Source organism: Tiliqua scincoides, chromosome 5 (assembly GCF_035046505.1).
Source record: "Tiliqua scincoides isolate rTilSci1 chromosome 5, rTilSci1.hap2, whole genome shotgun sequence".
In the NCBI taxonomy this organism is placed as follows: domain Eukaryota; kingdom Metazoa; phylum Chordata; class Lepidosauria; order Squamata; family Scincidae; genus Tiliqua; species Tiliqua scincoides.
The window spans coordinates 38,134,331-38,204,404 of NC_089825.1; the positions used below are offsets into that span (position 1 = coordinate 38,134,331).

At 44.7% G+C, this 70,074-nt stretch overlaps 7 protein-coding genes across 7 annotated transcripts; all 7 read right to left on the reverse strand.

The window, feature by feature from the left end:
• Positions 1-468: 468 nt before the first annotated feature.
• HOXA4 (homeobox A4) lies at positions 469-2,587 on the reverse strand. The gene is made up of 2 exons (XM_066628111.1): positions 1,942-2,587; positions 469-1,370 (listed from the first exon to the last, which is right to left on the reverse strand). The coding sequence occupies exons 1-2, from the start codon at positions 2,585-2,587 to the stop codon at positions 1,048-1,050; spliced, it is 969 nt and encodes a 322-aa protein (XP_066484208.1). The 3' UTR covers positions 469-1,047.
• A 13,046-nt stretch (positions 2,588-15,633) lies between these two features.
• Positions 15,634-17,616, reverse strand: HOXA5 (homeobox A5). The gene is made up of 2 exons (XM_066628424.1): positions 16,995-17,616; positions 15,634-15,884 (listed from the first exon to the last, which is right to left on the reverse strand). Exons 1-2 carry the CDS (start codon positions 17,614-17,616, stop codon positions 15,634-15,636), a joined length of 873 nt encoding a protein of 290 aa, XP_066484521.1.
• Positions 17,617-19,939: 2,323 nt separating this feature from the next.
• HOXA6 (homeobox A6) lies at positions 19,940-22,195 on the reverse strand. The gene is made up of 2 exons (XM_066628576.1): positions 21,742-22,195; positions 19,940-20,199 (listed from the first exon to the last, which is right to left on the reverse strand). Exons 1-2 carry the CDS (start codon positions 22,193-22,195, stop codon positions 19,940-19,942), a joined length of 714 nt encoding a protein of 237 aa, XP_066484673.1.
• A 7,646-nt stretch (positions 22,196-29,841) lies between these two features.
• Positions 29,842-31,853, reverse strand: HOXA7 (homeobox A7). Its single transcript, XM_066629147.1, is given in 3 exon segments — positions 29,842-30,152; positions 31,302-31,697; positions 31,700-31,853. Coding segments are annotated over 3 exon segments (852 nt in total). The 5' UTR covers positions 31,845-31,853.
• An 8,029-nt stretch (positions 31,854-39,882) lies between these two features.
• Positions 39,883-41,839, reverse strand: HOXA9 (homeobox A9). The gene is made up of 2 exons (XM_066628320.1): positions 41,290-41,839; positions 39,883-40,121 (listed from the first exon to the last, which is right to left on the reverse strand). The coding sequence occupies exons 1-2, from the start codon at positions 41,837-41,839 to the stop codon at positions 39,883-39,885; spliced, it is 789 nt and encodes a 262-aa protein (XP_066484417.1).
• Positions 41,840-49,702: 7,863 nt separating this feature from the next.
• Positions 49,703-52,461, reverse strand: HOXA10 (homeobox A10). The gene is made up of 3 exons (XM_066628602.1): positions 52,326-52,461; positions 51,516-52,286; positions 49,703-49,977 (listed from the first exon to the last, which is right to left on the reverse strand). Exons 1-3 carry the CDS (start codon positions 52,459-52,461, stop codon positions 49,703-49,705), a joined length of 1,182 nt encoding a protein of 393 aa, XP_066484699.1.
• An 11,490-nt stretch (positions 52,462-63,951) lies between these two features.
• HOXA11 (homeobox A11) lies at positions 63,952-66,801 on the reverse strand. The gene is made up of 2 exons (XM_066628776.1): positions 66,087-66,801; positions 63,952-64,184 (listed from the first exon to the last, which is right to left on the reverse strand). Exons 1-2 carry the CDS (start codon positions 66,799-66,801, stop codon positions 63,952-63,954), a joined length of 948 nt encoding a protein of 315 aa, XP_066484873.1.
• Positions 66,802-70,074: the final 3,273 nt, after the last annotated feature.

The window sequence follows — 70,074 nt, forward strand, 5'->3', positions numbered from 1 at the left end:
TTACTTGCCCCATTTCGCTCTGTTTGGGATTGAGGCATTAGGCACCAGATGTGGTTAGGATTGGGACAGTAATCTCTAACAAAGGTAATTTGACTGTACACCTAGTCCTTGGGCTTTACGGGTAGAGGTAGATGGGTGTATGTATAACTCCTAAGTTCAAAGGCACTTCTCGATTAAAAAAAAAAAAGCCATGTGATATCAACAAAGTCAAACTTTAGGCAGCTGTACGCTTTTCATGGTGTGTCTGGTGCCTTTAATCTTTTTTATTTTTGTACAGAATATTCTTTGTTACCAGCACTGGACATGATATATACATCACACACTCACGAATGTGTACACATAGAATTCACAAGTTATACATGAACTGTAACTGTGGCTAAAAATTTGAAGACAGCAACCGCCTTTTACAGCAACATTGGTGTGTACTTGTTCATTTTTTAAAAAATAAATTCATTGGGGTGGGAGGACATTGGGAGAGACTAACACAGACACAGCAGGGACTAGCTTTTTAAAAGTTGAATTGTTCTTCATACATAGAAAACATCTTCTCTCGGCCCATAAGGGTTTGGGGGCCTGCCTGGTCGTGGTGTGTTTGCTTTCGGCCCACCTCCACAGGTTCCAAAATACTCTGATGGAACCAGATTGGTTTACGTCTGTCTGACTGTCTGTACTTGAGAATCCACGAGACAACACAAGCCTATGAGTTACACACACTCACACACGCACTTCTCACAAGGTCAGTTTTGACCTCTTTAAAGCATAATATGCACAGGGGTCTTCTTAGGTACAAGGGTTCACCCACGACTCTTTGAATGGCGCAGGTAGAGGGTACTTCCATAAATAAGAAAACAAAACAGACAAACATGGAGGGAATGGAAATATATTTACAGAAGGTCAACGGTTTTGTCCAGTTTTTGGTTTTAAAGCACGCACCCAGTGGTTGGGCTCTGCGTTTTTCCCCTTAAGAAAGTCGCTTGGTTCCCATGATAAACCAAAACAGGTGAGAGAGTGTATGGTTGGGGGGATGTCCCTGCACAGGTTGGTCCATCATAATGCTGTCGAGTTTGGGGTCGCCCTGCCCCGGGGTGGTTGCTGGGCTGCTGCTTTGGCTTGCTGATTCAGACTGGAGGGGTTGGAGGAGCGCATCTTGGTGTTGGGCAGCTTGTGGTCTTTCTTCCATTTCATCCTCCTGTTCTGAAACCAGATCTTGACCTGGCGCTCGGAGAGGCAGAGCGTGTGCGCGATCTCGATGCGTCGCCTCCTGGTCAGGTAGCGGTTAAAATGGAACTCCTTCTCCAGCTCCAGGACTTGCTGTCTAGTGTAGGCTGTTCGAGACCTTTTGGGCTCCCCTCCATTGTAACTGGGGTTGACTGAGCACGCATACACAGACGCAGAGAGAGAGAGAGAGAGAGAGAGAGAGAGAGAGAGAGAGAGAGAGAGAGACACGCACGCACGCACAGGCACGCACAAAGGGCGGAGAAGAAGAAGAAGAAGAAGAAGAAGAAGGCAATGGAAGACCATCATTATTATATCATAACTTGACACTGGGCTTAAGAGAAGACACAGAACTGAAGGAAAATGGTTCACAAGCTCTTGACAATAGGAGACAATTGGGGAACCATAAAAAATGGTGATGGACATTTGGGTTCCAGAAAAGCTTCAAAGACACATGGCCCAGAGCCACTGCCAGGGCAATTAAATTTATGGGGGCTATAATTACTGCCCTAACAGTTTGGCGGGTCGTAAATCTCTTGATAAAGGGCCCTACATACAAAAGGTTTCTCACGTGTCTTTAAAAAAAAAAGAAAAAGATTAGGAAATGCGCCATCATCACACACACAAAACCAGAGTTCAGTCCAGCCCAGCCTCCTCCCTCCCCCCCCCCCCCCCACACACATACACGCACTGGGTCCCGGCTCCCCTTTAAGAAGGTCAACTCACCAGTGCTCACATGGATCTTCTTCATCCAGGGGTAGACCACCGGCTCCTTCCCTTTGAGGCCAGGCAGGCTCTTGTCAGACAGGAGGGGACACCCTGGGCTCCCCCCGGCCCCTGCCAGCGGGGCGGCTTCGCAGAGGCGCGGAGGGGGCTGATGGTGCGGTGGGACGTGTCCTTGGAGCAGGGGTTGGGTCTGGATGTGGTGGCCCTTCCGTGTGGGCGCTGAAGGAGGCTGCGGAGGCGGTGGTGGCGGCGGAGGAGGAGGTGGCGGCGAGGCTCCTGGAGGTGGCTGCTCCTGGCCCGGGGTGGCGCTGAGGCTGCTGTAGCTGTAGGGCGACTCGGGGTAGTGGGGCGGCTGCGCGGGGTAGAGCGCCTCGGCAGGAGGAGGCGGCTGCGGTGGTGGTGCTGGAGGAGGCTGGTAGCCCGGCTCCCTGCTCGGCCGCGGGTAGTAGTCAGCCAGAGGCTGGCCCGGGTGAGCCTGGTGCTGCTGCTGGCGCAGGTGCTGCTGCTGCTGGGGGTGGTGGTGCTGGGGGTGGTGGTGATGGTGGTAGTTGCTCCCAACGCCGCCGCCGTGCTGCGAATATTCCTCGCAAGGAGGGAATTTGGGCTCGATGTAGTTGGAGTTTATCAAAAACGAACTCATGGTCATTAATTTGTGAAGTGCAAAAATACTAATTTTTCTCGCGTTGTCGTTTTTCTGGGCTCGACGAGGCCCCTCCCCTCCTCCCCCTTCCCTCCCTCCCTCTTTCCTTCCTTCCTTCCCTCCCCGTCCTCCCCCCCCCTTGCTGCTGTTGTCAAGCGCCTGCTGCCAAAGTTTGGGCCTCCCCTCCCCGCTCCACCATTCCCACCCCGAGAGCGCGAAACACACACACACACCAACACCAGTGCCACCCCCCCCCCCACCACCACCACCTGACCGGCAGGGCCAATTGCTACGCGGTTGGCAGAGCCCGGATCAGGAAACGAAAAGCTGGTGGCTGCTGTGGAGGACAAGCCCAGGACAGCCCCTGGCTGCCTCTCCTCTGGTCGGGAACGAGAGGTCCCGGCAGAGGCCAGGATTGGTCAGGCAGGGGAGAGCCAGATTCCCTCCAGGACATTCCAGTGGTCGTCCAAACCAAACCAACCCAGGCGGAGCGAATGGCTCTCCCAAAATGAGCGAGAGAAGAAGAGACAGGGAAGAACAGCGTCCCAAGTCCATAGAGTAGGTGCGTTTCCTCCCCCCCCCCCCGCTTCTGCCGTGCTGCTCAGCCAGAGATTCATATTTGACTGCAGTTCAAATCTGCCTGCTAAAATCATCTGAGATCATGCAGTTGAAATCTGGGTCCCATTCCCAGTGATGATACACAAGTTGACTTCTCCAGCCCAGCTTTGCTGCTTATGAGTGAGGTGGGGATTTTAATCCTTGTTAGAGAGGTATAGAAAGGAAACAAGTGTGATTGTTATTCCGGATCAATACCTTCTGGGCAGTGACTCTCTCTCTCTCTCTCTCTCTCTCTCTCTCTCTCTCTCCCTGTGTGTGTGAGTGTAGTGGGTTGACCTCTTTACAGACCACTTTCTCAGCTGACTTCTGAAGAATGGTGTGAACAAGGTGAATGAGGGCTCAGATGTCTATGTCTGAAACATAACAATGAACATCATGTGAGAGTCATTTAGTATTCTTGTTTTCCCTTCTTCTCTAGCCTTTTTTTAGGGGTGATGGTGGTGGTGGTGGTGGAAGAATGCACCATGTCAGTTAATAATGAGAACCAAATCAGTGTGTATGAGAGTCATCAAGAGAGCCAGAGAGGACAAGCTATATATCCTCTGGATTTCGGGGTTCATTAATGCTTGATAGGCAGTGGCAGCGCAATCAATGAGATCATTCGATCCTAGGAGACACTGGAGACCTAACTGCATCCAGCTTTTCGTTTCTCTCCGATCTGACCCGGAGGCTTTTAACTGTTGCTCTTTTGCGGTAATTTAATTATTTTAAAATCCGCCATCTTTTAGCAAATTTTGAGAGGTGGTGGCACTTAATTAAATAGGGCTTCCGAAATAAAAGGAAGTTTTTAACCTTGCAGTGCATATGAGAGACAGAGAGAGAGAGAGAGAGAGAGAGAGAGAGAGAGAGAGAGTTAAGAAGACCAAGAATGAGATCACCCGCATTCCTGAGCAAATAAATAAATAAATAATCCTGTCTAGTTACTATTTATTTTGGAGGGAACAAGATTCTTCATATTCCGCATGTTAGTTATTGAAGAAGGGAGAGGAGGAGAGGAAGAAGAGGGAATACAGTACATGGCCTTCTTTCACTGGTACCATAAATATTGCAGTGAGATGATGTGAATAATGCCTTCGTTCTCTGCAACCGTTGCTGGAAATGGATGTGTTAGTAAGGCAGGGAAGGCAACTGGCTAACCTAGGGGTGCTTGAGAACTGAAGGATAAGTCTCTCTCTCTCTCTCTCTCTCTCTCTCTCTCTCTCTCTCATTGCAAATTAATTGAATATTCTTCGGAAGTTCCACCTTTCATTTTAATATTTAAGCCTTGAAGGTTGCAATCCTAACCTCACTTTCCTGGGACTAAGTCCCATTGAACACAATAGGACTTACTTCTGAGTAGACCTGCTTAGGATTGTGCCCTAGAAGACTTAACTATATAAAAAAGAAAAATTATTATTCAGAATCAAGAAAGGTAACCCAGAAACTACAAGCTGGGGGGAGGGAGGGAGAGAGAGAGAGAGAGAGAGAGGATGTTAACCATATTTCATATTTTTATACCCTTTCTCCTGCAACACACTATGTGTTCCCTTTAAATTGCTTAAACCATTTTGTACAAGTGCGGGTTTCTTGCTTCATTCCTAAATATTTCCTTCCTAAAAATGGTAACAGCCTATTTTTCTTATTCCCTTCCAATGGACTTTCTATGAAATGCTATTTTTATTACCTAATACACCAGATTTGTTTAAGCAAATATGATGTCACTTGCTACAGGCAGGCCATCAAACAGTGGAAAGACAAGCCACTGGCTCCAACACCAAGGTTTTTAAACTGGTTGTGTGCCACTGACGTCTTTGGTCCTACAACATTGGCTTCAAATCCAGGTTTATAGATTCAGTGGGTGGTTGGGGATGGTAGATTCCTATATTAAAAAAATTGGCATCTACACATCTACCATTATATAAAAGCATCTTGCTATTTTTTTAGCACATGTTGAGTTTAAAAGGTTGAACGCATCACACAGCACACTTGACAATGCACGTTCCATTTGGTAGGTTGCTCCTAAGACACAAGCCATACCCATTTCCCAGGAGCTCAAGGGTTCCCTTGGATCTAAAGGCTGTTGTAAATATCAGAAAAAAGGATCAGGCTTCAAAACCCCAGCTTAAAAAACAACAATAACAACAACAAAACGTAAACGAAAGCAGGTACCTTCTCTTTGGTCTGTTGCTTATGACCTTCGGAGACTGTCCCAGGGGCTGTTTAATATTAGCTCTCCTGATTACATCTCTGAGCCCTGCCAGGGCTGCTTTCCACTGGGTATCTCCTTTGCTCAGTTCACCAGAAATGAAGACGGTTCTGGTCTACTGCCGTAAATCTCCAAGGTGACCTCAGCTATTCAGCGGCCTCCTTTTTTTCTTGGGATTCTATCAGGGCTGCAGAGATGGGCCTGTTCCTTGTCTTTGCGGTTTCCATATCATAAACAAGAGCCCAGCCAAGACCACCAAGTGTTATCTCGCATGCGGCTGTTTCCACGTTCCCCCTCTTCTCTCCTCCTCCGGAGATTTATGACTCCATTGTGCAACCTCCGGACGAACCTACGCTGAACCCTGAAAACCTGCCCTGGCCAGACTTCTGAGCATCGCATCCCTTTCAATACACACAAGGTAGGTAGCGGCCGTGGTGCCCTTTCAGCAGCCACACACCATCAACAATGAGCAAAGTTTCGTGGTGCCTTGAACATCGCCAGCAATGAAAGTGGAAAGCAGGATAAGCTGGTGTTGGGAACACCACATGTTGGGAATCCAGTCTCAAGCAGGGCCAAACTGCAGGGTTTCTATTCTCCCCTAACTCTCCCTGAGCAAGAGTAATAAAACGAATTTACAACCAATGGTCCTTAAATATATGGGCATGTTGAAATTGTGTGTGAAACGTGTGTGTGTGTGTGTGTGTGTGTATAAATTTTTATATATGTGCATGTGTGTGTATATAAACTTATACACATATACACGTATACAAAATTTATAAACATAAACACGCACATATATATAAATTTATACACACACATATGTGTGTATAAATTTATATATATTGTGTGTGTATATATAAATTTAGACACATGTGTGTGTATGAATTTATGTGTGTATATATATATAAATTTATACACACACAGGTGTGTGTATATATGTGTGTATGAATTTATATATATGTGTGTGTGTGTGTGTGTATAAATTTATACACAGAGATATGCGTGTATATGTGTGTGTATAAATTTATACACAGAGATATGCGTGTATATGTGTGTGTATATGTATATAAATTTTTTTGAGTATATAAATTTATGTATATATATAAACAGAGAGAGAGAGAGAGAGAGAGAGAGTTTGTCCATCCCTCTCCGGTTGTAAATTTCTATCTAATATATATAATTAAACTTTTCAACTCGCCCACGCGCCCCGGAGATAGAGAGGGGGAGAAAGCGACTGATGTGGTGGGGAGGGGAGATGGGGGGTCGGAGAGAAAGAGACACCCGGCAGCCTGGCTTGACTTGGAGGTGAAGCGTTCTGAATATATTCCACCCCGCTTTCCCCTGCTGAATGCAACCCTGCCCCAAGTTTCAAAGTGACCGAAGAGTGACACCGGGCGCATTTTGTTTCTTATTAATCTTACACATTGACAGTCTTTGTTAAATAACAAGGCGTGCCCTTCACCAAGCGGCATTTTCATATTTGTTAGACGAGCTGACCTGAAGTTCACCTCGGCCTTGGACTTAGTTTTTTTTCCACGAGGTCTTTAACCGTGCATTTTTTAAGATAGTGGGGGTGCGGAAGGGGGGGTTGGACGCAGCCCTCGCTCAGGTCGCTTTCCTCTACACACAGAGGAGAAGTCCTGCGGCAGCGTCGTGGAAGCAAATGTCCATCCCTGCATATGCTTCCATGGAATCAGAAAAGATCCCGGGTGCCTAAGTTCCTAAGGAGTCTGGCCCTACACAATTGATTGATATATCAGACAAAGTCGCCCTGTCCTAGTTAGGAACCTTTCCCTAAGGCTCTCTGACTGACTAGGTGCTGTATTTCTGGCAACTGGACCTGGAAGGGAATCTGGTGGGGCAGGACGATGATGCAAGAAGGAAGAGAAGGGTCTGGATTAGAGAGTGAGAGCCCAATCTTATTCAATTCTACTCAGTCAGTAAATTCCATTGTAGCCAATGAGGTTTACTCCCAGGTAAGTGTGGATAGGATTGCAACCTGAGAGGGCCGATCCGAGGGACTGTTGTATGTTACACCAAGCACCAGTGCTTGTGCTGCTCAGAGGTAGGAACCTTGGCAATATGGGGACTGCTTGGGCTAAAAGTAACAAAAGTCCATAGTGCTGTTAATTTTTGAAAAAAGGCAGTATTTCTTGAAGCCCACCTGAAATTATTTTGGAAATATGGGGGTAACTTCTTTCCCCCAAACCCGCCCCCCCAATTGAAACTTGAAGCAAAATGCATCAGTACAAGGGGTCACTGGATACTGGGGAGGGGCAGATCCCATTTGATTGCCTTCCACAGAGATCCAGTTCTGAAATAGACAAGGATTCTGGTTTGGCAGAATCAAAGGACCATGACTAGATCTGCTTGAAAATGGTGTTATTTACTCCAAAGGAAGCCCATTATGTTTCGTAAGACTTACTCACTCGAAACAAACACCTCTAAGCATTACCTTTGAAGTAATCCCCCGATTTCTCTATAGATAGAATGGATATTTAATCCATTCTATTTTAACAATATTTAATTAAAATGGATAATTAAATATTCATCCTTGCAAATTTTTATGTATAATTCCGTCTCTGAACTGTCAATGCCACATTTTCAATGGAGAAATGCCCATTTTAGACCAAAATAAACAATGCATATTTTCAACACTGTTGTCGTGAGTCGTGTCTTTCCACTCTGTGAATATAGTTAGATTCCAGTAGAAGAGAGATATGGATATTTCCACGGTCTCACGCTAATGAGAAATCAAAACAGACTGCCAATTTATTTTCTAGGACTCAGTGTATGTGACTATGTCCAAGACTTAAAATAGAAAAAAAATCATTTCTATTCAAGCAGAAAAGGGTTTTCTGTGGATTCTTGAATTCTTCAATGCACATATTAATAGTGGTTTTTTTTTAAAAACCTAGGTGTTTTCTTTCCTTCTTTTCAGTCCCCCCCCCCCACATTTTATTGTGTATGTCATCTCTGCATTGACCTCAGTAACCCATCACACATAACTGAATCACTCTATGAAATAACCTATATTTTTTAAAATGAAAAGGAGTTCAATTTCCAAGACTACTTTGCTGGTGAAACACAAAGATAAAGAACGCAACCCTCCCGGAAACCTGGAAATCAATCACCTATCTGAACCAACTTTGCTCAACTTAACCTCACTGAGCTGGGTATATATAAACAAATACATTCCTGTTTCTTACATGAATAAAAAATACTTCTCCAAATATGTGAATGTTTGAAAGAAAGAAAGAAAGAAAGAAAGAAAGAAAGAAAGAAAGAAAGAAAGAAAGAAAGAAAGAAAGAAAGAAAGAAAGAAAGAAAGAAAGAAAGAAAGAGAAAAGCTCTGTTGAGGATAAAAATATTGGTTCAAAGAGGTAACTTTTAGATATCATCTTCCTTATTAAACACTTAAACCTCAATTATTGCCTCCAGTGCCGCTAGAGTAGGCTCCTGGCTAAGTGATTGTTCCAGTCCAAACTCAGGACTGGACTCAAATGGGTTGTTCTTGTTTATATCTATTCTTTCTGTGGTCCTCGTATGGGAAGCAGACATACCCATTTCCACACAGACATTGTGGGCAGCCTTCTGTTACTTAATGGGAGGGGGGCTTAAGGATGCAACTCAAAACTCACTGAGGGGGAGATTCAGATCGAATAAAATCAATGGGATCCCCCCATCCCCGGATCCTGGTAGGATTCGCATCAGGCTTTTAAGACGTGTCTGGTGTGCTTGTGTAGGGGAAGAGGGGGGTTGTGCGGCTCAGCAGGCCACGTTCACCTGATGCATTAGCCAGCCAACGATATTCAGAGGGCGAAAAAAATGTGCTTGATAATTCAAGATGAAATACAACGTGTATTACTCTCTGAAGAGAGGATTTCTCTCCCCTTCGCTCAGTAATTGAGGTCATTCAACCACTAGGGTTCACCTGGAGTCCATTGGGTGATACACACCCAACTGAAAGCTATTTTATCTTTTGTGTTGATAGTCCAGATCTTGGCTATAACATTGACATCAAACTCTGTCTGGGCGCATGACGAAGAGTGGTGTAAGCCGTAAACTTTTGACCCTCAACTTTTTGACCTGGAGTTGTTACGCCCTAACCACAAAGATATACAAAAGCCATGCAGCCTCTTTCTCTTTAAAGAAGCCTTGCTCTCATGTTTGTTTCCAGGGCCTTCCTGTTTCCCTTTGAGATTTTCTTTCTCTCTTTCTTTTTTTTTAAAGAATATGCATATATAAATTTTATATTTTAAAACCCAAGAATTGTACGCTACTCCTAAACTCACATTGCAAAACCCAGTCATCGGCGTTGGAGAAACTAGATTAAATTCAAAGGACCTGTGTGGTTTCCGTGGCAGGCGGGTAAGTTCTGGATGAGAATATGGGCACAGCAATTTGGGGATTTATCCAGCTAGGTGATGCTTATAGTTGGGTAATTCCTCCATGATTTTTTAAAAATATATAAATAAAACCACAAATCGAATGGGTCTGCGCAGCTTTGCCTAGGGAGAAGAGAGCTGACTGTGAACTTGGTCTAAAGCGAGCTCTGCTGGTGAGTCTTAGAGTGTGCAGATTTATCTTAGTTTCTGCATTTACTTAACCTGGCAATGAACTGCTAGGGCTGCCATTTATTATCCCCAGACAGACTTCACCTCGAGCAAGGACTGTTTCACAAAATTGCAATAATTACCCAATAACCTTCATAACAAATATTATTATTGAAAAGCCATTTTGAAAGAGAGGGAAGAGGGACATATGTTCCCTGAAAAGGTACCCCCTTCTGCAAAACGCTGTCCCTTGTCTCTAACCATATTGGCATGGTTTGCATCTATGTTAGCAACAAAGACTTCCCTGGGATGGTAGATAAGTATTTTGTTTTTGTTTTGCTTTTTACATGGAATGCTAAATACTAGTAAAATTATTTAAATTTTGGAGATGTTTCTTTAAGGATGCAGAAAACTCTGCAAACATAGATGTTAGTGACCAAAGTTAATAGAATCCCAAAAGTTGCATTGTATGCATCAAAAAAATAGTTATACTCTTTAGAGTGGCAGAGAGAGAGAGAGAGAGAGAGAGAGAGAGAGAGAGAGAGAGAGAGAGAGAGAGAGAGAGAGAGAGAGAGGAGCACAAACAAGATTATATCTTGGAGATAAACTCTTAAAATGTGATGCAGTGTTAAACAAAGCTAAACTTCTGGTAGAAAGCACTGGTAATTTCTCCCTTTTACAGATAAGGAACAAATCTTTTTTACATAATGAAACTAATAATTTTCCCGTGATGCTTTGTAATGAAGAGCACACACAAACCTTCCTATCATGTGACTCTCAAAAGCCAAGTTACACTTTAAATAAAGAAAGTGTAGCCCTCCAACAATCTGGCTACACTGAGATGCTTTGTCTGTAATTGCTTTGGTGCATTGCCACAGAAGTATTTCTAAGATTCCAAAGATCACGGATTATAATTTAGGTAAAATAAACTAGCACTGAGTCTAACAAAGAAAAATAGAGTGATAAGGACAGACATCGCAACAAAAGAAACAGATATGTTTGTACTAACAATAAATACAAGACGGTATTTAAAATATAAGCTTTTACTTTTGGGAAGGTTGTGGTGTTGTTCTTTGTGTATATTATTCTATGACATGTTTCCATATGAAGTTAACTCTGATAGGAAATGAGACATACTTGAAAAGAGCGACAGTTTTTTTTCAGTTTCATTCTCCTGGTCTTGGATATTTATCTTGTGGTTTGGGTGGTTTTGTTTTGTTTGCAGGTTTGGTTTGATTTTGGTGTGTGGGCTAATATTTAGCTGTTTGCCCACACGTATTACTGCTAGTGGTTACAGATCTGTATGCTGCCTGTTTATCCGTCATTTAATCACCCACCTATCTGTTCAGTCATCTGCAAATGGATGGATAAATATGATAAAACTAACTAAAAACTGAGGACTAGAATTAATATTTTCAAATATTTATTTCCAAATATAATATTTCCAAAGTTAACTTAAACCAGGATTCTCACATCATGACGGTCAGAACTTTTATTTAGAAATAGAACCAACTGCTTTCACTAGAACTTACACACAGGTGTAGAAGAGAGAGTTGTTGCTTTAAATCAGTCCCTGCCAAAATAATGGAATATTATCTTTCTACTCTAACTCCAAATGGGTCAAAACAATAGCTTGCTTTTCATAAAGCAACTGAAGTTAAGTTGGTCAGCTCCCCAAAACTGAAGTACATTTATATTCCAAACAGTATAATGTTTTATTTGGAGATATATCCTATTGGATTCTAGGGCACTTCAGTAATAATCCCACTTATATGACTGGAATTTGAGTCAGTGTAAAATCTGTCTCTTTAACTGGGTTGTGGGTTAGTCTGTCTGTCTTCTGAGAATGACCTGCGCCCTGTCAAAACCTTCCTCTTTCCAAAGGTGCAAAATTGTGACCAAATATTTTGTAGATGCTTTTAAACCTGGAGTTTAAAATTCTTCTGTTGAAGAATAAACACCTGTATAACTAAGTACTGAAAGTGTCATGAATATGACAGATTTTTTTTAAGAGCAATTCCATAGGATTAGTTCACCACACCAGTTTGGAGCAAATATATAATAAACTTAAAAATGCATTTTCTAATTCTGCATCTTATATTACCAATAATTCCTCCAGTATTCAGGAAAATGCACTAAAAATGCACCAAAGTCCATAAAACTACCAATTCACATATTTATGAGATGCTCTAGACATGCTACAAGTCTCCCAAACTTCAAGGGGATTGCGGCTAGTTTTCTATATGTAAAAACGGGATTCCTTCACATTTTGTTTTCTTCCAAACAGCAAATATAGGTTTAAGGTCCATCATATCATTAGATTCTCACCAGGCTTTAAATTATGTTATGAAAATGTTAAGGGGGAGGGGGCAAAAGAAAAATCCAATTCATAAATATTTTAACTAAAAACACACTATACCAGGTCAAATGTATCTGGTAGAATCAATACACCAAAAAACTACCCAAGTCTTATTCAAGAAAGAGTTCAGAGGAGCCCATGAAACAACCCAGTAATGTCATTTAAATAATTTTAGAAGCCACTCACTAGATAGATAGATAGATAGATAGATAGATAGATAGATAGATAGATAGATAGATAGATAGATACCTTCTCTCTTTAAAAAGCTCTCCATTCTATCTTACCAATATTTATTCAACTGCATGGTTTTTAGCTGTTACAAAGATATTACTTGGTTTGAGTAAAGCTGGTGTAAGGAAGGATTTTTAGGATATGACCCTGATGTTAGGAAGAAAGAAAGAAGGGAGGGGAAATGCTCTTTCATGGGCTCTTTTAACCCTGGAAATTCAAAGACTTAAAGTTAAATCCGGCCATAAAGTTTATTGCTGAGTAATCACACTCTAGTGAGAACAGTCTGCTTTAAATAAAAAGAATGCTGGAAATAAACAGGCAGCTGGGGCCTACCCTGCAATTGTGAGAGAGTAATATATAGACAGATATATTATTGAGATTATTTACAATCGCCTATAAACCTAGACTGTCTTTCATAATTTCAAGGACCATAATGGTACAGAGAGGTTCCTGTTAAAAGTTACAATTAGTTTCCTCACCAAAACACAAAACAGAGGATATGCAAACCTTGAGGTGGCACGGAATCTATAGTAATTGTGGATCTTGTATATATTGGTATAGTCTCTGTAAATGCCCACAGGCAGGTATAATTAAGTTCTGGAGTACAAAGAAGTTCAAAGAATTGTAAGCACTTAAACTCATAGTAGGATCACACTCTTGGTTCTTATAGACAAAAAGGTTACACTGTATGAAAATGTCCCATAGATAAACTGCAGCAGTAAGATCCAGATCTATGCGTGGACCCAGGTTTCTGATAAACAAAATCTTTGGAAACTAGAGTCCATGGCGCAAAGGAAGTCATAGTCATAGCCTAGACAAAGTAATTAAAGTTAGGCCTCAAAACCCATCTCTGCCAAAATCCCTTGCTGTTAGCTGCTGAACATTGAGACTTAAAGAGGCATGGGGAGGTACTTTTTCGCCCCCTTTCTAAAGCTGCGTCTTCATGAGGTTCCTCTATCTATCCTTTTTAGAATTCTAAAAGACTCAGGTGGACAACAGTCCAGTTCTCCACTGTACAAAGAAACTTAAGGAACTTGTACACAAAAACACTTACCTTTGCTTGCAAGGAGCCATTTTTTCACAGAGTAATTGAGAACTTGGTGAATGGATACTTCAGTACCTAAACCTGACAATTTGAATGACCGGGAGGCACACGTAGCCTGCAAAAGAGTCAAATGAAGTCCAGCGTCAGTGTGATTATATGTTATGTGGGATATAATGCTGGATGACAACTCCCCAAAACCATAAAACTTACTTTAATGGCACCACGTGACTTTTTATAGCCAGTGAGCCGATCTGTCTGTGCTATGGATGATTTTACGATCTAATTCGTAGACAAAACCCTATTCGTTTGGCACCCAAATGTCATAGGGCCGGAACTGGGGCTTATAAAGTTTACTGTTTTATAACTTTCCAAGGGAGACACCAGTGTAACCCATCACTTAATGTGCAAATCTTTAGTTGCTCTTAGAAGCTCGGAAGAGTTAACCATTCAAGCCCTGATGAGGTAAGTAACCTTGCATTTCTAGCAAAAACTAACTGTAGCAAATACTACTAGGCATCCTCAAAAATCTTTTAAGGGTGAAAAATGGGAAGGTGGCTCTATTCTCCCCCCCTCCCTTGGACAATGCTTACAGAGTCAGTACTTGCTGCCCTTGTCTATACATTACTGTATTTCTGGAGTTTCAAGGCTAGATCTACAGAGAGATAAGTGGGTCATATAGCTATAGCTTACAGTGCTGTTGAACAAAACTCAGGCTTACGCCATCAGCTGCAGAGCTAACTTCTGCATTTTTTCTCCCCCAGAAAGGGAATTGACTGAGGGCACAATCCTAACTAGGTCTACTCAGAAGTAAGTCCTATTTTGTTCAGTGGGGTTTACTCTCAGGACAGTGTGATTAGGATTGCAGCCTGAGGGTCTTAATGTAACATTGAATCCAAAGAAGTGGTTTAAAAGTTCAGATGAATATTAGATGTTTGTATGATTTACATGAGAGACAGTTTCTCCGCCAACTTTGCTCTGGTCAATGAGACCAAGTTGAGGAGGCAATGTTGCTCCTTGAGAGCATGGATCAGATTCCCCCACAAAAGGCAAAAGCAAAAACATAAAAATAAAAAGGGAGGGGAGTTACAATAGAAAGTTTATTTTTTTCCAGTCAGGTATTTTTAAAAAACCAAAAAACTAAAACAATGTTTGTAAAAAGCGGATCACATTTTTTTTTTGCTCAAACAGCCAGACTTTGACTCTATCTGTAACTTTGTTCACAAAAAAAGGAAACAAACAAAAAAAAAAGAATTATACGTTACTGAAGTTGCCACTTCAAAGAGTTCGTGCAAAAAGTCATATACAAAGGCACAGCAAGGACATACTGTCTGAAATCACAGTTTTCGTCACAGATTCACTATTCACTACACAGTTAGGACACGTTCAGTTGTATTTCATCATTTCACCTCTACAACAACCATTAATGACAACAGGAATTAAGATAGGTCGTTTTGGAGTGGAAATCATGGCCACAGCTTGGAGCTATACAGAGACATTGACACTTTTGAACACACATGCACAGTTAAGCACAGCGAGTGCAGCACACAGAAAAACACTGAGACTAAACAGGAGGGGGGGAGAGAGAGAGAGAGAAGGGAGGGAGGGAAAGAAGGAAGGAAGGAATCTCCCTCTTTTACTTGTTCCTTTAGGTGGGTTTTTTGTTTTTTACAGTTACTTCAAGTAACACGCTTCATATAAATAAGTTAAAACATCTACATTATTTTTTTTTGTTCCTTTTCAAGACAAAGCCATTCAAGACAAAGAAATGCAAGGGAAGCAGCTCTACTGGTAACACGCGCTAGGGAGGCTCAATTAAACAGGCTCATGATTCAAAGATGACGATGGGGAAGAGCTTCTTCAGCTGAAGCCTCCCAGGGAAGTTGGAGGAAGTCAACGTAAGAGCGGGGGAGAGACTAGAGAGACTACTGACACTCCACGCAGGGTCAGCTCCTATAATACTGCTCAGTACTTGGGGTGTATTTTTTTTTTGTTCTGTTTTGTGTGTTTTTTGGGGAGTGGGGGTGGGTTGGAGGAAGGACTGTAGAGATGTTGCTCTCTTCACGGGCGAAAGGCTCCCCCCGCGGCTGCCATGCTCATGCTCTTCAGCTTGTTATCCTTTTTCCATTTCATGCGCCTGTTTTGGAACCAGATCTTGATCTGTCTCTCTGAGAGGCACAGCGCGTGTGCGATTTCAATCCTCCTCCTGCGGGTCAGGTATCTATTGAAGTGAAACTCTTTCTCCAGCTCCAGAGTCTGGTAGCGCGTGTAAGCAGTCCGAGCCCTTTTCCCCTCGGGCCCCCCTATGTTGTCTGCAACAGAAAAGGGAGGCGGTGAGACTCTGGGCTGCTGAGAACGGCTCCTTGCTCTCCTTCCCAACCTCCAGGAGCCATTGCCTTCCCATCCCTCCTATCTCCTCCTGTTCTTTGGCTGGCTTATTTCTGCTCAGCTTCGAGAAGCACTCAACAAGTCCCTTCGTCCTGCTCCCGCCTTTCCTCCCCATCCCCCCTTCCCTTTCCTTAAATAATATCCAGCATTGTGGGGCTGAAATCACTTCCCCTTTGACTCTTACAGGCGGCTGAATTTCAACACAGGCGAACTCATCCAAAGAGCACGCCATACTTCCTTCTGCACCCTGCCCCTGGACACGTTCTTTTTTATCTGCAAGTCAATCTCTGGCTTGCCTTCAAGGGTGGCGTGCTTGGGATCGTGGTGTGCTCACATTCTTAGAGAAAGCTGCCCAAGAAAACCACCCTGGCAGATCCGTTCTCAGTCCTGAGCTAAAGCACGCTCCATTTGGCAGTCAGCCTCCCTGATTTCAGAGAAATTGACTTCCAAGAGGTGGAGGGCTGCAGGATTAGCCTTCCAGCCCCCTCCCAACTGTGATCTCCCCCCCCCCACTCCAGCCTCTCGTCTTAAGTTTTCGACTTCTCTCCCAGAGAAATCTTGGCTCTTTCCCCCCACCAGCACCCCCTCCCCACACACACACACACGCATGCTATTTGCTCAACTTCTTTTCTGATAGAATTAGTAACGGTGTCTTTTTTTCTTCCCCTGGACGGTCCTCACCATAAATTAGAGAGGCTGACACGCGCTATTCAAGCTCGCTCGCGCTCTCCCCACCGTTTCAATGACACCTCGCAGTTCTGGGGACTTGTGGGGGGGGGGAGTTATCGAGGAGCAGAGAAGAGGCGACGGCTTCCCCCTGCCCCCCGATTTCCTGTCCTCTCTGCTGGCTCTCAGCAGGCACGGTGTGTGTGACTTGCTGGGGCCAGGGCAGAGCGCACTGGCGAGAGTGTGCCCCCACACCCCCCAGCCCAGGGAAGGCACGCTGCTTGGCACCCCCTTCTCTCTCCTGCAAGCAGCACCACCCGGGTCCCTCGCCTCTCGCCCCCCCAGACAGAAGCAGGGCATGCTTTTACCATGGCTTATGTGCAGTTTCCTCATCCAGGGGTAGATCTGGGGTTGTGGAGGCTGCTGCTGCTGCTGCTGCTGGGCTGTGCTTTGGTCGTTCTGCTGGGAGCTCGCCTGCTCGCTGCTGGCGGGGGCATCGTCCTCGGTGCCAGCGGGCGACGTGCTGAGCCCTTCTCTGCCTAGGTGGGTGTTGCTGGTGCTGCCGGTGCTGCTGCTGCTGCTGGACGTGGTGGACGAAGTGCTGGTCGAGTTGGCGGGGGAGTTTTTCACGTCGCCGCCGGCGGCGGGCGAGCTGGCCACGGCGGCGGCGGCGCAGGGCAGAGGGTCAGGCGCTGGCGAGTGGGTGGTCGCCCGGCCGGCGTACCTGGCCTCGGAGGTGCTGTTGGAGGGGTAGCCCCCGCCGCCGCCGCGAGCCCTCTCCGTGGCCCCCCCAAAGTGGCTGGAGGTGGCCGAGCGGCCGACGCTGAGGTCCATGCCATTGTAGCCGTAGCCGCCGTACCTGCCGGAGTGCATGCTGGCGGACTCCCTGAATTGCTCGCTCACGGCCCCCGGGTCTCCATAATTGTGCAAGGGGTAGTCCGGGCCATTGGGGTAGCGACCGCAGAAGGAGTTTACAAAATAAGAGCTCATTTGTTTGGGGGGATCGGGGGGCTTGATTTGTGGCTCTTTGCGGCGTTTTTTGGTGCGTCTATAGCACCCTTGCACAATTTATGATGAATTATGGAAATGACTGGGACATGTACTTGGTTCCCTCCTACGTAGGCACCCAAATATGGGGTACGACTCCATGTCACGTGCTTTTGTTGTCCAGTCGTAAATCCTGCCTGATGACCTCTAGAGGTAAACTCGTGCACTAAATGGGGGAGTTGGGTGGATGCTGGAGGGCTGGGGAGGGGGGTGCGCGTGCCCGGCGAGCGCGAGCCCGCTTGCCAGCAACCCGGCTGTCAGTCGGCCTCGTGCGCCACCCTCTGGAGACAGGCGAGATCTGCAGTCTTCCCAGCCCAGGGGGCTGCAGCAGGGCTGGGGTCGAATCGAGGTTACAGCCCATTATAGCAAAATTATGGCATCTCTCGCGCAGTTCCATTAGTATGTACCGTTTGTGAAGGGCTATCGGCTCCCCATCACACACACAAAAAAAACCCAGCAAGAAGGCAGGAATGGAGGGGAAATAGATTCACCCCCCTTTAATTTCAATAACAGCTCCTTTTCAGTCTTCATCTTTTATTTTTTGCTTTTGTTCCCCATCTCTGTTAGAGATTCTAAGAATCAAAGCAAAAGAAAATAATATTTTTAGTTTCTTTTGGGGGGGGAAGGTTAATGATTATTGAAACCAATTGGGAGTAAAAAAATAAATTCTGGGGTTCTAACAAACCATTACTGTCCCGTAGTTCTAGGCGCTTCAAAAAGAAGGCGAGAAAGGAAGGGGGACACACACATCGACTTAAGATCACTGCTGATCAAATAAGCAAATTCTTTTTCAACTGAGAGGTTGGACAATACTCTACTTAAATAGGCTGGGGAAAAAAATCTAATGTAATTTTCTGAGTAGTACAATTGGATCTCCTTTCTTTCTTCCCTATTCCTCCCCCCCCCCCAACTCCTCTTTTGCATAAATATAATGTGGAGATTTTCAGAGGAGGCTTCGCTATGAAAAATATTCAGAGCCTTCACCCAGGTAGCACAGCTTCCATAGTACTCAAAAAAGAATCTTCCCATTTCCACAGGCACGTATATGGAATGGATACAAAGCAGCCATACAAGTATATGGGAACATACATGTTCTCTGGACTATAGTGTAAATCAAGCCCTGCCTTCTTCCCCTCCCATCAGAAAATTTATGTGAAATAAATAAATAAAAAATACTGTAGGGGATGCATTTCTAGCTAGTTTTGTGTACAATTCTTGTTGTTGCCGAGGAATTTAGCAAAATACAGAATGCTTCAGTGTTCTCAAGACCTGCTTGCCTCTCTTCTAAACTCCCGCAATAGCCTTCAGAAATTAAAACCTCTGTGCTTCATAAATAACATCTTTTTAAAATAAAGTCCATAAAGGATCCCAATAAACCTGCCTGCCTTGAAACACTCGTTCTTCCAGTTAAGTTCCATTTACCGGATTTTGACCTTTCCCAAAATGCAGGTTTCTGCCCATTTTTATTTAAAAAAATATATATCTGGTCACTTCAAAAAAAATACCTTGTACACTGCTAACATGGTAAAATCTGAGGTTCGTTTTTGCTTTCTTAAACCTATAACTCAAGCTGAAGTTCTTATTCTCCCATTCCTTCTTTGTCTTAGTTTATATATGGGAATCATATACATGAGGAAATGCGCTTTTCTTAATCCAGAGCATTTTAGTGCCATAAAGTTGCCATGATGGCAACCTTTCAAGAAGTCCCCTTGAAATCAAGGAATCTTCTTTTCCGAAGAGATGGCTCAGGTCTCAGGTGAAAGAGAGAACAATGAGCAGCCATCTCTCCGGTTAGTAGCAAAGACATAAATAAGCCTGTATATCTCTGGCCATTCGAAAACATGGAGGTTTCCATTGGAACAAGGGGCTGGCGTTTTCTTTCGCCTGGAAGCCCTGCCATCAGATTACAGACTTCCATATGGACACAGATATTGTGTTGTTTTTGTTTTTTTTAAAGTAAATTAAGCCTTGGCCATACCTGAAGCAATTTAAGCATCCTAACCTATCTTTCGGAGACCTGACTAGCTCAGAAGCTATGCACATCTATAGTCAAGAATTCTATGCACAAAGAAACTCGCAGCTAATTGCAAATATTTATATATAAATATGTATATATTTTAATCAAACCTTTGAGAATCATCAGGACGGTTTAAACAAAACAAAAATACCCTAAAGGGATTTTAGTGGAAGAATGTAACTAGAGGGGTGGGTGGGTGAGGTTCAGGCTCCTAAGGAAAGGTCTGGGAACTTTTCTTAAGCATGGATGTTACTCCCCTGACTTCTCCTCTGTGTCTTCGCTGCTGGGCTGTGTGGAATTGATCAGTTTGCTTTCCTTTTTCCACTTCATTCGCCTGTTTTGAAACCAGATTTTAATCTGTCGTTCGGTCAAGCAGAGGGCATTTGCAATCTCAATCCGTCGCCTCCTGGTGAGGTATCGGTTATAGTGGAACTCCTTCTCTAACTCTAAAGTCTGGTATCGGGTGTAGGTTTGCCTGCCTCGTCTCCCATGTGCTCCATATACTGTACCTGTGGAAGTAAAGACAATATGCGCTTAGTTGAGGAGGCCCTCTACTTGCTTAGGAAGCAAGGAGCAAGAAACAGCTTGGAGGTCTGCTAGCTGTCTTTTCCCACCCTCTTCCTTAAGAGACACTCATCTTCCTATTTTTCCAGGGTTTAATCTTTCTCAATGATTTTCGGTTTGTAATTTGGTAGAAGAATCTTGAGGACCCAATATTCATAAATCAAAGGGCTAAATTTCACCTAGAATTCAACACGGAGTCCCTCATAGCCCACAAACAGTGCCCAGATGCAAATATAGAGCATGGAGGCATGTGTGAAACCCACTCTCTGGTAGCCTCAGAACTTATTGCAGAGTAGCTGGACACAATCCAGTGCACGTTAAGCACTTGTCGGTCCTATTGATTTTCAAGGGAAACACAAGTATGCTCATGAGCTTAACTCTTGCTCATTAAAATAAATGGGACTTGAAAATGCTTAACTTTGGCCAAACTGCGCAGCTTGGTCATAATTAATCTAATTGCAGCGAACAGGCATTCAGAGCATCAATGCATTTATAGCCAAGATTTCAGTAAAGATGACTTCCATGTGAGTATTTTTAGGATCAAAATGAATGGGGGTGGGGGAATTTTTAGCCTGCACTCATAAAGATCTTTTTAAAAATTATTATTGTTTTTTTAAATGTGACCACAGCAGGGGTTTAAACAGAAATGGAAGTTTACTCTAGAAAAAAGCTGAAGGAAACAGGGATTTAATTATTTTAAATTAGTTTCTCTCTCTCTCTCTCTCTCTCTCTCTCTCTCTCTCTCTCTCTCTCTCTCTCTCACTCACTCACTCACTCACTCCCACACACATATTTTGCAGTGGAAGTTTAAAGTATGAAATTCTTATCCATTGAAGTAAATCGGAATTTGGCAATTGATCAAGTTTCTCTCCCTCAGTCTCTGAGATGGATTGTGTGTGTGTGCCTGCACACATATTACTGGAAACCCTGCATTCAGTTGCTAATGTGTACTTGTACCCTAATGGGTGGGTGAAGGGAGGGGGAAGAGAGGGTCTGCCTTACAAGAGTAGGAAGTGGTCGATACAGAGGGCATATTCCTTTACATCAGTCTTGGGGAAGGAGGACCATCTTTATTATTATAGTTGTTTTAATACTGTGCTTAGCCATTCATTTTAACACATATATATAATCACGTGGTTGTAAACCATATTCATTGTAGTGAGAGTTGCTTCTAGGCCAGTTTTGAGGGTTTGCAGTCTATCTACTGACCCAGACTAGAAGCGATTCTTTTTTTTTTTTTTAAAGCATCCCTTTTCAAGGTAGCCCTAATGTCAGGCTGAAGAAGAATCTGGAAAAGTGTCTCAAGTTACCCATTGGCTGTCAGGTGCCATTGCTCTTCCCAGACAGCCTGAATAAAGTATGTCTTTAAAAAAAAAATCTTCCTTGCAGAATAAAGCCCCTGTCTCTCCTCCCCCCCCTTTTCAACTTCACCTTCACCCCCTGACACCCCACCCCCCTCGATTCGTGGGGGCATCCCAATGACTCACCAGCACACGAGTTCATCCTTTGCATCCAGGGGTAAACAGGGCTGCTGTACTTCCGGTCGCTGCCTTCCTCATTTAGGATCTTGGCTGACCCGCTCTCGGGCTTGTACTGCTGGTCAGAAGCAAAGCAGGGCAGATAGTCCCCCGAGTGGCTGGCCCTCTGCTTGCCACTGCCGGAGGGCGAGGAGGAGGCGCCGCCCAGGTCCTTGTCTGAATAGAAGCAGGAGGCTCCATAGTCATAGGACGCCCGGTTGCAGGCGATGACCGTGTTGGTGGACTGTTGGTAGAAGCAAGGTGAGGAGTAGGTCTTATCCTGCAGGCTGCCGGCCCCATAAGAGCCTGGGAAGTGCCTCAGAGCCTCGTAGCCCGCTGGGTAGAGGGGGATCTGCCCGAGGTACGGCTCTTGCCCATTAGGCAGGCTCCCCGGAAAAGGGGGATTCACAAAATAGGAACTCATGGACGCTCCCCAGATCCCGGACCGTGATTTGTTGTGTATTAGTACATCTGGCTATAACTATTAGTAGTCATCCAAGTGGTTTGTTTCTGGATGGCCGAGCGCCAAAAGCGACAGCAGCAAATAGCACCAGCTGACGAGGCTGCGACCAATGAGAGCGCGGCGGAGGGCCCTCTCCCCTGGGACCCGCCGCCCCCGAGCCAGGAAAGTTACAAACAACACCCCCCCTCCAAGCCCCGCCGCCGCCGGAGCACGGCAGATGGATGGCAGTACGTAACCAGCCACCTTCCCCTGTGCCAAAAGGCAAGCAGGGCAGTTGCTGGGAAGGAGGGCTTTGGGAGGGCAGGAAGGGAAGGGGGGATCGACTGGGTAAAATGAAGAATGACCCCGGTGGCTGAGGACACTCAGGGCGCGATGCACCTGGCCGCTGGAAGCGGGAAAGGCACCTCACCAGGTTTAGGAGGTGTAAACTGAAGGCACCTCCCTGGGCACCCAGGAAACTCCCTCTCTGGCCCCATCCCACCCCTTCAGCCTCCTGCCCCTCCCCCAGCAGATGAAAGCAAGGCCACCGACTGATTTATACCTTTGAGAAGACAATTAAAGAAAAAAATAAAAGGATAAAAAAAATTCAAAACAAAAAGAAGAATATATTTGGACTCCTGGTAGGAGGGGGGAATAAGGACTATCAATTAGTTCCTCCCACCCCCAGTTCTGGAGTTGGGGAAGAAACTATTGCATAGTAACCTTCCCAAATATTTCCCTCCAGGGTCTAATAAGTGATTATATTTAGACTGGTTTCATTTGCTTAGGGATTAAAAAAGAAAGAAAAAGCAACGCTTTATTTTTTTTTTTTTTTTTGGCAGTTCTCTTAGTAGCCGAGGAAAGAAATTCAGCCTGCTAAGAATGATTCAGATCATTTAATAGCAGATCAGGAAGAGGACAGGAAATGGTGGTGTCTACATTGTTCTTGTTCCTTGGTTGGTTGTGGGTATTTTCCACGTGAAAGTAGCTGAGGAAGCTCCTAGGTACTTTGAAGACAGGAGAGTATTCCAGGGAAAGCAGAGCAGACACATTCCTGTTCTTGGCTTTTTAAAATTTCCTTCTTTATTTTTTAAAAACCCAGCAAGTAGCATAATTGCAGCTTCAGTTGCTGTTGTCTGAATCTGGCAAAGGGGGGGGAGGAGGAACTGAATCCTCAGATAAACCCTTTTCAAGTATTGCCTGGAGAGATGACTCAGGTTGATTGCCAGCTACTAATGATTTTCTTTAAATCTTGTGGTTTTTTTGCTTTTCTTTTTTTTAATCTTTAGATTTGCCAAGTTCTTATTTTGCATTTTTCAGACCTGGTGGTTATTTCAGACTGCTAAAGTAGAAATAAGACTTTTGAGAGCTAGAACTGGGACAAGAAGTGCTACTGATATAGTCAGAAGTTATTTAAATTTGTGTCTTATGTTCTTTAAAAAAAAATTCCAGAAAGATTTCCCAGTTGTTTACAGAGTTTTATTTTCCCCACTTCCCTGAACTGCCTGCTTTGAGGTACTAGACTTTTTTTTTTAATGGTCTTTGTAGTAACTAGTCCTTAGTTAGCTTGAAACCGTGAGGTTTGTTGCTTTTGAAAGCTGTTTTGTTTCATTTCCGGAGCCCTATTACGGTATCTATAAAACAGCAGTAAGTTAACAGTCATGTCTCTCCCCACCCCCTGCAATCTTGTGCATGGTTTGTTGTTCAATGCAGTTTCACATAGAGTTCTCGATTGCCTCCAATAATGACTTCAACCCCACCCCCCAGGACTTCCCGAACCATTTCTCCCCTAAAAGGTAAACTATAAATGCAGTTGAGGGGGGGGGGGAGTCTGCATAGATATAGAAAAGGGAAAACAACCATGATCGGAAATACAAAACTAAACCACCTTTCAAAGACTTCTGCAACACAAAAATATGTGTACCTTTTAAATAAACATCAGCACTAATATAAATGAAAAGTGGAGAAAGTCTCTACAGCCAAAGTATAGGTAACATTTGTTCATCAACCACACTTTTGGGGAAAAAAAAAGTATTGGCTAGAATCCAATTAATTTTTTTTTAATGAGTGAAACACCACCCTGAAGTCACATAGCATAAATAGGAGAGTATTCTAAACATCCACATCATGAAGTAGCCACTGTAAATTCAACGCAATCTCAGAGAAATCTCTTTGGATGCCGTTTTGAATGGATTGTGGTCACAAATGGCAAAATAAATCAAAGTAATCAATGACAACATCTCAGAGAGAGAAAAAATAAGGCGGGAAATGTATACAGTACAAGCTCACCAGGTCTGTGAGTTTGTGATCCAGAGACAAGCAACCCCCAATGCAATCCAATGAACCAGTTACATTAGTTCCTTACAGTAAGGGTTTTTTATAATGTTTTTTTTTTTTCTAACCCAGAGGTTCCGAGACTCACATCTGCTGAACAGAAGCTCGGCCAGTCAGACAATGTATCTTCTCAAACGATCCCAGACAAACTCTCCGGGACACATTCCTAACTGGAGCAAGGTAAACAATCAATTTTAAAGCAAGACACCCAAAACTCCACAGCTCTTTAAACCGCAGCCTCTGGTTCTTTCTTTCTTTTCTTTTTCTTTCTTTCTTTCTTTTTTTTAGTTTTCAATAGGACGACCACTTTAACCAAGACGAGGGTCACCCGCCCTCCTCTCCTTTCATCCAACCGAGACCATAATAAGCCCAACCAAGTTGGAATACAGGTGCGGGCAGCAATTAGCCCCTTAAGCTTAAAAGCTCCTTTCCTGCTAGGGTAGATAAATCCACTTACAAATCCTTCTCGTGTTCAGAGCTGTAACCGAAAGCAACTTTTCGCTAAGAGCAGCTAATCCAAACAGACCTGGCAATCCCAGCCATTGTTCAGATGGATCGTGTTGGAGTCACTCCCATCGGGTCCCCTTAACGTGTCCAGTTCCCCGTGCCTGAACCGGCTCCCAGGGCATATTTCAGGACTGTCCCCCCTTCCTTTCCTCCTCCAGCCCATTTTAAGCACTCCAGTGGAGAAATCGCCTTGACAGGATAAGGGCCATTGACAGCCGGTTTTAATTACTATTATTTTCTATAATGGAGTTGGTTGCTAATAAAAAGCAGTCCGCTTGGTGGATTTCTCTCTCTCTCTCTCTCTTTTTTTAAAGCAGGCGGTTGCTTTTGGCCTAGTACCTCCTTCGGCCACACCGTGGCAGCACCGAGCATTTATCGCCTCTTGGGCGATAAATAATCCGACATTCACTGCGGTTGCAGCAGAACAGATACTGCAATGAAATGCACAAGCAATTCTTTCTCAGCTTCGAGGAGAAGGGGGCCAGAAATAAAGCACCAAACAAAAACAACCCACCTCCTTCTCCATTGAAGGCAATGCTGCTGTTCAGGAATGAGTATCTGAGGTTATGTAGGAATGTTTCAAGACAGCACAGTCAGATAGCTTTTCTCTCCTAGAAAACGGTGGGCAAGGAGCGACGCAAAATGGGCGACCAGCGCGTTATAGCCTCCTAAGTGTACCTCGCCTTCGGTTCCAGCACCACATTCCCCCCACCCCACAACTATTGCATTTGTTTAAATGTTCACATGACAGTCATCTTCCATCCCAGCCCGCTTCCTGATTGCATTTCAACCTCCAATCATGAATGAACACACCGCATTCCCAGACTAAAAAAAAAGGCAATAATATCCGGACTCCAAACTGCACACCTGGACATTCCTCTAAAACCAAAATCCCAATTTTAATATCATAATATGCTCGCTATTAGGGGAATGAACCTGAAATTGGGTGTCAAACTCTTGTCGCTGCATCGATAATATTATAGGCACGTTTCAATTTTTTTAAAAAAAGTCAGAACAAACTCAAATGAAACATCAGGAGACCAAGAGAGCTTACGCGGTTCTCTACGCCTCCTTGCAACTCGGGGGTTCTCAGGGCGCCTCCTTGAAGGCGTCCCAGACCCACCGTGTCTGCACAATGCGACCTGTGTTTAAATCAATGGAGTTTGGTCAGGTCCAAATGGCAACGGGACAGCCTTTCTCTTTTGTGCATGCACTCGAAAGAAAATCCGGCCAGCTCCCTTGGCACCAGGGCTCTCCTGGCTGCCCAACCTCCTGTCTCGAATACAAATGGAGACAGGTCAGTCGTTCCAGGTGGTTCTACGATCGCGGCTCACGCTCTTTGCGTTTCTCACCTTCAGATCCTGGCTGGCAGGAGCGCCGGCGGCTTTGACAGCTGTCCCTTTGGCTGCCCTGGAGACGGATCGCCCTCCTTTCGGTGCCAGAAGAAGCAGGAAATTAGCCAGGTTGCGAGTTGAAAATCTGCCACTCCAGCGCTTGGAATCCAGTATGCCCCATCTTCCGCCGGAGGGACTGGAAATGGCCCTCCAAGCCCGGTGTGCCAGGCGGCTGCCTCGGCTGAACCTCCATGCACTGGGCTCCCTATTGACTTACAAAGGACAAATGGAAAAGCGGGGGTGGCTGGCTGGCTGGCTGGCTGGCTGGCTGGCTTGGGGGGGGGGGCGACGACTGGAAAGCCAGAGAGATCCGAAGCAGGACAGAGCGGAGCACAAGAATGCAGCTCTATTCTCGCCAGGGAAATTATAAAAAAGTTCATGTTCACGGTTACCGTCCACATGACCGTCAGCGACCAATGGAGGAACCGAAGCACTCATAAAGTTGTATTGCAAAGTTGTAAATTTTCATAAACAACAACGGATTTATGGCCTTTTCCTCATCACTGAGAAAGAGGCTGGACTTAGAGAGGCGCCATTTTACCAGAGAGGCAGCCCTAGATTTTTAAAGGACCCACAGTAGGGAGCATTTCTCTCTCTCTCTCTCTCCCCCCCCCCCCAATTCTATTCTATGAACGTTAAGCTAGATGCATTTCGCAGCTCAGCAGAGAATCTGCAGTTAGGGCATCTCTTCTTCCTGCCTTTTCAAGCCCTGCTCTCTAGACCGCCATTCTTTAAACCTGCCCAGTTCGCTTTTCTCAAAAGGAAACTGGTGGTAAGAAAAATATTTGGAAATGTGTTTTGGAGGATGTGCCTGGGTCTGGATTCCAGGTTTTTGTTCCTTTCCCCATTCTGAGAACTGACTAGGTTGCTGGGCTACAACCCAGTCCCTACCACTAAACTCACTCCAAGTCATGGGTTGGGTTTGATGGTGGAAGCGCTCCTTGCTCTCTTTCCCCCAAATTCAGATTTCCACCTATGCCTGTGGTGACAGTTTTCAAGCCAACGTTTCAATTCAGCTTCAATAAGCTAATTCTATTGTTCAATGCGTATTTATTTAGGAGTAAATCTCACTGGAATAAAAGTGAGACCTACTTCAGCTTCAACATGCCTTAGATCAACTGCAAGGCCGAGTTTCTGAGAAGTCAGGTTAAAAACAACAACGAATTATTTTGTTCTTTACTCCTCTCCTCCTACGTGGACGTAACTCTTCTCCGAATCAACGGGATTTATGCCCCAAACAAGTGTTAGGGATTAGGTCCCTTACTAGGTGCCTATCAGCCCATCACTTATGCCCAGATCCTAGATACCTTATTCGAATGGAGCTCCCATAGATTGCACCAGCCTTTGTTCTGCATTACTGGGATTGTAGTAAAGTACCTTGAAGAGTCCATGCTAAATGTCTCACCTTCATCAGTAACACAGTTATGGTTTAATAACAAGAGATGGTGGTGACAGTTTGGAGAAAGCCAAAGTGGAATTCTCAATACAGCAGATCTTGCCAGAGAACTACACAGACTAACCCTATGCATGATAACCCAGAAGTGAGATCCATTGTGCTCAAAGGCCACCCCCCCCCCCGCAAAGTGTGTACAGGGTTACACCCTGAGTGTTGTCCTCAGAACCTAGACCCAAGAGGTGTTAGGGTTTTTATACCTAGCTATTTCTTTTACTTCCAATACCCCAGGTTTTGATGGTTTCCCAAAAGGACATCGTCCTTCTCTCTATCTATTCTTCCCTAATAAAAAAGAGGATTCATTGTCAACAAGCATCTGTTTTATTTTATTTTTGTGTAACATAAAACACATTGAACGTGGGTGATACACCAAAGGACTTCCAGAGAAGATTCACTCGCTTGCACACTCACTCACTCGCACACCCGTGCACACCCCTCTCCACCCCTTCCCCCATTTTTTAAAATCACAGAATACCTCAATGTTCACAATGAGCACATGTGAAAAAAAGAACACATTGTAACGTACAATTTATGAACAAAGTTTAACCCAAGCTTTCAAGGTGGAATTTATTGATACAGAGTTTTCAACACTGCCTCATGCTACAAAGTTACCCAATTAAGTACAGACTCCCCCAGCTTATGACACGCTATATTATAAATGAAGACCAAGACAACAGCAATGGCCAAAGTTGGGTTCCAGTACACCAGCTTGGTGAATGGAACGGAAATTCACCAGGTGCCAGACCCAACATACTGTGGTTATAAAGACAAGGGCAGAAAGGTGCGTTGGGAATAGGTGCAAAGCCTTTGCTTAAAAACTTACTCCTTAAAGGTGTGTGTGTGGTGTTTTGTTTTTGTTTTTCCTTGTCAGCGGCATTATCCAAATAAATGATATACCATTTTAATATGATATGTAAATATTAAAATTAAAAAAGTACTTGGCCATCCAGAGCGCATTGCCAGGCAGCGAGAAAACAGCCTTGTGCAACCTTGGCCAGGACTTATCACTTAAAATCCGGACTAGCAGTACTTAGAAGTAGCATCTCTATTGCAGCATATGGTTTTCACTTAATTATAGCCTGGGAATAAATACATTATTTAAAAAACAACAACAACAACTTTACATTATATTCAGCAATACGGCACCTAATCCTATGTCAGGCTATGAAGGTCATGAATCTCCTCCTCCCCTTGTACGCCTTCTCCTCTTCCCTTCATGCCCTACACACAGAGTCATATTCGCATGACTTTTTTTTTAAATTAATAAAATACAGTATAGCTTTGTATAGAGGGAGGCGGGATTAGATACTAGGTAGTTTGAAAATAGGTAGTACAGATCACTGCTTTTGAGTGTAGTGGTTTATTTATTTTTTTTTTCTTCAAGGATTCCCCCCCCCAAAAAAAATCCCACCCCCAGGTTATTAAAACAAAAACAAAAAAAACCCAGCAATTTGAAGTACATAGTTTTTTTTTTTCCTGTGTAAATTAGGTAGTCTGAATGTGAACCTAATGCACTTATCCCATAAGGGTTTAATAGGGACCAATACAGTCAGGTAGTTTCTCTATGGGGCTTTTACTTCCCCTGTATGTGCAAGTAACGACTTTTTTTTCCCAGTCACAAATAACCAGTAACACACACATGTACAAAATGTTACTGATATATATCAAGATAGAGGCGACAAAAATTAAAAGAAACGACCACAGCCCAAACTGGTCCAGATTCTCTAGTAGGAAGTTACTCCTAGTTTACACAGGGAGTAAACTAGGGTGTTGTGGGGAGGGTGCAGAAGGGCAACTTAGCTCTTTTTGTTTGTTTGTTTTCCATTATCACTGGAAATGGCCACCACAAGGGTCTATTATTCTGATTCTGATTTCAAGAGAGCGTTTACAACTGCCACGTGAATACTGAGTTGGCTGGAGCGACGGGGAGCCGGCGAGCTTCACTCAGCTTCCTCCTCCTCCTCCTCCTCCTCCTCTTCCTCCTCCTCCACTTTCTCCACCGAGGCGGCGGCGGTGGACGAGCTGTCCTTGGGTTCCGCGGCGCCCCCGACCGTCTCTTCCTTATGCTCCTTCTTCCATTTCATGCGCCGGTTCTGAAACCAGATCTTGATCTGCCTCTCCGTCAGGCACAGGGCGTGGGCGATCTCTATCCTCCGCCGGCGGGTCAGATAGCGGTTGAAGTGGAACTCCTTCTCCAGCTCCAGGGTCTGGTAGCGGGTGTAGGTTTGACGCCCTCGCTTCCTATCCGGACCTGGATGGAGTGGAGTGGAAGATGGGGAGAAAGAGAGCGAGAGGAGCCTCCACAGTTAAAGCACACCAAGAAATTAAGGCCATCGGGCTGGGGAGAAGTGACCTTTTTACAAGCAGAGAACAAATGAAGTCAACCTTCCTCTCCCACCCCCCCAGCTGCACCCCTATTCCTGACAAAGGCATGACTGCCATCCAGAAGGCTCTGCTCATCTAAGGACATTCTCGAGACCCGTTTTCAACGTGCCTCCTCGGAAGTAAGGCTCACTTGCTGCAGTGTGAGGCAGGCTTCCTGTACAACAACATCACAACCTTCACTGGTCTGAAATGCCCCTCAGAGAAGGCAAAGGAGGGGAAAGAAGGACCCTCTCTCTTTCAACGCATCACTAAAAAAGAACAAGATAAAAGACAGGGGAGGGGGAAGGTGGTCTGGAGGAACTCCTCCGCAGACGATGATCCCACATTCCAGACTCCCCTGGAATCAGATGCAGCGGTGTCTGGAACTCAGGGCTCAGCCAGGCTCCAGTCCTAGACAACCATAAAAGTGGACACATCTGGCTTCCCGGAGAGCCACGAACCCCTCTCTCCTCTGCCTGTTCATAGGTGACCCCGAGTTCTCTGAACATGAAAAAAAAAAATATACAGGACATGACTCGTTTCAGCCCAAACCATCGATGGGAAGAGACTTTTAGGATATTTTCACCCCCCCTCCCGCCAGCCCCCCCCCAAGTATCCTAGTTCTCTCCCCCCCCCATCATTTTTCTGCCCCTCTGGGCGAGAAGAAGCTCCTTCACCATGTGGTCCTTCCTCTCCGAGCCCCTTTCTCCTCTTTTTCCTCCCCCCCCAACCGACCCAAAAATCGAACCCCCAGCTCCCATTTCCAGAGCAAAGTGGCGTGAGATAAATTTACGAGGCTAGAACCCATTAATTGGGCCATAAAAAGTTTTACGAGACTCATTTACATACAATGCCACGGGCTCTCTGCGCCATGGCGCCTGTGCTTAATTAAAAGCAGAGGAGCCCGCGCTCTCTTGTGCCTGGAAGTTGGGTTTTATTGTTTTTCCCTCTCCCCTCCTTGCTCTGCATTGATGTGCCTGGCCCGCCAACGCTTGAGGTTCTCCACCTCCCCCCCCCCCGCGCGCCTTCCCCCTACCTGAAGACCTCATCCAGGGGTATATCCGGAAATTACTCTCAGCCTGGCTGTGCAGGTTGCTCTCCTCCGCTTTCTCACAGCTGGCTTTGGTTAGGTCACTGCAGAGGACGGGAATGTTCTGATCGAAAGAGGAGCAGTGCAGGTTGTAGGCGTCTGAGCCCAGGCTGTATCCGGACGAGAAGGGGCTCTGGTATATGGAGCTGTTCACATTGTACAAGCCCGGCATGGAGGAGGGGAACGCGCTGGCGCCCGGTCCATAGCCGCTTCTCGGGGGGTTGGTGGCAAAGGAGCACGACGTGGGCTCCGCGTTTTGGAACAGAGAAGCAGCAGCCCCCGCCGCAGCCGTATATTTGCTAAAAAGAGCATTCACATAATACGAAGAACTCATAATTTTGACCGGTGATTTGTTGTCCGGGAGGCTCCGGTGTCGGTTTTACGAGGTAGCGTGATATATGATAACATTACACCCCCAGATTTACACCAAACCCCATTTTCTTGGGGACTAGAGCTGCCTCCACCACGTGACCGGTCATATGACCCCATCCTCCAATCTCCTCCTGCATCACAGGTGGTATAGATCAGGGCAGCTCACCAGATCCTAGAATGGAAGGGGAAGGAAGATTCAGATCTCGCTAGGTCGAAACGAATTAGAAGGCGAGGGGGATTTTTCTTCATCCCCTTTCGGGCTGTCACAGGGGCCGGAGGGATTGGAGCAACTCGCAGTAAAGAGCAAGATAAACAATAGGAATAGGAAAACTTTAGGATTTGGAAATAGGCAGCTTTCTGTCTTCTCAAGGCAAGGGGAGGACAGCGCTTCTCTTTTCCTACGTGCTTTCCTCTCCCCATCTCCTCCAATATATTTATTCTGCGCGTTTCCAGACAGCCCAGAAGTCCTATTCCAATTCTAGGTCTCCTGGTCTCCAGGGCTTGTTTGTTCCCTTTTAAAAAAATCAGTTTATTCGGTTGGTCTATATCTTCAAAAGGGCTGGGGCGGGGAGAGAAATCACAATAAAAACCTCCCATAAAAATATTCTTCCCACCAGTAAACTCCCCCCCTTCTCTGTCTGTCTGCCTGCCTGCCCCCCCTCTGTATATATATAAAATTATGCATGCATTACTACTATTTTTTATTTCCTGCAGCTAAGGAAGCCATGCAATATTTATAAGGGAGGTTTCCTAATTTGCAAACAGATTTATTAAGATATTGACAGAATGCGTTTGGCTAAACGCTTTGGTCGAGATGAATGGAGCTTTCCTCCAGAACCGCTTTTGCCTTCTCACCTCCCTTTCTCTGCGAGTACTGCGAGCCCACTCCTATGTATGCCTACTCAGAAGTAAGCTCCATTAGAGTGGGGGGGGGCTTACTCCCAGGAAAGTGTGGATAGGATTGGACTGTGCGTTGCTTAAAACAAGGAGGGGGGAGTCTGAGAAGGAGTTATAATTCTTAGAGCTGCAGACCGAGAGATATCTTTCCGCTTGTTTCATCTAGCAGCAGCTAAGAGTGGTCTGATTTTGCCCATTTCCCTATTTGCAGGAAAGAAATATACTGAGGAATTTTTTCCCCTCTCTTTCCCCCCCCCCAAGTATGTCCCCTATACTTGAATCATCTAGTCGGTTTTTAGTAGGAGGGCTTGACCTGTTCAATGGCATTCTGATTTCACCTAACCGACATCATCACCCTCAATATGATTTAACCTATGTGCGAAGAGGTGAAACAAAATATTCATAAACTGTCTTTCAGCACCTTGAAGACTGGAGGTATCTTGGACAAGAGATGAGAGATGGAATCCATTCTGGATCCCCCCCCATCTTCCCACCCACCCCCCAACTGAGCAAAACATACCTCTATGCTGGTGACGATGGCATGGCTTTTTTTTTCCCAGCCCTGTCCGGCGGACACAAGACTCCTTAGTTTCCACCCCCCGCCCCCACCCCACAATAAGGTTGCTTCCCATTGAAGATGTTGCGACGCACCCTTCCTTGAAACGGATTGTAAAACACGTTTCCTTCCCTCAGACAGGGACTTTTGGTAAAGACAGCTTTTACTGCCCGCCTCGATTGCACATCATAAACTGGAAGGAGGACAATGGAATTACCCCGGAAATTCTCCCTTTAAATGATAGAGTTTGGTATCCTGTGTGTACAAAGAGGTTCTCACCAGTTAAAATTGTGCCTGGCAAATATTTCGCAGGGAGATGGCGCAGGATGGTAACCCACTGGAGGAGTTCAGTGAAGATGGGGGCCTATTGCGGGGGCCAGCACAAACGGGTACAGGGGCGAGATAAACGACAATAAGATGATCATGGAGATATTAGTTGTAAAACTATATGCCTAATAAAGGTTTGTTGTATGTTGTTATGTTGTAAGATGATCAGCTAGAGGTGACATTGGCTAAGTTCGAGTGAAACTGACTAAGGCCCGATGGTGTCTTGGTTTTTGCCCAGTGCGATTGTTTGAACAAACAAGCTGGTTCTGATCCTGGAGCCTCCTTGGGGTTTTATTTTTCGCTCACCCACACGCTAGTGGCTGTCAAAAAAACAACAACACAACAAACCAGAAGTTGGAGGCTATCAAATGCCTCCCTGTCCCTGCCACACAGAAAATAGCCTTGCCATCCAAATACCTCCCGAGATTATTCACATTAGATTCCTGAGGAAGACCTGCAAGGGGACGGAGATCAAAGCGACTGAATTAGACGACATTGGACCAATAAATTGCTTCTCCGGGTGACAACGTAGCAAGATACAAGAAGAAAGCAACAACAAACGTAACCAACAGTCTAGACTTGGGCACTGCTAAAGCAAGACAGAATTTTATAAATGAGATTTTAAGGGTACCCTTAGACTGGGTCTTAGGCCTTCTTGGAAGATTGAAGCGCACGTCCATTCTTGAACCTTTTTTTATTTGTTTGTTGACTATGAGCGCAAACACACACACACACACACACACACACACACACACACACACACACACACACACACACACACACACACACGACCACTCTTTCCTAAAGTCGCCTCCAAAATACCAAATTCTTAGGAATATTTCAAGAGAAGTTTGTCATGAGTGCATTCCCACCCCCATAGAATATTCTAAATAATAGAATATTATTCTCTCTCTCTCTCTACTCACCAGTAAACAAATGTCCCTCCGTAATGGGCTCTGGAAACATGTTAAGCCTTTCTGGCAAGGTCGATGGACTCAGAAGTGGCTCCATTTTACCAAACACATCTGTCTCTACCCTTCCACATACCCATAATTTGGAAATTTATATCTATATGCTTAATATTCTGATCTGAGAAATGGAGATTTCTTGGCAGCTTTCTAGTTTTTACTAAGCATTACATTGATCTGTATAAAGCAAAGCATAATAATTTCTAGACCAGTGGTTTTGTTGTCCAATCATGTGCTGCTGTGGTATCATATAGCTTTCGGCTGTAACTGGGACCCAGGTTCTCATTACACTTTTTCAGCGCTTTTTTTCTCTTTAATTTACTGTGGGCCACCCAATTAAATGATGCACTTATTACTCACGAACACACTCACATTTGTGTTTCAGCATACGTGAACCGCTTGAGGATAACACTAAAGAAGGCTTACCTTAAAAACTCAATATGGATAGAGATCCATTCGTTCCCACAGATTTTCCGCTAGGGATCTATGTTAAACCTGAACATATTAAACCGGATTCCTTCATTTTGAGAGTGAGATGTTTTAGAGTGAGAGGTTACAGATCTTTTCCCACTCCTTGATTCCTATTTCTTAACTGATATGGAATGTTATATAAATGTTGGCTTCAGTAGGTCGACTTCCATCTGATTACCAAATATGCCTTTTGCTGTAAAGATGAAATCTTAAAGTGTTTCCCCACTAAGTACCATTTATTTATTAATTGTCCTACATTGCATATTTATGGTCTTCTAAAGGCTTATTTCCCATAAAACATTCATTTCAATTTATCTAACCCTCGGGATGTGGTCCTATAACAAAGAATGGAGCCAACAAAGCTAGAAGTGCAGAAGTATTTTTTGATCAGAGAAATTGTAAGTAAAGAGCAATGGGAGCAATAGAATGAATTTCTATAGGCATCTTGTCCCTGTGGTGCATCAGACAATTAACATATATATAATATAATTAGAACGGGTCCCACAGAGTAGAAATTGCTTCAAAAACAAGCGGAGCCTTTAACTGCGGCAAAGACAGCTGCTGAAGAATTTTAGAGGCCGGTAAATAATTTTCCAATTAAAGTATGCAATCCCTTCGCTTAATTTTAGAGCCCTCGATTTGTCTCTGAAAAGAAACAGAGAGTCTTTCCGAGAGATTGGACTTAAACGCTGAATGAAATAACATTTGCTGAGCAATTCATAGGCTGAGCTAAAGACAGACCTTCATTAGGACCAATCAATGTTCACATGTCAGAGCATGTATGTTTGCGTTTGGAAAGGTTGTCTACCACATCATAAACATGGGTTGGTCCTAATAACTCGGGCATTCTTTTACTCACCATGTGAATGTTGTTATAACGGATACAACGGATACCTGTGAGGAATGGTGCCTTAACAATTCTGCAGATCTCCAATATCAACATCAACATTCCAAGCATTTTGTTGAGGTTGCAAGATTCACATCTATAAAATAGCTAATGTGACCTCAGTAAGGTTAGTGGATAGGTTACGATAAATAAGTGAATGATCAGTATGTAATATACAATATGTATGTATGTATGAACGTAGATATGTAGATAGACACACACACACACACACACACACACACACACACACACACACGTATTCAAAATAGTCAACTAAATTATGCATGGATTGCTTATCTATGGGTTTGTATTTTATTGTTTCATAATCAGATATTATTATACTTTATTTTTACCCCGCCTTTCTCCCTGAAGGGACTCAATATGCAAACATATCAACCATCTTCATCTAATCCTGGTTAGGAAGAATATTGCTGTCCCTCACATAAATTTTATATAATGTATTAAATATATCCATATGGTATATTCAGGTGTATGTATACATCTATACTGGCATACCGAATGTGCACCTAAGCAGAAGGTGCAAAGAAGATTTATCTGTTTTTGCTAAGTAATGGCAAATATTGAGACATGGGTTTTAAAAAGGAAAAAATAAACAATCAAAATGAGAACTTTACCTTTTAAATTGCTGATTTTAAGGTTAACAGTATGGCATACGTAAGCATTTCAGTGATGGGCCCCTTTTACATATCCAGTGAGTACTCATATCCTTTGTTCAAATCAAATCAGTAGTTTCAAACCCTCCTATGCTCCTAGAAAGTCGACATTTTAGAAGCTTTCCATAGGCTTCATGGCGGATTCATCCTTGTTTGCATGGAACAACGCTGCCATCTGCTGTTATATCTTGGCCATTGCAAGCCGTAAACCAGGAGCAGAGATCTTTCAGTCTTGTAAACATGATATCAGCCCCTGCAAGTGCTTCAGTAATCTGCCTCACCGTGGAGTCGCAATTATAGAAAAGGTTCCTGCTGCAAATTCATTAAAGATAAATGTTCACCTTCTAGTCTACATTTCAGAGCAAGAGGGCTAATAAAAGCGAGCTATTTCCGCACCCGGGGTTTATCTAAAACAGCCAGACAAAACAAATGAAAGGGCTTTTGTAGAAAATCTTAATTGTGGCTGGACAGTTGTAAACTCATTAAGGGGCGAATTCCAGACAGTTTGCAGACCTGCCATTTATTATGCACTTCTAGGGCTGATTCTTTGAAGTTGCCACTGTCTGCAACAACAGAGGGCGTCCCAACATCCCAAACCAGTAGAACAGGCATCAATTAGAAATTGAGGTTTTTGGTTTGGGGGTGGTTTTTTAAAAATTATTTTTTGCACTCAAGGACTGTTTTGCTTGCTGTTAATTAAACATATCTTACAAACTATTCCTTGAAAGAGAGAGAGAGAGAGAGAGAGAGAGAGAGAGAGAGAGAGAGAGAGAGAGAGAGAGAGAGAGAGAAGTCACACCCAAAGTCCCTCTTCTCTCTGGGCCTTCAAACTTTTGCAGAGTTGGAGATACTGAAAGTTCTTGTCTTTAACCCTGCAGAGTTTTACACTCCATAAACGGTTACAGCCGTCATTTTCTTTTATTGCACTATAGGGCTCTAAATTTTCCTAACAGCATCTTCAGCCAAGACTTGTTAGCTGAAAGTGTGCTGGCTTGTTTTGGCTTTTAAAATAAACCCAGGCATTGATTCTACATGGATGCAAAAGAGCCTCTGTTTGGCCTTGCACATAATTCTGCTCAATTTGTGTTTTTTGGGGGGAGGGGGGAAAAGGGAGAATTCTGCCTGAACTGCAAGGCCTCTGCCGGAGGCAGGACTAACTCAATCCAACTGAATTCCTTTTATTACTCACTGGCTTAAAGCAACCCTTTCAGCCTGGAGAAATTATCTTTAAACTCTGTATTTCTTTTTAAAAAGCTTGATTTCACTTCTCCCTCTTCTCCCTCTACTTTAAAAAAAGGCAAAAAATAAGTTTATGTTTCTAAATTGTGCTAAAATAGCAGCACCACGTTTTCTAAAATTATGGCGATTGTTATCTGATGGTGTCCATCTTTACCAGTATTAAATGTGTTGTGGTTATTTTGCTAACAAGAAGGTATTAGAGACAGAGCCAGGAACTGAAACAGTTTTCTTTGTGAAAATAAAAGATATTTCATATCTGTGGTTTTGGTCTATGGATTATTCACCCCCTAAAACCTCTTTGGTTTTGTATGAGACTCGAAAATTTGCTTAAAAGGCCAATTAGATTGCATTACTTTCATTTAAAAAGATGACCAATATTTTGTCCAGGTGCTTTAAAAAAAAAATCCACAGATGCACCTCAAATAATTTAAGACACACTGGAAACCCTGTTATTAGATTGGAATATTGAGGTATATGACATTATTGTATAGTTTGTTACACCTTTTATATAGTGAAGGAAATGAGGCCACAATCCTATATACACTATCCTGGGAGTATGACCCATTGGGTATCGTGGGACTTACTTATGAGTAGACATGCATAGGATTGTGCTGTGAGTTCACTATCATGTACCGAGTCCCACTCATATATATCTGCCTTACTATGGCTTGGGTGTAAATTTAATTAAAAACAATAGGGCTTAATTTTGAGTAATCCTGATCAGGATTTAGGTTTGTGAATACTCTCCAGGGAAGATATCATATTCAGACAGGGTCTGGTGGAGCTGAACCCCCTTAATAATCTAAAAACAGCACAAAATATAAAAGAATCAATATATATATTTTATTTAGTAAAAAGTTAAATATCATTTTGGACACAACTATTTGGTCAGTAGGCCATGAGGTAACTCTTGCAAAATATACAGTGTAGCTTCTGCATAAACATAACTTCCAGGATTTTTCTTTTTTCTTTTTAATAATCAATACAAATCTACAATAACCAAAGGTAGGTTTTTAGAGTGTATAATTTATTATCAATAAAATTAAACTCCATTACAATAAGAATCAAATTATTTGACTAAAATTAAAACGTAAACCATAGGTAGTTACCTTTTTCACATATAGGTATAGCTCCGATATCTGAAAACTGCTCACGGGTGCAAAAACAATATTCAAGCTAATCTGATTATTAAGGGTTTTTTTTCTTTAATATATAGATTATATATATACAACTGACGAAGACTGTACTATATATAGATAGATAGATAGATCAAGTGTGCATACTAAAATGACTTGCTTCAGAGGAATTGGGTGATTCATGAGTCATTTACTATCCCAGATCATTTTTTTTCCCTTTTAATTGTAAATATTGGGATAGAGGAAGAGCGATTGTTGTCCCTCATACAATCCAAGGTTAACTATTCAATTATACAGAAAAAAGACTCCTTACACTACAGAGCTATACTCTATGCAACTTTTATAATAAACAACCTGAGTTCAAATTGAATTCTAGCTTACACAATCACGTCTGGTACAGCACCCAAGCACAAAAATTGAGTCACAAATATCATTACCACAATAAAACACAGTATTCAAGTATTAGCGCAGAGCTTGCTCTCTTTCTCTCTCTCTCTCTCTGCCTGGCAAAGAGCAAATAAAATTAACTACTTTGACTAACCTAATACAATCCATAAAGAGTTGTGCATTAAAAAGGTAGTTTTCTTTCTTTCTTTCTTTCTTTCTTTCTTTCTTTCTTTCTTTCTTTCTTTCTTTCTTTCTTTCTTTCTTTCTTTCTTTCTTTCTTTCTTTCTTTCTTTCTTTCTTTCTTTTTTGAAGGACAGGTAGATTTAGACAAGCCAACACGTCAGCCTTGCACATTAATGCCCCCCCCTTTCCTCTAGAAAACTGAAAATCATGGTACCTCCTCAATAGCACCCGGGTACAACCATCTCCCTGCAGGCTGGTGAGGTACATTCAAGACCTGAATTGGCAAGGACAAACACAATATACGAGGCCTGGCCAGAGTCTCATCATGGCATGATGGGGGGGTTGTGTTGTGTTGTGTTGCAGTGGAAGGGGAGAGGTTATTGTTTGGCAGCATGATTGACCTGCACCGGATGGACCATTCATTCATTCATTCATTCATCCTTCGCTCGGTCTTTGTTGATTTTCTTCATTTTCATCCTACGGTTCTGAAACCAGATTTTCACTTGTCTCTCGGTTAAATTCAGGAGCCTGGCCACTTCGTACCGTCGGTCCCTGGTGAGATACATGTTGAACAAAAACTCCTTTTCCAACTCCAGCGTCTGGTGCTTGGTGTAAGGGCAGCGTTTTTTCCGAGTGGATCTCGCGTGTAACCAGTTGGCAGCAGGGTTATCTGTGAGGAAGCAATGACAGAGGATGAGGAGGAAGGCAAGCCGCACCACCAAACAAAAACAAAACAAAAAACAAAGAAACTAAGCAATGATGGCCTCACTCTGACGAGTCTCTAGCCCCCCCCCCCACTCCCCACCTTCCTTTGAAGCCTATAGGTACTCTGATATTGGTGGTTTACGACGTCCCTTTCATTTGGACAGACATACAGGATGGGGCAGACACAATGGACTCCCAACACATGGAGAGGTCACATAGAATTACTCGCAGTAAAACCCTACGGGCCGCCTCCTCTCTCCTTGGTAGTGTTTATATGGAGCTTAATCTTAAAGCCAGCCTCTCCCCTCCCCATGTAGCCCATGATTTCTCCCCCCACCCCCCCAGCACACACATACACACACCCCAAAATGCTGGTGTACAACCCTCTGGTGATGGAACGTCGTTGAAAACGTCTCAGTGTTCAGTTCTTCGCTTTTACCACCATTGGGAGACCTCAAGGCGACAAGGGAACACACCCACCCATTCACACCCACACATTACATTAATTATAGGGGGCTCTCTCCCTTAAGGAACCTGATTTTCATTTTTTTTGCGCCTGCTTGTTGATCTGACTGCTCAGTAGAACAGCAGAGAAGGTGATCATCATAAGGGTGACGTTAGGGCAGAAATTCTCCCACCCCAGTTGTCCTTCTTGGTTCTCCCTAAGCCAAGCCATTCCTCACAGCGGGATCAGATATAAATCCCGTGTTTTGTGTCTCTCCAAAGTAACTGGCGCTATTCCGGATCCCCCCCCTTCCCCGCCCCGTTCTTCCCAATGAAGCCAGTATGGATCAAGCGTGTATCCAGGAAAGCACGCTTAATGACGCCCCCTGCACACGGTAGCAAGGAGGGGGGGGGGCTTCTGGACTGCTTGCGTGTTCAGGCTGAGGAAACACACCAGCAAACCTGCTGTTGCCTAGGCAGGTCTCTGCTTCCAAATACACGCGCACACTCGTTCACACGCAGGCACAGTTTCGCCGCAGCCACCTTCCTGCCCTCCTATTCCAGAAGCCCCCACCCACTCACCCACCCACCCAGCCAGCCGTCACTGCCGCAGAGCAAGGCTCGCCAGCTGCCTTGAGAGCAGGTCCTGCTGCCTTCCAGATGCAGGGGAAGAGGCCCGGCGCACTTACTGGGATCCAGCGGGGGTTTGTCTCCGTTGGCCTCGCTCTCCCCATTGTTTTCCGAGAAGGGCCCGTCGTTGCCTTGCTTATCCCTATCAGCTGGAGGAGAACCACAAGCATAGTCAGTCAGGGAGAGTGCGTGCGTGTCAAAGGTGGTACAGTCACCCCTCCTGGCCGAGAGCGGTTCCGGTTTAATGCCGTAATGCCTGCTGGCCGGCAAGCCGGGGAAGGACAAGGAGCCCGGCATAGGCTCGAGCCACGAACGCATGTACCTGCCGTCGGGCGCTGCGGCCATGGGTGCCTGGTGGTGCACGTACGGGTGGTACACGGCGGGCACACTGCTAGCGCTCGGCGGGTGCACGGCGTTCCAGGAGGTGCTGAAGACGGACGTTTTGGACTGGAAGCTGCAGGGGGTGAACTCGGGGTGCTCCCCCAGGGTCGCCTGCCGGGCGGGCTGGCCCAGGGAAGCCGAGGCATAGCGGGACTGCACCAGCTCGTCGCTCTCGTGGAGGAGGAAAGAGTCCACGTAGTAGTTGCTGAGGGTCCCCGAAGAAGACATCGCCAGCCAGCCGAGCCAAGCGAGCCAAGCCCACCAATCCAAGCCCAACGCCAGCCAAGCCCCGGCGAAATTATGAAACTGCAGATTTCATGTAACAACTTGGTCCTTAGGAAGGACTACACTCACCTAATAAGTTGAAGGCTGCCTGTCAGCCCATTGGCTGCCGGGCGTCACATGGTCGGGCAGCAGAACAATAAAGTATAAATCAGTCCGCAGGCTATTATTGGGTCAGTGTTTTCCAGTCGTCATTTTTTACAGCAAAGCCATATGTTTTTATGCAAAGGGATCGTCGGGTTATACGACAAAGTTTGCTTTAATTGTGGCCAAGCGCGATTAAAAAGATCAGGGCTTTGGGGGAGGGGGGGTAGCTGCTGCCACCCCCCCTTTTTTTTTAAGCGGACTATTTTATATCATAATTAATCATCCCATCAATGGTTCACTGACACACTCACTGACACACACACACACGCACGCGCGCACACACACAAGGCAGCCCCCTCTGCTTATGATCAGAGACCTTCACATAAAATTATACAATAATTGAAGCCATAAAAAAAGAAGGGGGGAAGCAAAATAACATTGGCGGCGCCTACTGTATTTAAATATATATTTATTATATTTCATCCGGAGTGATTGTTTCGGGAGCCACGGGTGGTTATTAAGTCAGTAACTGGGAGCACATTCATTTGCATCGCGGTGTTTTCGCGGCAGTAAAAAATTTACGAGTGCTTGGAAAGGTTAAATTATACTATTGTGTTTAGTTTGGGGAACTCACTGTAAATAATACTGTACTGTGTGTACAGCGCAGTTTCGAGCTGTCTGGGGCTGGCAGGGACCAGTCAAATTCAACCCGCATCCTTTCCCCAGAAGGAAGCTCTGCCTCCCCTTTGAACACACCACCAGAGAGGAGAGAGGGACCCAGGGAGAATCCAAATCAATACCGATTTGCATATTTAGATTTAAACCAGGGGGTCACTCAGGACAGAGCCCCCAGTACCCACGCCACCAACTTCCAACGCTCTCTCTCTTCCCACCCACTCCCACCACCTCCTACCCCCAGAAAGAACTTCAGCAGCAGTAGGATTCATTGTTACTTTTGCACAAATCCTCGACAAACTGCAGGTGTGGGAAGTAATGGCTTTTTTAAAAATTTTGTTTGTTTGTGCTGTTCCCCCCCTTGCAACGTAAAATATTGACATTATATGGAATATTTTCAGTAAAAATTCTTGTGTTCTTGTGGGGGGAGGGGGAATGCCTCACGCACCTGGGCAAGCAGGGGAGAGAGAGAGAGAGAGAGAGAGAGAGAGAGAGAGAGAGAGAGAGAGAGATCTACTAAAGGGGGAGGACAGAGCATGGACTTTGGTACATGAAATAAAGTAGCCTCTACTACTCTCCACCAAGGTTCTGTATTGTCCAATGTGGCTTCTCCCAACTGCACGCAGACTTCCTAGAACTACATATTCTCTCTTGAATGGAGAAAGCACAGCCATGGCGGAGTGGGTAGGTGGGTGGAGGTGGTGGGTAATTTTTTTTTTCTTCCCTGACGATTAATTCTTCAGCTTGCATGCCAGCCCCAGAAACAAGGGCTAGCCTTCCTCATTGTCTCAGAGACTCTCTGCTTCCCAGCTGCATTTTACCCAGACTTCTGCAGCCAGTTCGAGGAATCGCATTTTTTTTTTTTAAATGTGTAAACAGTTATATTCACACGTTATTTCTGGCACTTTCTATGATGACTTCTGGGCACAACACTGCAGAGATTCGGAAGGAAGCGGAGGGTTACAGCCCTCTGGGAAAAAGAAACAAACACAAAAATGTGATACGGCCCACAGATCAAGTCCAGTGTTGTGAATTAAAGTAATGAGTAAAAGCTGCCTGTACGTGATGTTTCAATTAATTAGATCTTCTGGTCAGGATATCTGTGCTTCTTATTCTTCTGGTTTTGAAAAGAACTGGAACCCAAAAAAAGTGGGACAGGGAAAGAGGAACATTCTGTAAGTCTGTCTAGCTTTTTTGTTTTTAATGATTTTTTTTTCCAAAGCCCGGAGGCTGCCAAAAAATAGGAGAACATCGCGCTAATTAAAATCATGTGTGAATATTCTGCACACCCCAAGTATGTTTCTCATTAGTTTTACATCACGTCAGCCTTCTTTGCTTTTATTTTTCCCCTCATATCTCTCCAATAGCTCCAGACAAAACTTAAAACAGCAGTCATCTCTTTTAGTGACACCAAGTTTCGAGATTACAAGGAACAATTACTATTTCTCAGGGAAGATTTGGAGACCTCAAAAATTCTTCTCCCCCCCCCCCAATCAAATCTTTTTAAAATGCTGTCACAAGATCCCCCAGTGGAATGACAGCGAAATTCTGTGCCTGATGTTGTGGGCCAACCGCAACAGGCAAAATAATAGTGAGAATGAATAAATAATAGTAATGATTCTGGTTCTTTCCTGGGAAGGCGGAAGTCTTGAGTCATTTTTGTTTAAAACTGAGAGTCAGCTGTGGTGAAATATGCTGGCAGAACTTCCTTCCTCCTTGAAGGAGAAAAATAATCTTAACAGCAGGAATTCCAAATGTTTTTATTACAGTTTTGACTTTCGGAAGTGTTCTTCCATTTCTCATCAGCAGCCACCACGAAGAAGCCCCCCAATTTATTCCTAACATGGTGGCAACTGAACAATTGCAGTTAGGGGGGATATGAGGAAGATGGAATACATGGCAGGAGAAATTACCTATTTGGTATGTCGCCTTTCTCCTGGTGTTACCCAGAGAGGTTTATTTTTAATAATAAACATATATTTTTGAAACTCAGCTTCAGAATTTAGACTGGCAATTTTCATATAATAGCAACCACCAGGCTAAAATACACAAATGCCATAGTTAGGCTAAAGATGAGGTTCTAAACATAAGAAATGTTTCTTGAAAACAAGCCTCACTGCAGTGAATGCCAGTTATTTCCAGGTAAATATGCTTCAGGGTCCAGCATTTTAAAAAAACAACTGGGATTGCTGGACAGCGGCCCTTGTTCTGAACACACATTCCGTATGTGCTTCAGAATAATGGTATTGGGGCGCAGCCTTTAAAATATAAACAAAATATAGGAAGTGACTCTTAGTGACTCTGAGCTATTTTCATCCCAGTCTTAAAAGGGTTATCTTGATATCCACAAATTTTATTCCTGGCTTAGTGTGATTATCTGGAAAAAAAAAAATCTATAGTTTTAAATATATAGATTTAAATATTTAACCTGACAGAAAAACCAAGGTAAAGTATAAGCGCTACCAAAGTTCTGCTTTTGTCCTATATGAGCGCCCTCCCAAGATGTATTTACTTGTAAATAAATCCCACTTGTCTCAGAAGAATGTATATTCATATTATATTGTTCTCACATTATGTTAGATTATATATTAGTGTATGTTAAGAGATAGATAGATAGATAGATAGATAGATAGATAGATAGATAGATAGATAGATAGATAGATAGATAGATAGATGATAGATAGATAGATAGATAGATAGATAGATAGATAGATAGATAGATAGATAGATAGATAGATAGATAGATAGATACTCTCTCACATACACATACAAAAACCAGTAGAATTTAGATCAATAACCAGAAGGAAACCATGCTGTTTACATGACTATGAGAAGTTCAAGATGTGTTTAAAAAAGTGGGAAAGATCTTTGGAAAAGATTGTGAAAGAATTCAGATAATACACTGAATAGTTTAGAGGCAGGATGGACTGTCTACACAGCACAACCATTCTCGTAATGCCTCAACACCAATGTTTGTTATGTATTCCCATGCATCAACATTTTTCTCCACTAGATCCAAGTCTTACTCATCTGTGCAGAGAGAGACAATGTGTGTGTGTGTGTGTGTGTGTGTGTATAAAAACATGTATGTGTGTATATAAACATATATATATGTTTGTGTATACACACACACACACACACACACACACACACACACACACACACACACATCCATAACAAGCAAAGAATACCCCGAGTGTGTACCTTTTGTGGCCTTGCCAATTAAATTGTTCAATCACAGCCCAGGCGCCCATTTTCATCAAGAACATTAAAAAACAGAGTCTGGTTTCCATTTTTCTTCTCTGGGATCTGAAAGGCTCAACCGGGAGAGGATCTCTTCACAGCCCGCCCCCCCCCGTCCTTCCGCCCGCCCACCCCAAGCGCGGTCTTGTTCATTTACACAAGCGGTAAACAGAATGCCTCGGATGTCAACCGAGCAGGCAGCGCCTTCGCCTCTCTCAGGGCTGCCTCCGCGCATGAAAGGCCAGGCAAGGCAGCACAACGCAGCCTGAAGCCCGAGCGAGGTCGCTGTTGCGGATCCCGCCTCCCTGGACTGCGGACGTCCGCACACTCTCCAATAATGATCGTAACCGAGGCCTTGTGAGCCTGCAGGGAAAGAAAGCCTTGTTCCCTCCACCTATTTTGGACAGAACCCTCCACTGTCCCTCAGCCCTGCTGGCAAAGGCCCTTTTGTGCTGGAGATACCCAGTTTGCCCACACAAGGCTGCTCCAGTCGTTTCCTGGTCTGGGGGAGAGAAAGCACAACAAAGAGGGTGGGGGTCTGAATGCCACTACTGTAAGCAAAGACAGAGGGAAGGAGGGAGGACTGAGTGTGTGAGTGCGCCTGCTGCGCGCATGCTCGTGTGTGTGCACGCGCCCGTCCTCACAAGGCAGTATTGCTCAATAAAACCTTGGGAGAGGGAACCAGTCTCTAGTACCAGGGGTTGGAAATCCCTCCTATATTCTCTCGCCTCGCAGAGGAGACCTAGGAGACCCAGCCCAGTGGAAGGAGACCGCAGTGCCCTCCAGTAGTCTAAACCGAAGATCCTCCCCATTAAACATTTTCTCATCAAACAAAGGAAAACAAAACACAATCAAGCAACCCCCCCTCCCCCAACAACCAACCCATAGATCCAGATTGGAGAAGACAGTGAGGCGATGCCTGTAAATGTTGTGGCCCTGACCTTGAAGGGGAAAGCCCAGAAGGAAGGTTCGTGGGTCCTACCTAACATTGAAGGCCCCTTCCATGAGAATCCAAAGACATCACCTTGGCTGAAATGTTTTCTTGGAGAAAGAAGGGAAGGAGTGGAGGGGTGGCTTTTTCTCGGCGCGCGTAAGGGGGAACAATGGCATTGGAACTTGACGCCTACGGGAGAGCGCCTGCGTTCCACATCTCTCTTCCACATCTCTCTCGTCTCTCTTTAAAGACAAGCTTTGGGGTTTTTTCCCCCTAAACTCTTGAGCTTATTAGACCCGCTTGATGATTATAAACTGAAGTAATTCAGGCAGTCTCGTGCTGTAGAGAGAGAGACAGCTCCAGCCCCAACAACATGAAACTACCTAAATCACCGACCAGTTCTCAGCCTCCTAATTAAGAGGGCTCCCCATGGCCGCTTTCCTTGGGCAAAAGGATCTCTCTCTATTAAACAAAACACAACTGCAAAGAAATAAAGGCAGCGACGTGACTCCAACAGTTCACCCGGCCCCCCCTGCCCTCCTCTTCGCCCGCATCAATAGCCAGCGCCGTCTACACAGTCTCCGCATTCTAGGTTTCTAAACATTATTCTTGATGGAATTGCTATAATTGCTATTAATTTAAAAAAAAAAAACCGGCGTCAATGAAACATTTGTGTGCGAATTCTTCTTGGCAAAATCCTTCCATGCAACCTTTAGAAAAACAAAACAGATAGGCGATAATAGTCCACCGAATAGACCCTCGTAAATAGCCAAGGACTATCGAGAGCCTTGGGTTCAAAGTCTATTTTTGCCCTAAAAGGAAGAATTGGCTATGGCCCATTCAGGTTGCCATAACCCACCACCACCACCCATCGCTTTCTGTCCTTCTCCCCTCCCCACCCACCTTGCCTTTGTGCTGGGCTCTTAATGCCTCGGTATAAAGCCAAGATAAGGTTTCTGTCTAAGAGACCAGGTAAGAGAGAGGGAGAAACATGGCGGAGGAGCTGGTCGACCACGAGAACGAGAATGAGGAGTCTCCTTTCCACTTGCTCACCTTTTCGACTGCTTTTGAGCCATCCTTTGGCATGGGGGGGGGGGATAGAAAAAGCTCCACACGCCTGCCGAGATAGTTCATCAGTCTGATCCTCGTGAATGGAAAATAAAATAAAATAAAAGCCAAGGCCCTGCACTCAAAAGAAATTAGCCCTTGGCTTCCTCTGTCTGTCTGTGCAGCTCCTCACTGGACTGAAAACCACTCGTCCAAGACAGCCACAATCCAGATATACTAGCAAGTCATAAAACTGAACAAAAGCTGACAAACCTTACAGCACCATTGCTATATAGCCCAGACAAATTACGACCGTCTAGGTAATATTTAAATACATTCCTAAAGTAATTGCAGGGGGGGGGGGTCGGGAAAACTATTCCTGTTGTAAAACTTCTCCAAGATCTAAAGTAGGAACCTGAGAATAAACAGTCACCAAACAAGGGGATTTTTTTGTTTTGTTTTTGTTTGAAAAGATTCAGATCCATGTCTTTTATTCTTCCAAGAAAACATAAACAGTATCCATGTCTTTTATTCTTCCAAGAAAACATAAACAGTGTCTCCATTTTTAGACCTTCATGTGTATGTGTGTATCCGTGTGTTTTGATGGCTCTCGAAGCATCTGAGATATAAATTTATTCTGACTTAAGGTGAAGACAACTAGAACCAACGTTTAGAATAAAGATAAGGAACATTTCATTTCCAACAGTATCTGCATTTTAATAATTTTAATAATATTAATAGACATTTATACATATCTGTATTTATATATTTTTTTCTCTTTGTTTGCTCTACACGCTCTGACCTGTTCAATGCATGTAACTTCACAGTATCAAGTAAAGGTGAGAATCTTCTTCCTCAGTCAGAAAGTCCTTCTGGTAGTCCAAGTATACAAAAGGACACACTTCTCCATGGACAGAATAGTCAGTTTTTGTTTTGTTTTGTTTTACTGTGGGTAGGTAACTGTCAAGCATGATTAACCTACCCTAAAGGGGGATAAACACCCTCTTTAACAGCACAATCCTATGCATGTCTACTTAGAAGTAAGTCTCATTGTGTCTGATTTGGTTTACTCCCAGGAAAATAGGTATACAGAATCCTGTCCACACTTTCCTGGGAGTAAGCCCAATTAACTATAATGGGACTTACTTCTGAGTAGACATGCATAAGATTGGGCTGTAAGTCAGTACCCATAACCAGAAAGTGTAATAATTTAGCCAAGATCCAACCCAAAATCTTTCCTATCTTTCAAGTGAGGGGGAGGGGGGAGGTCTCAATTTCATGGGAACTCTTAAAGCTGTAATATTCAATATTTGGGGAAACAAACAAACACGGGCACACTGGGTTTGCTCCTTGATGCCATACAAGCTGATTCTGATTGCACAACTTTGTGGTGTTTTCCAATATAAGCTGCACAGTTTGAAAAAAAAAAATAGTTCCGTCTTAAGCAGCGGAGTAATCAAATTTAAAGGACTGAAAACAACACTGGATCCAGTTTGCAAAAATTGGGGGAGAAGAAGGGGGTGCAATTTGCCTTCAGTTAGGTTTTGCTCCATTTTCAGTTGGGAGGGCGAGAGGATGAGTCAGGATATGCAATTTCTCAGCGTCAGACTTGGGGACAGGGCATGGCCGAATGTGTGCATTCTTATGGCTTGATCCCAACAAAAATCAATTCTTGAGAGGCTATGGGCAGGCTGAGGAGGTCGTTGAAGGCTTCCAATCCATACAGGTGCGAGAAGCTAAAGCGGGAAGGGAAGGGATGGATGGGTGGGAAGAGAGAGAACAGCACTGGTTCTTGAAACCCTAAAGTTGCTTGTGTAGGTTCATCAGGAGAAATTAAAGTTGGCTGTGAGCTCCCGGATTCTATTCTCCCTGTTCATTTTCTTCAGCTTCATTCTGCGGTTCTGAAACCAGATTTTAACTTGTCTGTCCGTGAGGTGGACCGTGCGGCTGATCTCGAGGCGACGCTCTCGGGTCAGGTACATATTGAACAGAAACTCCTTCTCCAGCTCCAGAGTTTGGTGCTTGGTATAGGGGCACCTTTTCTTTCTGCCACTTTTGGCCGTTAGCCAGTTGGCCGCATTCTCTCCTTTGGCACTGCCTAGTTTTTAAAAAGTAAGAAAGGGACATTACCAGACCAGGAATAAGATTGGAAAGGGGGCAACAGGCACACCTCTGGGCTTGAGTGTTTAGATTTAAGGAGCCAAGAGCACCAAGCCTTTCTTTTAAGGTTCTTTTCTCAGCGCTTCTGAATCCTAGCCTCCCAAGACCTCTAGGAGAGCATTCGATCGCCACGACTGTGGTTCCTATCATCTGAACAAGCTGCTCCTTTGAGTAGCTGACACCGATGTCCAACACCGGTGCTTTTGGCAGTGGCCTCTAAAACAACTGCCGTCCCACTACTTGGTTTTAATGAACTCTTTTCTTCTCCAAACTGGCCCAAAGTCAGGAGACTGGAAAACGTGTCATGAGCTGCTAACTCTAAGCCTTGCTCCGGTTTCACTCCTTTTGTGGAAATATTCCTTTCTCGTTTTCTGGCCTATTCAGACTAAAAGATCTGAGCGCCCACTGTAGACTAAACCCCGTTCCAGAAAGCACAGACTTACATTGGAGAAACATGGCTGTGAGCCCGTCTACACATACTTGGGAGTCAGACGTGTTGAATTCAGTGGGGCGTCGTCAAAGGCAGCCTATACGTATATCCTCGGACTGCAAGTTTCCTATCTCTACATTATCTACTTATTAATAACACCGTTAACAACGCTGACAACTGTTAATGGGGTGGGTTGCGCTCACCAATGTTTGAGAACGTAGACACAGAAAGAAATTGCTTTCCGTGTAGTATGTTTGCATAGGTGGAGATTAAATTTTTTTTTCCTATGCTCCACCTTCACACACACACACACACACACACACACACACACACACACACACACACTCTTCATGACTCTCCATTTTAGAATTTTAAGTGATTCAGTGAAGATTCAGATTTATATATTTTTGTTGTCACGATGCCCAGCAACTTCACCTGAACAGGGCGCGCGCACACACACACACACACACACACACACACACACACACACACACACACACACACGCTTGAAATCAATGGCTGCAGAGCAGGGATGCCCCCTTTGCTTCCATTCATTTCAGTGGATACCTTCATCACAGCCCAACCTTGTTCGCCCTGCAACCCTCAGTTCAATTTGGTCGCACTCCACAGAAGGTGAATTTCAACCCAGCTGCTCCTGCCCGTTTTTTGAAAGGCATTCGGGATCGTAAACTAGAACTTAGCCTGTTAATGGGTTTCTTTACTGGCGCTGGCCTCTTGGTTACTTTGGACGCTTTACAAACATCTCTGCTATCTCTCCAGCCGCCCCTGCATCACTGGGAGCGAGGAAGGGCTGCTTTCCTCCCTCTTTGGTGTGCCTGTGCCTGACCGTTTTGCCCACAGCCCGGGCATTAAGTCTTATGACCACAAATAGGTGATTTTGGTAAGGGTAGCCCAGAGCCCAGACCAGAACGGCAGTTCAGCAGCTCCATCTAAGCCGCGTCTTTGCCGGCTGCCCTTCCAGGGCTGGCTTTGGCCGACCCTGGGCTGACCACTTGCCGGACTCACTTTCCGCGTTCCGTGCTTACCTAGGGACTCCTTCTCGGGGGAGGCCTTGCTGCTCTCCGAAGGAGCCGGGGAGAGCTCTTCTGCTGCGGAAGAAGAAGCCTGGCCTTCTTCCTCCCCCCTTTGGGAAACACAAGCCAAGGTCCTGGGTGGGGAGGACTCTTCCTGCTCTTTCCTTCCCGGATCAGACGGTGGGATAGCCGGAGGCAGAGCCGGGGGAGTCTCGAAGCGCACTGGAGGTTGCGGCGAGAACTGGGAAGAAGCCACCATCTGCCCCGGGTGAAGAGGGTGGTGGCTGTGGGGGTTGCCGTGGTAGTTGCTGCTGCTGCTGCTCTTGGCGGTGCCATAAGCTTGAGACAAGCGGAAGTAGCCTGGGACAGGCACCCCGGCGGTCACGTTGTTCATGGAGCAGACCTCCGAGGTGAGCCTTGGGAAAGTCGACAGATCGGTGGCGGTGGCCTCCTTGGGACCTTTGTCCGAGTCATAGAGGCAGTAAGAGTTCTCCTCTTTAATGTTGGGAGTGAAGGAGCACGAGGTAGCCTGCGGGCTTTCGGGTGGCGGCTCTTCCAGGTGGCAGGACCTTGGAGGGTCTAGCCAGACTTCCATCCCTGACATGTAGGTGTGAGAAGCGGGGACCATGCTTTGAGAAGGACCTTCATTGCGTTTGCTCAGGACGGGGAAAAGTCCGTAGCTTTGCAGCCCATAGGACAGATCGGTAGCCTGTGGCAGGTAGACGCCACTGTTGGGGTAGTAGCCGCCGCTGCCTCCTCCTCCTCCAACTCCACCGCCGCCTCCTCCTCCTCCACCACCACCACCACCAGTACCACCACCACCTCCTCCTTCCCCCCTGACTGAGGCCGAGCTGATCAAGGAGTCCACCAAGAAGGAGTTTGCAGCTGGGCTGTCCGAGCATGCCATTGTGGGGGAATAATTTGGCGAAGGGAGCAGAGAGCCCTTCCTGGCTGACATTTCTTGTGCAAAACATGCTGAATATGATTAGAGATACCCCCGCGCCACCGCAGGCGCCTGCAGCCAATGGAAACCCAGCCTGCGCTAGCAACCCCTCCCAGTTTGGTTTCGTAGGCACCGAGCTGCACTCAGGGCCACTTCTGAATTTCCAATACATATATATGCGTGTGTGTGTGTGTGTGTGTATTATATGCATCTATACTTCCGTGTAATCGATGGCCCCACATAGCTACCTGTGCATGAAAGGCAACGGGACCAGAAGTGCTCCTTGTCTCACGGGGGGGGGGGGGGGGGTCGGACGGACACGAGAGAAAACAATTTGCCTGTTTTTAATGTGAGCCATAATTTAGCCCGCATCTATTAGCATATGTGCTAATATAAAACTCCAAAGGGGCAGGGTAGTTATTAAGTGTTTAGATCATAAAGCGTTCTGTAAATGAACCTTCCGGTATCCGGTCTTCTTCTCTCTCTCTCCCCCACCTCCCAGCATTTTGGTTTAGTATTCCCTTGCATGCAACCTCCTCATGCACTGCCATGAAATTAATAAGGCCTGCGTCGAGCCCCCTGTGTTTATGGCGAGGTTCTTGGAAACGCCTAGGCTTCCTTAAGTTCAGGTTATGATGATGGTGGTGGTGCTTACTGTATATCATGGGTCGCTGGAAGTTCTGAACTGATCTGACCTCCTCGCTAGCACTGAAGGGTTACGGTGGTCATAAAAATCACCAGGAGGATATCAGCTATGTCTCCTATCCTATGCGAGTGGTATGCCTCACTGTGGTCAATGGGAGCTTTCTTACAGGTAAGTGGTGCGCAGGATTGGAGCTCTGGAGGTGAGCCCATGCCCTGCAGAACACCAGGGTGAAATAATCCCTCTGTCCTATCGCACCATGAATAACGCCATCCTGCCCCTAAGATTTCAGCCAGCCAGTATTCTCATTCAACCGGGTCCAGAGCTGCAGGAGAAGCCCTTGACATTTTTTCAGAATCGCATTTAGAGTCTGTAACAGGATAACATCATGATCAACATCGCCCGTTCATTCCAGTCTATTGATTCCAGCGTTTACAGCCTACAAATTATGGCTGAACATCTCCATTTGGATAATTCGATTTCATCTGTTCTCATCAGTAATCTCTTCCCAGTCCTCAAGGGCTCCAGGAGCTGCCAGCGACCCTACTGTATGGTGGTCAAGATGTAATTGTGGGGAAGGGAGCAGACAGCCAGCAGACAGAGACTGAGAGACCAGCAGGCAGGGGAAGATAGATTTGCTAATGAACAGGAGAAAGAACGGCTTCACCGCTCTCCTGTTCTCGGCTGATACTGTTGAGGAATCCTACCAAGGGCTCTGAAGCAAACACTTCAGGCCTTACTGTACAGGGAATCTCTCGGAATGGTTCTTTCTTCCTCGACATGAAAAAAGGGGTTACACATTTCGTGTTCTGCGTCTCCTGTTCGCAACCGCCCCAGCTGGTAGGACTTAAAACGCTCGCATGTCTCTGTTCCCCAGCGGGCAAGAATATTCTTTTGAACAATTCAATATTGTGCCATAAATCTTCCCCCTCGGTTCCGTTTTGGCACCCACTCCTTCGCCCATAAAGCCATCAAAAGCGCTCCGAATGCCAAGGAAAGCCGGGAGGCCGGGCACCAGCTTCCCTTCTGCCCTTGCGGAGCAGGGCAGAGCAGTGCGCGGAGGAGGGCTTCCAGACATGCCCCTCTCCTGCTGCGCTTACCCTTGGCTTTCATACGCTGGAGCCAGCAAAAGAGCACTGCTCGGAGGATATGGTCAAGTGCCACGCTGCACGTTGCCCCCCACACTACCCCAGTAGCAAAACTATCGATCTCTTACGTGACTGAATATTAGGCCATCATCATATTCATCATAATCAATAATATTAATAAATAATAATTAAATATCAACTCTAATGGTAAAGCCTTTGTTTTATTTTGTCTGTTCACCGGAAAACCGCTTTGCCTAACAGCGAGGAAATTCCTCCTCTTGAAATTCTCCCAACTTTGACGGTTTCTTTCGAAGTCTGCAACTGAAGACAGCCTGGGCACACACACGGGAGTTTCCCCCATGCAAATTGTAGCGGAGAGGCCCCCCTTCTGAAGTTGTTCTCGGTCCTGAAACCCTGGTAAAGGCTGTTGCAACTTTGCAGGACCCATAAAATCTTTATGGAAAGGCAAGGCATTTCTCTCCCCCCCCACCACCTACACACACCCTTCATCCCCACCTACTACTCCTCTTCCACGGATTATCAGCCCCAAAAATGGTCCCACTGCCTTCCAGTTCTGTTGGCTTTCAGCAGGATTTAAGCATGGAAGCCAACCAGAAGGAGCGATTCAGTAGCCTATAGAAATACTACCTCTTGCTCTTTTTTCCCCCCCACTCCACCCTATAGTAATATTATTGTATTTCCGCTGCTCGGCTTACCTTACAACGTGTTAATGTGTGGTGAACAAGCCCTTATCAGATTCCTTCGAGGGCCATATCACTGCTAACAAAATTAATACCATAAAAAGAGCCATTTTATTGGCTAGTATATAGAAGGCCTATTATCCATAGTCGGAGTGTTATAAATACAGATATACAAATATAAACGGGAGCCTGCCCACAAACCGAACTTGACACTGCCAAGCCTCTATTCTGGACTCAAATCAAGTGTATAAATAGTTTTTTTTTAAAAAAGTGATGCAGGGGAAATCTCCCTCTTAACTCTGTATGGTTTTATTTTTATTTTTTAATATAATCACTTGTCAAATCTAGTAGAAGATGCAAACTTCAAAATCTTGGGGAAACCCTTTTAACCGGGGTGAGAGAAGAGGATTGTTGGAGGGGGTGTGTGTGTGTGAAGAAAAAAAGACCTTTAATACCGATAAAGGTTCTTGAAATTGAATTTAAAAAAGACCATGAAAACCGTTTAAAATCCTTCCGAGTTTGAATACAATGATGGCGACTTTATAGATCCCCCTGGAAAGGCCCTTTAAACTAACAAACAAAAATCATTATCATTCTGTAGTGCAGCGGGTAAGGAGATGGCGCGCCTGGAGGAGGCTATCCACGTCTACCAGCCCCGATACAGAGGGATGGAGCGTCCATGCTCAGATCTGAAGGACAGGGGTGACAACCAGGGAGGACTCTCTCCTTGGGGTTCTTCCTGTGAGCTGTCTGGGGGCATCTGACGGGCCAGGGTGGGGAGACTGAGCACTATGCGAGGAAGATCGCCCGTCTCACCCAACCAGGCTGTTGGTTCTTCAGATGCACAAGGAGAAAAGAACCATATAAATAAATGAACCAGTCTGGAGACGGATGGCAAGACTGTCTGAGCTGGGCTAGAAAACAGGTCTGAAGCCTTTCCGAGGCCTTCGCAGGGCAAGATATACACCCCCGACGTCAGGGGATCGCTTTTATGGGCCTCGTTGGTTCCTTGAACCCAAAGAGCAGGGCAACCAGCAACCGGCCACCACGCTGGGGCCCCATTTTATGGTCGCATTTATAGGAGCCCAGCGACTGGCTTTGGAGGGGCAAGTCACTGAGGGCCTTGATCCACAGCCCAGAGGGGTCTGTGGAAGAAGGTTGGAGCTGACATGGCAGGCGGTGGGGGGGGGGGGCGAGAAGCTTCGGATGGGGCTAGGAGCTCATGAACTCCGCTGAGCGCTTTTCTTTAATCGCTAACAAGGCCAAGGCGAGCCAACAAGCAGCGCGCATCATCAAAGCCAGCGGAGTAAAACTAATAAGGTGCACTCGATTCTTAACTATAAAAGATAATGGTCAATTCTGGAGCGACTCAACTACTTTGGCGTGCATTGTGTGTAGAGGCCACATTTTAAACACTTAACAATGTGTCTCAGACATTAACCAGGGGCTTTAAAGCGTTGCTGATTATGCAGGAATCAGCGGCTGGTTTCATTCTGCCCTGGCCAACAAACTTGTCTGGGTGGGAGAGATGGGTGGTGGTGGTAGTGATGGCGGCGGTGTGGGTGGGGAGGAAGACTTGGGAAGCCCCAGGCAGCCATGAGACCCTCCACAACCAGGTTGAGCCGAAGTCCTCTCAGATCAATGAAACCACATGCGTCCCATCCAAGTCTCTTTAACTGGTGGGGGAAAGGATGGGGGGGGGGAAGAGAGAGAGAGAGAGAGAGAGAGAGAGAGAGAGAGAGAGAGAGAGAGAGAGAGAGAGAGAGATGGAAGCTGCCCAAAGACTTCATTTGGTGAAGAATCTCCATTTCACCACCGCTTTTAAAATAAAACTTTATTGATCCAAGAGAAATAGAATGACTGTATTAATAGAGTCGTTAAGCTGTTTTATGAGTTTGGACTAAAAATTAAAAACTAGGAGGAATAAATAAGAACTGAGAGCTCAACTCCAGCTGGGTCGAAGGAGAAGGGACATGCTTCTGTATCTCTCTCTCCCCCCCCCTCTTTTTAATCCCCTCGCTGAAGAATGATTTATCCACTTATTTCCAGGAGGAACCCAAAGGTAGAACACTGTTAATCAAGAGGTGCTTTTTGGTATGCTAATTCCAGCGGGCTTTATATTTCTGACATGGGCAAATTGAGGTTTGTGGGGAAGGGAAGAAAAAGTTTTAAAAGCTGTAATGGGGCTGCCTGCCTGCCTTGAAATATATGACCGCAGATTGCATTGGGTAAATCTTAACCCAAATTAATGCAATCAGTGCGTACTTATTTAATGTTCAAAAGTGTCAGTTGTCAAGAAGGCGACCACGTGCCTGGCGAGTTCTCCCCTCTGGAGGACTTCCCAAACCGGTGGCTTTGCTCTCAGGCATCCTCAGTACATCATCTCCATGCCAAGAAAGGTGACAAATGGATACCGGAGTCATTTTATCTTGGCTTGGAAATTCTTTCATGCTAGAAGGGAAGGAAGAAAGTGAGGGCCATGATGTGTGTGTGGGGGGGGGGGGGGAGGACTGAGAGATTTATTTCCTTTAAAATACAGGCATCTTCAGCCCCAATCCCTGAGGAAGCTCGCTTTCTGGTCTGGCTGAAATCCTGTTCACGGTTCCTTTCTGGTCAGTGCGGGTTTCCCAGTGATACGGATTTATGTGCGGGTGAGCCCAGCTTAAGATCACAGAATAGCACCCCTACCTTGATAGGGAAGGAAGTCCCACTGCTTTCCATAAAACGGACTTCCGCGTCCGAGGGCGCATGGCCCAGGCTCTACATAAATATACATTTACTTGGCTGGGCTTGAAGTCAAAGCCACAGCTCCTAAAGCGACACGTCTGGAAGCAGGACTGAAGTCTCGATCTCAAGGGCGTTCAAATTCAAAGAAAGGCCTTCCCAAGACCCTTAAAATAGAGAACACGAGAGGGAGTGTGAAGGCCACTAGCTATCCTATGCAGGAGCTTACGTACAAAGTAAAGTGCCACATAACTCCGTTGGACTTACTTCTGGGCAAGGATGCCAGGGTTCAATCTATGATCCATCCTTCCAGCATGATGTGTAGGAGCCCCTATTTGGTTCTTGCTGAAGTAACAGGCCGTTGGTAACTAGAGGCATGATTGGAATTTAGATAAGGTATTGATCAATAAATATATGAATTCATCCGACTTATCGCTTCACAGAGGGGTTAACGTAGTAGGCAATAAGAATATCCAGGTAAATGTATGCAAACAACTACTATTTGAGTTGCTATTGCACCTCAAACAGGATTTTTTGCAGAGGCAGCAGCTCCATTTCAAACTCAAAGTCAACAATTGTTTGTTCATGAAATCTCCTTTGTCCAAGGGTCTCTCTCTGTCTGCCCTTTCTGGACGAAAGTTTCAATCATGCCCCAAAATTATTCCCTGTAAATGGCAATGCCATTACACCTATTTCTGGAGAACTGACAACACCAGGGAATTATTGGAAGGGGTACCTCCCTTTTATATATCATTTCTGCTTCCATTTTAATTGTTTCTCTCAAACATGCTATCCCAAGTCACGATAAATTTAAGAAAGCAGTTTTTAGAAGGAATTGGCTTTTTCTATGGGGAGGGGGACCCTTTCTGACCTAGACCTGCAGTAGACATATAACCAGATGAGTTTGTGGCATCCTTTTTTGATCTATATTTCTGAATACTGAGAAGACAATCAGAAGTTTCAAAAAATCTGCTGGGTTAGGCTGCGATCCTATGCACAATGTCCTGGAAATAAATCAATTGAACACCATGGAACTTACTTCTGAGTAGACAGGGATAACTCTGTGAAACGTCTGTTTAAGTAAGTGGGGTCCTTCATTATGGTGTATTATTGTGAGATCCCTTCAAACGGAGATTTCTGCCCAGAAAAAGAAAGGTTCTAATGTTCTCAGGATAAAGAAAGGTTCTAATGTTCTCAGGATAAAGAAAGGTTCTAATGCTCTCAGGATATAATGGCTTAAAAAATATTCTCAGCTGACTAGGACGTCTGAATGGGGTCCATTAAAGAAATGCACTTTGGGCGTTGACCATGGAATACTTTGTTTTCAAACAAGGATGAACTGGGTTTCCTAAGTCTCCTTGGAAAATAATGATTTCTGTATTTCGTTTTTCCTCCTTAACAACTGAATACAGTTTTAACTGTGGGCCTTAGAAACAGATTCCAATCTGGTTCAGGAACAGGGACTTTCAGGCATAACATGAGACTTACACAAAAATATGTAGATTAACTAATTGGATTTAGGCTGCAATCCTATACACACTTTCTTGGAAGTAGGCCCTATTGAACACAATGGAACTTACTTCTCAGTAGACATGCATAGGATTGTGCTATTAGATTAACGACCACTGGCAAACTTTTCAAACCAGTTAGGCCTTAGGGGAAAGCACATGGCCTTATCTGTTGTCTTCGCCTGTTTATACAGAGAGGCCATATCACAAGGTCAGTCTGTTGCCTTCCTCAAGAAATCAGAAATGCTCTTTCAAGTCTAGGGTAGCCAGCCTAGCTCCTTTAGTCATGCAGTAGCTCTATGAATTGGTGTAATGATTCTAGGCACATCACATGTATGGAGAAGACTGCCGTCCATATAACAGGCTCAATTTCAGAAACATTGCACAACCCTAAATCCCATTGAAATAAATGGGAAGTGCACCAGAATTCATAAAAAGAAATCCCCCCTCCCCAGAATCGGATTTGCTTACTCCACAGAAGTCTACTTAGGACTGCAACTTCATTGCTGTGATCCACACACATTTACCTCGGGAAAGCTTTATTGAACATAATAATGCTGAACTGTGAATACGCATATTCAGGATAGTGTCCAGTTGACTACACCCCTAGTAACTTAGATCAGATTTAGACCTTCCTGATCAGTTAGGATCCTGCTGCCAAAGAGCCAACTCCTAACTTCCCTTGCTTATCCCTCTCGGTATCTCCATACGGACAACCGATCAATAGACTCAAATCAACAGAGATGTTCTAAATTCAACCTCCAGCCAAGCACTGTCACAACATGCAATTGAATATATATATTTTAAGCGTAAAAGGATGTCCACGCGCCGTCCAGGGATATCGATTTTTCGCTTCTGCTAAGAGGGGGGAAGTGATGTTGGCCTCAGACAAAAAAAAAAAAGTGCTTTTAACAAACATCGCAGTTAACCAATCTCCCAACTGATGAATTCAGCCAAACTGGCAGGAGTAAATACAACTCCAGCCCAAATCGAATGAGGCCATCACATTGAACTGCCATTTTCAGTCTTCGCCATTATAGATCTAGCCACCTAGCGCTTTGCACATAAACGTCAAGATTCATAATATTTCCAGGGATGCGTTTTCAGAAGAAAGACACCATCTTGGCTTCAGCTTCTTTTCTTTTCTTTTTTGCAAACCCTTATACAGATTGCTTGCCAGGATTCTACCTGCAACCCTTTCTCCAGTTCTTTTCTTGTTAGGGATTCATTTCCAAATGTAGGCATATACAGATATGCAGCATATATGTTTGAAAGGTTATATGGAATTTTTAATACCGTTTTTATTACAAATTTATTTTTATTGTAAATTTATAATCCATATATTATAATCATATAATAGGTAAATATAAAATGTTAACATTTTAATCACTGGTTTTCCAAAAAGACCTCGTACCCTTGGAATTTCTCCACCAAGAAAAGGCTTTAGTTGTGACAAAGTAGATCTAAAGATCACTCTTGCTTTGCCTTAATAACTGCCCCTTCCTCTCTAAATTCCAAACTTAGGCTCAAAGGAAATACTCACCCGTTGGTCTGTTGTAAACCCGAAGAAGTCAACCCTGGATATAACTTCTTGCACCACTCTTTACTATCCTGTTAAGAGTGAGCCACTGGCTTCAGCTTACCTTTGCAAATCTAAGAGCAGAAACTGAAATAATATAACGTGCAACAACTTCTAGAATGTAAAGGAAACAAAGGCCAAGATTCCCCCATTTCTCTCTCTCTCCCCCCCTTTTCTCCCTCTGCGGCTTTGACATTGATCTGAAGCGCGCCACCTTGTGGCTATCGCGTTCCTAAGCAGGACTGACCTGCCAGCCCTGTTTAACGGATCCTTGTCCAGGCTATTGCCCTGCACAGACCAACCCCTTAGCACCTAAGAGATGTTTTCAAGAATCCTCAGCCTCGTTTATAGCCGCTCTGTCTTAAATATGCAAATAGACAAGCAGTGGGCACTTTTTATGACTGCATTGTCCCAGCAACACACGGGATGCCCTTTTTACTGGCCCAGGAGATCTCCACTACCACAAACTAGAGAAACTCCAAGATTCCACCTAGCCCTGAATAACCAGTTAATTTTTAACTACCAAAGGAAGTCGCTGGCTGTACGTTTATGGCCGACTGTCTATTCCCCTGCTTATCTGTCTGTTTTTCTCCATTTATCTTTCCATCTCTCGCTTTTAAGAGTTGCATTCCTTTGTAGCATGCTAGTCCAATAAACAAACAAGTGGGCTCTTCTCTCCCCACCCCACCCCCCTTCATCTTTGTACATTTCCTTTGACCAGACGCTGTCTGGCTAGGTGGGGGTTGTCAACAAAAGACCAGAGTCAGTTAGCCCTTCACCTCAAGGTTATGGGTGATGTCCAAAGCAATACAGAAGTTCAAAGCCAATAAACAATAGGGAAAAAAACAGTATGTACTTTCTTTTCTGATTAAGAGTAAGGGGAAAAATCAACTCCATGCCAATCTTCACAAAGGCCTTTAGTGTGTTATTTTTAACTGTGAGTTGGAGAGAAAGAACAATGTCATAAGACACACCTGGGCCTCAGACTCAAGCAGAATGGTCCTTCAGAAGGAAGCTATATTCCTTGGAGGCGTGCGCGCACACACACACAATTTCAGCCAATCTGCCTCAGGGTGACCACAGATGCTGCTTTGCTGATCAAGTTCTGCCACAAACATTCCTTGCACTTAAAACAGTGTGTTCAGGCATATGGTGTTTGAAATAAACAAGAGCACATGAATTCAGAAAACACATGAGCATCTCTAATATGTTTTACATCTGAGAGAATAAGCATGAAATCTATAATCTACAGTCCCTTGAAGATTTTTCTCTGCCACCCTGTCAAATCCAGCCTCTGACTATCCGGAGTCTGCTTCTGCTTTCATAAATACCAGACAGTTGTACTGGTTCATCATGAATTACTAGAAGCCATAGGTGAGCGCAGTCTCCACCAAAGCTTCTCCAGGAGAGCCTGAGATTCCAAACCTCAGCTCCAAACAAATCACAACATCCAGAAATGCAACACAAAGATCACAATATAAATTTCCACAAGTTTATTTTTTTGTTGTTGTGCGCTTCTCCACGGTAATACATGCGACAAAAGACGTCCACGTATGAAAAGGAAATGGTATATACATATATGAGGATACATATTTGAATTCGTGAAAGAATATAAAGGTATTGCCTCCTGTGAAACTGTGTAAAGACATTTTGTCCTTTTGGAAAGCTGGTGATTTTTTTTAAAAAAAACAACAATATTCTTGTCACCATATTTTGCACACGTTTAAAAAAAGAAAACAAAATAAAACTGACACTTTCCAAGGAAAACAACCATTTTTTAAAAAGTAGACCAACAAAAATGTCATTTTAAAATGTACAAGTCTTGTAAAACACCATTCTTGTATGAAATATACATTCAGATATTCTCAACAGCATCTGATCTTTACAACAAAACACATATCCTTTGTAAACTGATATAGAATTTTAAATAGTTTTTTTAATCCTCTCTCTCTCTCTCTCTCTCTCTCTCTCTCTCTCTCTCTCTCTCTCACTCACTCACTCACTTTGGTTCCTGCAGGGAAATATATCTCTTCATATATATTTAAAATAACTCAAGGAATTTTCCATTCTCTGATTCTGCCATCGGAGCAACCAAGTAGGACTTACGACACTGAAAGTGGACAACAAGGTATGAAAGCAAATTCATCATATTTACATTGTTGGCCTTTTGCTTGGCCTTCTAAGGAAACACAAGTTATTTTAATGATCTGGTCTCAGTGCATTGCACACATCCAAGGTCCAATTAGGCATTGTGTGGTATTTACCAAACTGTCCTTCTCCACAGGTACTTCCTGAAGAAAGTTTGTGAGACAGAAGCCAGAAGCTTCCTCTTACTGTCATCCCCCCCCCCCCACTGCAACTATTAGAAAGAATTGTTCTCTCTTTCTCCCTTCCCTCTCCTTTATTTTTAAGCCCAGGCATCATGATTTGTCTCCAAGGATGGCCACTTTTCAGCAGTTGTCATTCATAAAAAAAAAAGAGAGCTAATTCACAAGGCTAAGTTTTTCCCTCTTTCAGTGATTGTTCCTTTACCTTATAAGGCCAACTGATACCTGAAATGGTCTCAGAGTCAAAAGTCAAGTCTTTCTTGCCATATCTCCCTCAGACAACAGGGTTCAATTCAACACCAATATGAATGATTGGCTTTGCAAAGAAACAAAGGCTTGATTTTCTTTTCTTTCTTTTTTCCCCCCAAAAGCCCCTTCCAAAAAATCTATTTAATTTTGAATGTAATTGCTAACGAGGGTAACTTCTTTTGTGGAAGTAGATTTGTCATTTGCGAAGAGAGGGTGATGGGACACCGGTTGTGCACTTAGAGGTTGGGGCCATGTGCGGTGGTCCTCTAGCCGTGGGTAGCCTTCCACACAATGTTCCGCAGTAAAACCAAGGTAACAGAGCTTTACGGCAACAGCAAACCAAAAATTCAGGTCTGAACTCTTATCAGAATGAGTTGCAATGTCTGAAAGCAAAAGACGTTATTAAAAAATAGACCTCATGGCGTTTTTGGGAAATACAGGTCCTAGACATAGACCACCAGTTCTAGTTGGTAAGCAAAGAATTTATGAAGAACTTTTTTTAATGAAAAAGGGGGGAAACCCCCAGTTGGTTTACATTTATGGGGCAAAAATGTCTTAGATGGTTATTTTTTTCTTTCAGAGTCCTCCATCACTTTATACACCTCCTTCTCATAGGTAACCCTGTGGCTTGACCTTGTCAAGGGCGAGATCTGAATTTAATCTCATCTTGAAAAAAGCTACGAGTTTTAAAGTAGTGGATTAGCTGAGTAATATTGTAATCGGTCCCTGTTAATTTTTTTCTCTTTCATTCTTCTGTTTTGAAACCATATTTTAACTTGACGGTCGGTCAAGTTGAGCATTCGGGAGAGCTGGAGGCGTTTCTCTTTGTTTATATAGACACTGAAGAAGAATTCCCTCTCTAATTCTCTAATCTGATATTTGGTGTATGGGCATCTCTTTTTACGGGTGCGTTGTCCACCTGTGGAATGAAAAATAAAGGCAGAACCCATTAAGTCTAGAGTCAGAGTTGGCTGGGGGAGGATTGCGGTTCATGTTTAGTCAAAGGACATTCATATGTGAAAAAAACCAAAGCTTTCCCTTATTACCTGACTCTGAGATATTGAGGTCTCTCCTACTCAGCAGCTGCCTATAGTAAATTAACCTTATCTAGGGAAATACATATGAAGTGCTAAACAGAAAGTGCCTCACATGGAGTCTCACTTTCAACAACAGACCTACAATGAGATCCTATGCAAGTTGGAAGTCAGTCCCAGAGAATTCAGTGCTACCTACTCTTTCAAAAGTGTTCAGGACTGCAGTCTAACTCCCAACAAGTTCAATAGGGTTTATACCTTAGTAAATAGCATGGAATTGCAGCCACGCAAAGTACCGTTCATATGCAATGGCTGAGGTTTCCCTGAGCATGGCAGACACCAACGTTTAAAGCAGTCTCCCACCAAGGCAAGTCTTCTTCTGGAAGGTTAGAAAGGGTAAGGTGAAGACTTTGGAACAGAGGGTGACAGCAGCTTCAACAGAGTTCCCGCAGTCTAGCCTTCACAACCCCCCATCCCACCAAAATCTTCCTGAAATTGGCTTGCTCCAATAGATAGTCAGCCCTCAGGATCTGTACATCTTTTTGTACAGATCGAACTGTACATCTTTTTGATGGTGGATCCTGTTTTCAATCTGAAACTTCGCCTGGTTTTGCAGTCTTATATCATTTCTCTTTAACCACAAGAACAACCATCACCTTTCTGCCTAAGGCATTCAGTTCAATACCTATTATCCATGGAATCTGTTGCCTTGGTTAAAAAAAAATCCCTCCTGCCTTAAACTCCTCTCAATGGGCTCTCTTTCTCAGACACACTGACTTCCCCTTCTTTAATCAGAAAAGGGGCTCACAGCACAATCCTAGGCATGTCTACTCAGAAGTAAGTTTCATAATGTTCAATGGGGCTTACTCCCAGGAAGGTGTGGATAGGATTGCAGCCCTATTCATTTGCTTCCCCCATCTTTATACATTTCAAAGCCTTTTTAACATTAAATATTGGTGTTATCTTTTTTTAAAAAAATCCTTTTCCAGTTACAGCTCATGCAATGGATTCTTCTACTCTTAGCTTATTACTGGCTTTCGCAGGAGGGGGGAGAGACCCAATTTTTTAAAAAATACAGAAAAACAGGCTGTGGGAGATTGAATAACAGTTGGACAGAAGGCAACCAAGAATCCACACACAATGCCTTAGGAAAGTGGCTTCCCTAAAAGGGGGGAGAAGGGCCAGATTGAGGTTGCTTTTAATCTTTTGCTCCAGCGCAGGCGGCTACTTTATCTGTTTAAACTCTATTCTGGTGCAATCGTTAAATAATTAAAAAAAAAAAAAGGGATGGCTTTGAATCCAAGTCTCTAACTAGGCTTCAGGCGCAACACATGGCTTTTATAAAAAAAAAGGAAGAAAAAAAAAGAGTCACAGGATTACATGGATATCAAAGGAGCCTGCAATCCCCTTTTGGGCGAATTTACAGGCGCAAAACGCGCGTTATTATATTGTGGAGAGCCTGACCACAGAGCCTTGTTCTCCCCCCCTCCCTCTTTATCCTTTTCTCATGATGCAAAGGGGGGGGAAGAGGAATAAAAAACTTTTATTATTATTTTTTCCCCCCTCTTATAAAGAGGCCTCCATTGGCCGGTGGGTCTTTCACGGCCAATTTCAGCCCTCGCCACGTGATCCCTCCTTTTATAACAAAGTTTTGTTGGGGGGAATCTCAAGGCCCTTCGTAAACCTCCTCCGCTTATAAAACAGCATATAAAAATTTAACAGCGGCGGTGCGCTAAGACTTCCAAGTGCCCTTCGTCAAAGCGCCGGGGCGCTGCCTTTATACGTACTGGAGCTGCTGGTTTTGTCCTCATTGTTGCCGGAAGACGAGCCGGGGCTGCTGCTGCTCTCCGTCCTCCTCCTGCCCTCCTTCTCCTCCTCCGCCGCCGGGGCTGCGGCTGTTCCCACCCGGCCGCAGCCGCCTTCCGAACTTGAAGTTGCGCCGGGGGTGGCCCCGGACGGCGCCTTCTCTCCTCCTCCAGCACCGCTGCTGCTGCTGCTGCTGCTCTTGTCCCCGGAGTAGTCCGCCTGGTTCTCCGCCGTGCCGTAAGCGGTCTCGAAGAACTGGTCGAACGCCTGCGGCAGCACCCCGTTCCTGCCCACCGTGTTGTAGAAGTTGGAGGAGACGCCGGGGGTGCTGGGGTGGTGGTAGACGGCGCCGGCGCTGCTCTTCCCGAACATCTCGCCCATGCTGGCCGCGGCGGCGTTGGTGGCAGGCAGGCAGTCTCGGTGCATGATCTCCTCCGCGGAGTAGCAGTGGGGGAGATTGCTCCGGGGGTGCCATTTACTGGCCGGGTCAATGGCATACTCGCGGAAGGTGACTTCTCTCACCGGTTGGACCTGGGGCAGGTTGGAGGAGTAGGAGTATGTCATGGGGCGAGAAGAAGGGTTCTGGGGCAGGAAGGAAGGGAGGCTGGAGAAATCAGGACCCGACACGTAGTAGGTACAACTGGGCAGGTACATGTTAGAGGAACAGGGAGGGACACGCTCATCAAAATCCATCATTAGGCTACCTCGGGCTCTCCGCATTAGCCGAGCTTAACATGATTCTCTAATGCAGCTGCCTCTTTGAAGCAGATCCGTGAAGTAAGAAATTCGGAGACGTAAGCTGACGTGGAAATCTATCCCCGTCCTTAGCAGGGAGGCGCTGCTCACGTGACCAAATGTTGAAATTGACAAGCTGCGAGTATGGGCCCTCTCTCTCTCTCCCTCCCTCCTTACCCCCTCTCCTTTCTCCTTCCCCTCCTTTGTAACCATCTCAAGGGAAGCAACAGATCGTCACTTTGGTCCTCCCTCTCTCTCTCCCTCTCTCTCTGATCAAGGCTACTTTGAGCCCATTAGCCAGAGGGTGGAATGAGAAGCGCCCACCACGGATCTCGCGTTCTTCCCCCCCTTCCCTCCCACCCTCTCTCCCTCCTTTCCAAGCCTGTGGAACGGCTTTCTGATCCCATAATTTTGCCCAGATCTGACTTCTGGGAAGAGTATGCCCCTCAAGCCCTGCTGGGTCCCTGTGATATGCTCCGCTGGAAAGTCCTCACCCAGCCCTCCAGGCTTTTGCAAGAAGACGCGGCGGGAAGAATTTGCCAGGGTCAAGTCTGTACTGATTTTCACGCTGACGTGATGACATGTTCGCCATTCAGGTTCACTTCCGAAGATGCTGAGTGTCTCCCATCCCAGTCGTGCACATTAACCTCAGATAGCCGGGCATCTTCAGCCCAGCTCTGTTTAGGTATTTAACTGTATTTATGCCCCAGTAGACAGTCTTTTCCGTTCCCTCCCCACGCCACCCAACCCACATGAAACCCAGTTGCTTGATTCCTCCCCTTACGTGAACTGCTAGGGAGTGCAACTCCAGGTAAAGGAACATTTTTAGCCCTTCAAGCAGAGCGTTCATTGCAACACTTGAGAAACCAATCAGTGGAAGGAGGATCAGATCATGCCCAGCACAAGTTTGCATTCCCGATCCTGAAACCTGTTACTTGGAAGTAAGTGTCGTGGATTGCAGTACTCAGAATAAGTCGAATTTGTCTGGTTAGCATCTGAGTGTCAAAGCTTAACTGCCTGACAAAGAATGATGTGCGTTGTCATTAACCCTTGCTAGCAAACCTGCAGCCAGACTTAAAAAATGTGAAGTGGCAAAGCTTTGACTGTTGATCCAGGAAAGGGGACACTTCAAACCCAATCCTAAGCATGTCTACTAAGAAGTACATCCCATTATAGTCAATGGGGTTTACTCCCAGGTAAGTGTGGATAAGATTGCAACCCCAGGTCCCAATCCTATTCAACTTTCCACTGCTGATGGAGCAGCAATGCAGCTGGAAGATAAGCAAATGTTCCCTTGCCTTGAGGAGGCCAATATTGACTGCCCCATCACTGCAGAATGCAGTGAACACCTCATTGGCACTGGAATGCTGGACAGGATTTGGCCCTCAGAAAGGAGGACTGTATAGGGAAGAGACCAACAGTGCTAGCCTAGGCATGACTAGGCATTCTATTGTATTCAATGGAACTTACTCTCAGGTAGGTCTTATAGGATGGCAGCCCAAGCCTGCACTAACTAATGGTTGAGACCCATTGACCTTAGTGGGCCTTCTTGCCGAATAAATATACCTACAGGCAGCCTAGAAAGTATTTCACCTCACAGTTTACAACAAATTAAAAATTAAAAAAAACACCCTCCCTCAAGATGCAGCCAAAGACAACAGAGAAACAAACCAAACAAAAGCAGGCACCTACCTACAGGAAGTAAGCCTCGTCTTTCTATAGGTATGTGCTATTTTGACGTCTTATTTTAAGGGAAGAAAGGTTTTTTACTCAGTCTAATTATAACAGAAACAACAGAACTGCAATAAGGCCACAAGCAATTTATTCTGAACTTTGTGTCCATTGAAAACCAGAGTGCTTTCTGCCCAGACCTCTTAAGAAGTGATCTCTTTGAATAGCCATGGAATGGAGGGGGAATGTCCTTAAGGGAGAGGAATACCAAAATGTTAACAATCATGATTTTGCCCTTAAGATGTGAACCTGTTTTTATGTACCAGAGAGGGGGGGGGGGAAATGTTCTACTGTACATTCTGGAGATCCCCAGGATTTAAATGTCTGGCTCGATTTGTTTATTTATTGCTGAGCTTATGGCAACTGACTCAGTAACAAATCTAATCATGTTGGGTCCTGCAGGAAAAAAATTCTCATTATGTATTTTCCCTGTGTTCGATTTAACTGTACTGAGTTGTAAATATCAATATTATCTAGTAATTACTTTGTAGTGGACTAATTTATTAGCATTAATGTTTATATGCCTTTGCTCTCCCCCTGCCTATCTTTCCCTTCTCTTTCTTTTCCTTCCCCCCCCTTTTTTTTACAAGGGTTTACCAATCACAAATCAAACGCTTTGGACATATCCCTTTAATGAACTCTTTATTTTGGATCGCTGCAAGAACTTTTATGGGCCTTCAAGGTTTGTGAGCTGAACTTGAAATTATTAATTAATCTCCTCGCTTGTCCGATTTGCCAAGAGAGTGGATGAAAATAAGAGATAAGCGTGTCATCAAAGGACTAGTTACAGATTGCTCAGGTCTGGGTGGGACTATAAAATGGTTTTATTTCTTTGGGAGGGGGGGAGAAGAGAGTGGAGAAATATGCAACACTCATGCTTGCCAATTGGCTTTAACGAGAGCTTTTACTTTTATTTCCCCTCCCTGCCCCTGATTTTTTTTAAAGGTCCTTGACTATTGTTTCATTTTCCAGCTTTTCCATCTATGAAATGACACTTTGAATCACTTCGCTTCGCTTCCCTTTCTCCCAACACAATCTCTGAAGGATTTTTCTTTCCCCCCAGTGATAACAAAGGCGCCACCATTGCAAGAGGCTCGCTCCTCCTCTTCTGCCTTAGCAAACAACTTCCTTGCACTTGTAGGGGGGAGGGGGGCTTTTAAAGCCCTAATTGAACCCGGCGCGTCTAGGAGAACCGAAAACAGTTCTAGACTGACCTGGGATTTTATGGCACTTTTGGCAGTCAACTTCAGCTTGTCTGAGAGCAGACACGACAGAGAGCTGACCAGCCTGGGAGCAGGAGACGCCGCCTACACGGGATCCCTTGTTGAATGCCAGCACTGGACGGCCACCTTGGGCTCAAGAGTAAGTGGGCAGGTCTGGAAGGGAAAGGCTGGGTAGGGCGATGGGGCACTCGGGCCCCTTGGACCAGTGAAAAGTCTGGTTTGGTCCACCCTCTCAAACAAAGGAGAAGTCCGGAGGGGGGAGGGTGATGGGACGGAGAAA

Bases quoted from the DNA above. Each gene is read 5' to 3' on its own strand.
- HOXA4 (XM_066628111.1), bottom strand. From the start codon at position 2,587: ATGACCATGAGTTCGTTTTTGATAAACTCCAACTACATCGAGCCCAAA. The intron at 1,371-1,941 runs GTGAGTTGACCT...ATGCGTGCTCAG, and splicing joins GAAGATCCATGTGAGCACTG to TCAACCCCAGTTACAATGGA.
- HOXA5 (XM_066628424.1), bottom strand. From the start codon at position 17,616: ATGAGCTCTTATTTTGTAAACTCCTTCTGCGGTCGCTACCCCAATGGC. The intron at 15,885-16,994 runs GTAAAAGCATGC...TTTCTGTTGCAG, and splicing joins GAAACTGCACATAAGCCATG to ACAACATAGGGGGGCCCGAG.
- HOXA6 (XM_066628576.1), bottom strand. From the start codon at position 22,195: ATGAGTTCCTATTTTGTGAATCCCCCTTTTCCGGGGAGCCTGCCTAAT. The intron at 20,200-21,741 runs GTGAGTCATTGG...TTACTTCCACAG, and splicing joins AAGGATGAACTCGTGTGCTG to GTACAGTATATGGAGCACAT.
- HOXA9 (XM_066628320.1), bottom strand. From the start codon at position 41,839: ATGTCTTCTTCGGGGACCCTCAGCAACTACTACGTGGACTCTTTCCTC. The intron at 40,122-41,289 runs GTAAGTGCGCCG...GCTTCCTCACAG, and splicing joins CAAACCCCCGCTGGATCCCA to ATAACCCTGCTGCCAACTGG.
- HOXA10 (XM_066628602.1), bottom strand. From the start codon at position 52,461: ATGTCAGCCAGGAAGGGCTCTCTGCTCCCTTCGCCAAATTATTCCCCC. The intron at 52,287-52,325 runs GTGGTGGTGGTA...GTGGAGGAGGAG, and splicing joins AGTCAGGGGGGAAGGAGGAG to GAGGCGGCGGTGGAGTTGGA. The intron at 49,978-51,515 runs GTAAGCACGGAA...TTTAAAAACTAG, and splicing joins CCCCGAGAAGGAGTCCCTAG to GCAGTGCCAAAGGAGAGAAT.
- HOXA11 (XM_066628776.1), bottom strand. From the start codon at position 66,801: ATGATGGATTTTGATGAGCGTGTCCCTCCCTGTTCCTCTAACATGTAC. The intron at 64,185-66,086 runs GTACGTATAAAG...TTCATTCCACAG, and splicing joins GGACAAAACCAGCAGCTCCA to GTGGACAACGCACCCGTAAA.